The sequence below is a fragment of the Athene noctua genome, chromosome 1, assembly GCF_965140245.1.
Source record: "Athene noctua chromosome 1, bAthNoc1.hap1.1, whole genome shotgun sequence".
Classification (NCBI taxonomy): Eukaryota; Metazoa; Chordata; class Aves; order Strigiformes; family Strigidae; genus Athene; species Athene noctua.
Window position 1 is genome coordinate 163,177,584 of NC_134037.1, and position 63,147 is coordinate 163,240,730.

The following is a 63,147-nucleotide window of genomic DNA, read 5'->3' on the forward strand; positions in this document are numbered from 1 at the left end:
AGAGGACTAATCTAATATTCTACATCTGCAGGGCTGCGTAAGAAAGAATGAGGTCTGAAAAGTGGAAAAAAACATCAGTCAGAAATCTGTTTTTTCACCTGAGACCTATTCAATATCAAAAACATGGCTACTAGCAAAATGTACTTGAGTTCCCATAAAGAACAAGAACTGGTGGCAAAATATGGGTGTTCGTTCTTATCATGAGAAAGCTTCTGAGGGGCTAATCCTATTCTCATTTCCAGTTACAAGAAACTTCTCAAAGACATCAATGAAGAGACAGTTGTAATTTATAATATAGTTCAGAGTCCCAGGCCTTACTTAGAAAGCATAGTGATCTTGTCATCAGGGGTCATCTATCCAGAGACTGGAAAAAAAAGTTTAATTTCTTAATGTCTGGTATTCCAGATCACAGGTTTTTAACCGTATTTTTGTAGCTAACACATGTTATTGTGCACTTGGAAAACTACTGTGCCAAATATGGGAGTGGATTTTGTCACCAGACTATAAACATACTGATACAGGCTATGACAGGTCACTTCTGATACAGCAGATATTTTCAATGGTGTTCAAAGTAAGATGCTCTTACTCTTTTCTTCCAAAATACAGCAACATGAAAATCTAAACTAGGTGAAAACCTAATTCTGACAGTTGTGAATGCTGTACTGCCTACTCATCTGCACTGTGCAAAGTTTACAGCAGAGGCAGCAGCCCTTGAGATACCACTGTTACCTTATCTTAGGTTAGAACTGCTGACCTTTTTTTCCAACAGATTAAAGACTTTAAACTGATGAATTACTGGTCTTAGTCAATTTTAATGAGAACTTGCAGGCTACGACAAGAAGGAGGAAAATACCACATGAAGAGATAACAGTCTTCCTTCTCCCTCCTCTTCTGTTAGTTTTTTCAGACTCTCTAATCTGATCTGAAGCATTTAAGCCTTTTTCAGAGTTAAGCTCTCATTTTAGATACAGGATATTTTCATGATCGGTTGTTCTGAGGTACATAAATCTGTATGTTCTCACCCTAGTTTTCACAAAAATTCATACAAACAGTATATTAAAAGTCACATATATGAACAAGCTGAAACTTTTTAATGCTAAATTAGCATTAAAACCTCCAAACAATCTTAACACCATTTTTCTTAGAGTTGCTTCTTGACAGGAGCAGTGACACTTGCCTCTTTGAGAAGAAGCTAGCTGTCTATGTTCTCTGCATCAAGAGCTCTAGCCCCCTAAAGAAATCCCACCTGAGGAATCTGAGTGGAAATCTGCTGTTACATATATTTAAAAATTTAAAGTCAAGAAGCAAAACCTGCTGACAACAAATTACTCTAATTGCAGCCTGCCATCTTAACTGTTATGAAAGCCATTGAAAAATATTCATCTACCCACAGCTGGTCTAATGGCATAAGCCACCCTCAACTGGTTATTGTAACTCAGGTGTCAGATTTGTGTGTGAAAATAAGGTATTACTTGTATTTGTATCATAACAGCTCCTAAAGCTCAACTGAGATCATTATCACATCCTATCAAGTGCTGCAGTACTCCACAAAGGGCCTATCTGCCCTGAGCTTAAAAGTTCAGACAACCACCACCACCACCGCATTAATTTAGTCATAGACTTAGAAGAAAAATTAAACCTGACTCTCCCTTATCTTAGGGTTTAATGACAGATCGATCATTTCTTTTTGTTATATATGAACAGAATGCAAAGTATGCTTTGACAGAAGAGCTGGAGAAAAAATATATCTTCACCCTCAACATTCAGGTTTGGGGACAGAGAGTATCTTTCAGTGTAAGTGACAATGATTAACATTAATGTTTTCTTTACACACGGGAATAAAAGATTCCTGGGGTAATTAGCTAAATGCACACTAGAACAGTGCCATTCAAATGTTTTACGCAACACACACTACCATCTAGTGGTAGAAGGAAAAGCACGATCTCAAAAGAGCTACTTTTAATTACACGGATCTGCAACAAAAATCCTCACTACTCAAGTGAAAAGTAGCTAACCAGAACGAAAAAAAAAAAAAAACAAAACCAAACAATCCCACAAAAAACCTATACAGAACTTGATTATAACTAAATAGAAAATGTTTGGAGAAAGAATAAACATGTGGCCCTATAGGTAACTCTTTCCTAAACACTCATTTAAACCAATGGTTTATTTAATATTCCTCAGAATAGATTTTCATCGCACCTATGTAATGGCTACACATGGGCTGATATAGTTAGAAGTTTAAACACGTGGGACTGGTATCAGTGACAATACTTCAGAAGACTTGAGTTTTTTACTGCATAGAAGCCTATTCACAAGACTGTACTGCAACAATTCCTTGGCTGTAGACTTTAAAAAAGATATGCATATATTAACATTGAAGATTAATTTTGGCTATCAATAACACAGTTTTAATTAAAATAAATTTAAGTTACTCCCATATACTGCAAATACAAAAGCACATCCTCAGTTGCTTCCTTTCATTGACACTGAAATCTTTGTACTATCAGTTATTTGCATATATATGCAACAGAAAATCTTGATTTCTTAAACCTGAACCAAATAATCACCTAGATTACAATAATGAATGTCGAACACAGACTTAAAAGCTCAAAGCAACCCAACCATCCAGTTGAATCTAAAAGATGATCAAAAGAACTCAGTCCCATACTCACACTTCACCCACAGTCAGTCATGGCAACCAGTGTATGATACGGCATTTTAGATATTTCTCTTCTTAGATTATACAAACTTCATAAAAGCCTGACTGGTTCAGCAACACTGACTTGTGGGGATCTTCTTCATCAACAAGATTCAAGGAAGGGGTTCTTAGAGTCCCGTGTGGGAGGGCATACCTTAAGCATGCCCGTCACTTTTCAATTCAGTTCTTTTGTTGGAGGGGAAATGCCCACCCCTGATTCCTTCCCAGAGCCAGGAGGGTCTTTCCACACAGTGGTGGCACCTTCACAGGCTACCCAAAGAGCTTTACCTTCCACATCTCCTCCAGCCATCCTGAAGGCCTTCTTTTCTGGGAGGTTTCACTAAAAATTCTACTTAGTAAAGTCTTCATTTTACCTCTTTCAAGTGCTTATTATTTGCCAGGCAGCCTCTCTGAGTTAATTTCTCACAGATAAGCTTGTTCCCCTCAAAACAGCCTCCCACAGACAGAGAGAGGTCTGACTCTCTTTAAAGCAAGCCTATCATCTTAAAGTGAATATATAAAGCACACAAAATTTCACTTGTTTAAGTTCAGCTTGAGCAAAGCACATGCCCCCAAAAGAAAATAGATAAAAAGAAAATTCCCAGCCTTATTGAACAGTTTGTTCTCATGTTGTTGTTAAAGTTATATTTTGTTCCTAGCTTAAATTTGCCTGGTTCTCACAGATAGCCATTTGTTCTTGTTATGTTTTTCTCCACTGTAATAAAGTCTCCTGATGTTTAATGCTTTATGTTGGAGTCCCTCCTCACTATTCTTATTGTTCAGCTAAGCAGATCCAGTCCTGCAAATCTCTCAGGAGTGTTTTTCCTCTCAAAACTGCTGAAAGTGGTTTCATGCCTGGTCATACTTCCCATAATGTTCCCTTTCCTTCCCTTGACTAATCCAGATATCCTAAGGGATTCCCTTTTCACGCTATCGTCACCCTTGCCCTCCAAGGGTTGGATGCCATACAGTGTTACTTGCTAAGCTCCCGCAATAACTCTGCAGCATCATGCCCCCACCCTGCCTTTCCTCCTGGATGCCTGCAATCTTAACATCTGCTTGCTCAGCTCGGCCTCTGTCCACCGATAGCTGCAGCAATCACAGTAACCAGGTGTCCTGAGTGCACTTACTCCAGTTTGATAGCCTTCCTCAAGCCTTACCAAGGCAAACATACATCTTAAAACACCATTACCACAGGTTTAATTTTTTTGTTGGCTTAGAACAATTTGTATAGATCACTTTTCTGTATTTTTGGTCTTTGTAGCCAACAGCATTCAAGGAATTGCTACAGCCTGTATTATATCAATCATCTACATTAGCTATTTCCAGCTGTATTGACTGAAAGTATCTCATGACTTTGCTCTCATTAACAGCACAACCTAAAGGGTGGTTTCTGATAGCAATTTGGTGCGCTGCATTTGCCAGTACAATACACCCTCCTCTCTTTTTTTTTTTCTTCTTTAACTTGTGCAGACCGATCATCTTCTTCTCAAAGCCACAGTAGTGAGAATGAGAAAGAAGATAGCCTCTATGTCCCATATTGTGTAGATGGCTCTTTTGTAGAAGGACCTGGCATGCACATGAGAGATGGGATTAGTTAGAGTGTTTTTCAGAAGAACTGCTAGTATTTGGGAGAGCAGTTGTCCCAGGACAGAGAAGAAACATACAAATAAAATGCTGTTAAATAGAATAAATACAGTGAAGATAAGGTTTCTTTACCTTGGTATTGGTAGGAGGCTAAAGAAAAGTCTTGATGTGCAGAAGCTAAGCATTGTTAAGGAGTCTTTAAAGTGGTAGGTAATGTACAAAGCTTATGTATCTGATTCAGATCAGTTGCTTTGTTAAATGCCTATCAGCACAATCTCTTCTCTTTTACACTTATCTCCCCCTTCTCTCATGGTTTGCTATGCTCCTACCCTGCCGCTGTTCTCAGTTAGATGGTTAAGTTGTTCTGGAATGTGTCTTCCTATGTTTGCATTGTGCCTGGCAGGGTTGGACTCCCAAGGTCACGGCCACCTTTGGATGCCACCCCAGATCTTACAATGATACGCTTTTCATTATAGTCATGCAGCAGGTTACCATGTGCCTCTTACTGATTTTTAAACTACGCTCTGGTAAGTCAGCTCCTAAATTAGTAGAAAAGAGTAATACATAATAGAGGTAGAAGAGCCATTTATTTCAGGAGCAATCAGTAATAAGCCTGGTTACTGATTTACCATAGAGCTCATTTACAAGTCCTGTAGAATAAATGGGTTTTGTCAGTAGGCACTTCTGAAAAGGAACAATAAATATCATATAATTTCAACAAAAACTGTGTCAAAGGTGTTAATAGAAAGAGTGTGGTTGGGTTGCTAATCCTGAGGAAAAGAAAGAAGGAACAATAAAAGAAAATTAAAAGGAAAATAAAAATAAAAGAAAATTAAAAGGAAAATAAAAATAAAAAATTAAAAAGAAAAAAAATTTAAAAAGATTGTGGCATAACCTGCATGCAAATAAAATGATATGACCATCAGGGAAAAATGGACCTGGGCCCATACAGAACAAACTGTCTGTAATTCTATCCCAAGGCAGATGGTGCTTGCGTTTTTCTACATTTTTCTCCCCCTTTATCATCTCTTCTAGAGAATTATGCACCAAAACCAGCTTCATTAAACACCCCCTCAAAAAAAGAAAAAAAAAAAAGTCAACTCCATAGATGTTACAGGAATTCTACGTTCAAATTAAGCAAAAGGAAAGTAGGACCAAAGAGACCTCTGGAGATCACCTATTCCAGCTGCTCACTACAAGGCTGCAAAATCATCAATTCCTTCACTGATAATATGAAAAGCTACTTTCAAGGCTATTATTACAGCGTATAAAAATATTTCCGAAAATTCTGCAGAAGTGAAAGCTGTATATTAATTTATAGAGAACTACATAGAGATGTGATCTTTTTCTAATGAATTGGGTAATTTATCAATCAATCTGCAAATACTGCAACACTGGTAGTAAAAGACAAATGAGCACTGTACCTCTGGATTACATGTGTAACTTCTGTATCAGCTAGGTATTAACTCAAATAATTTTATGACTATTTAGAACTATTCTAAGTTTTACTCCCAAAATCTATAATTATCTTAAAAGCTACAATAATTTTAGAAGTTCTTTTAGTTTTGCAAAGAATTGTATTAAAAGCCAAGTTCAAGTAGAAATGGCACAGAATGTGACTCTGCTTCACATGGGAAAATAAAAAGCTCTTAAGAAATGTGAAAGGTAAACTGAAATTTAAAACAAACAGGAGTATGAAAAAGGTCAAATGATCTGTGATTAGGCATTATATTTTAAGAAACTATTTCAAGATGCAACAGGCACAGTAAGACAGAAAATTAATTTAAAATAAATGACAGTTTAATATAATAGGAATTAAAATATTAGAGAAGTTCAAGAAAATCTAGACACTTTATTAAAAGTGAAGAAAATCTCTTGGACCTTAGCAAAAGCTTTGAGTTATTTCCAGGTTCCACAGTAAAATTCTCTGATGGATCTAATTAGGACTTCATATATAATTTTGTAAATCAGGTCAATGTGAGAAAAGCAGCATTTATAACACAGAAAACATGAAACACTTTATGTAGTTTATCCATTTAGGTTTTACTATATATATATGTCTTGGACACTTTGCAAAACAAGTAAAGTCATGTTCTCTTCATCAAAAATCTTATATTTTAAGGACTAGTTTTCAGATGCCTTAAGCAGATGAAATTCAGCTGAAGTTGGAGCAGTTCATCATGTTTCAAAACTCACACCCCAAATGCAGTGACACAGTGTGTCAGAAAATGGAGGGTGGCAGGAACGATGAGGATGACAATAATGAAATCACAGTTACTTAATAGGACCCAGATCCTTGCAAAGACTCTTAGCTTTAAACATATCAGTAATCCTATTGAATCATGTGCAAATCAAGATGCTCCTTTAAATAGTGTTGTGTGCATGCCCTTCCCTAAGCAATGGTGCTTGAGGTAGGGGACAGGAATAACTGAAAGGCATTTGGAAGTGATGGAGAAGAGGGAGTTCAGTGAAGTTAAGTTTATAGGGGGTTTCCCAAGCAGAATCAAAAGCCTGGGCAAAGACCTGGAGTTGTCCAAAATGAGAGCAGGTCCAGAGTTCAAGCTAGACACACTGTTAATAGCAAAGTGAGAGCTGAGCTGGCCTTATTTAGCTAGCAAACAATAAGAGGCTCCAGGACAATCATCAGACTTTCTAGGACCTTGATGCTTCTGGGGCATGTTCAAAGTTAATTCCAAACCACTATTTTATTGAATTAGATATCATACTTAGCAATAAAAAACTACATATAAGGTCTGTTTGTTATCTCGTCTGTGGCACATGGAGAACATTATTTCTTCCTTCAGATAGTACTTCTTATCGAAAAGAAAAGTAAAAGATAAAAATAGGAAAGTCAAATACTCTTTTGGAGAATGAACAGATTTTAAGTACTTAAAAGAAATAGTAAGCAGGACAGTGTTCATTTTTTTAAAGCTTTGTTATTGGTAATTCTTCATTTTTTTTAACACACTGCAGAATGATTCATTCAGAATTTAAGTACAGGCTACTTTGGTGCCTGCAACTTTGTGGGATGCTGAGAATTTGGGGAACTGAGTAACAAACAGAAGGAAGAGAGGGACTGGTGGTATCTGGCAAGAAGGTGCACTTACTCTTTCTCTCTGCTTTTTCAGTCTTGCTTAGAGGTAGCTTGGCTTTCTGTGCTTCCTAGCCCAGCAACCAAGGCTTTTTTTCCCCTTGCATGTCTACATCCCTACCTTCTTCCCAAGCAGACTGCCTCAAAGCAGATGGGAAGGGAGCCGATTGCCCCTAATCAGCTTAGTGCTGGGAAGCTCAGAACACTAAATACAGATGGCATCACCCTCCAACATGCAGCATGCCTCTGCAATTTTCAACAAGGCATCTCTCCCTCTTCATTTTGTTTGTGCAGACTGAACACCCTCTCAGCCATGAAGCAGTAGAATGCCACACTGACTTCTTGACAGAACTTTAAGAAACCAGGGACAAACACAGCAAACATACATGTATTCTGAAAGTGGTAAAAATTATAGTCCTCCAATACCATTTTTTCACTTGCAACTTTGTCTTTTCCATAGTTGAAATAGCATATTTTAAATAGCAGAATACAGCTGGCTTACATACAAATATTAATACAGTTTTGGGTTTCTTTTTTTCTGATCACAGAGGGCTGGGTAGGCAGTCATATTTTTTAATAGGATAATGTTTTATACCACAAGTAATTTGTCAAAATTCCAGTTAAACCACCAGCTGCAATAAAAATAATGCAGAAAAAGTAATTGGGCGTTGACACACAATTTGCTGATTGTCCATTTTCACATTTCAGTCTGTAAAGGAATCACCTGGGACAGGATTCATCTCATATGAGCTTAGTTATGTCCAGCACAGACGTCATCCCCCTGAGCCAGTCACCTGCAGGTCCTTGTACAATCAGTGCAGAGAAGTAGTCGATTTTCTGTCAAGGACCATCTGGTCTGCTTTAGACATCTACCTCAGGATGAGAAGAATCATTTCACTGCTCACTAGATCTCTGTTGGCTCTAGTATCTGCAGACATGCAGTTTCTACCTGTCTACGTTTACTCTGATAAATTCTTCCCTCTATCCCATGGTGGGGAACCCAATAAATGCCACCTGATTTCTGGAGGCTCTGTTCACCCCTATTTCCCACTGAGTTCAGTACAAATTACTCAGCATCTGGCAGAAACAAGGAGAATTCAGACCATGTGCAGGCAGCTTTTGAGCTGAGGATATGTATCTTCACTTCTGAAATGTGACAAACCCCAGGAAAAGCAGACACACGTGCTTGATGAAACAGCACAACTTCAGCCAGAGCAGGCAGCAGGGAATAGGCAGCACAGGCTTCTGTGGAAGGCAGCGGCCAGCACAGGGAGGCAAAACCCCCTTGTTGACTCTGTTACCCCAGTTCACAACATTAAATATTTGACACGTGTATTTGGCACTGCACAGGACTGTGAACTAGAGTCGCAGAGGCATGAACAAATACCTCCGCCTGCTCCCTTTGTGGTGGGACTGACATTTTTTCCTTCCCTTGAGCTGCAAAAACTACAACCTCTATACAATCAGGGAAGAAAAAGAAGTTACAATAATACAGGTAAGTATAGCCTAACTGATAACCCCCAGGGATATAACTTGTTTGCTAACAAGCTATAAAGGGATCTTCGTGTTGTCCACTAATGTCTAACATCTGTGATATTTAATTACCTGCACTCATCTTTTAAATGAAGAAGGTGTGCAGTAATCCTTCCTGAAGCTGAACTGAGAAAATATTTATTAGCTGAAGGTCTATTTTAGAAACAGATGGGGTGTAAAGAGCTTGAAGGTAGTGTACAGGAGGAGCGTGGAGCAGGAAAGATTGTTAAGTAACTGAGATATTGAGTGTTGAATGCAGAGAGCACAGAACAACAGATTTTCAAAGTTCTGGGATTTCACTGGGACAGATCTAATTTTAATGTTGTATTTCCAAAGCTGCCTTTGTGAAACTATCATGCTGGAGAGTGACAAGAAACAATGTTGGGCTGACTGGCCAGTTCTCCTCTGAGCTGTGCCCACCCTGTCCCTCTTTACTCTGTCCCCTGGCTCTCCGACTTCCTACTTTGCCTTTCTTGCTTGCACAAAGACTTGATGGCATAAGCACCAGCAGGGCAACCCGCTAGAGCAGCAACATTAACTCAGCATTATTGCTAGGTCTCAGTTCCAGCAGAACTAGAAGAAAACCACAGCAAGATCTGTTACAAACTGCTCAGTCAGTGCCCCATAAAAATGGTAACTATCAAACTCTATACCTTAAACTCGTCTCTATCCTACAGAGGTAATTAACAACTTGGCTCTATCAGCTGTTAGTCCTTTTCTGCTCTGCCTTTGTCAGGCTTCCATCAGTATTTAAAGAACTAATCTTTTGTTACGCTTAAACATTGCCCAGTGTTAATAATCAGGCAGTGTTTATCACTGAAAGCTTTTTTTTTTGCCAGCCTTAAAATCCTCACTTGTTTTGTACTAAGAGGTAGAGAGCAGGGAATAGTCAAATAAAAACAGGATACCGGTGTTAATGAATAAGCTCTGCAATGAGTAAGTATAGGTGAGAGACAATCATCTCTCATGTAGTTCCATCAGATCAGCAGGATGCAAGTCCCATGTCAAACTCACAACCTGAGCAAAACCTGAAACTAATACCAAAAGAGGTATTTAGAGAAGTGGTGCAGATCCAAGGGACAGATGAAAGGAGGAATGCTCCAGAACGGACAGCTCCTGTGAGCCAGAGGCGGCAGTGCTGCACGGGGCTGCAGAGGGAGGGAACGCGACTGTCAGGCCCATCAGTCACCAAAGCTGAGCAAAGCTGAGCTCATGGGGACTGGGAACAGGAGAGGGCTTCTCAAGGGGTGTGGCCAAGAACAATATTCATACAAACATAGCCAGTTGACTTCAGTAGTTGTGTCGATAACCTGCAACCATTTCTCCTGAGAAATTCCCACCACTTTTATGCTATGGATATTGCTCTGCTATTCCTTCCCACTGTGGAAACCTAAGGTGAGCCTTCCTTCCAGCCAGTGTTCTATTCACCACTGGACAGGAGACAACGTGGCAGTGCTGGTGGATGGTCTGCATGGCTGAAGACTGTTCTGTCTCATATCTGACAGCTTTGTAAGATGGGACTTGTATGGCTTCTTGGCCAGCTTTCAGGCCAAGGGTTAGGAACCCTTCAGCAAGGGTTAGGACAAGTAAACCAAGAGATGACTGATGTGTCATCCTACTGATGTCAGAACCCCAAGACAGAAGTGAAATAATTTAACTTACAACTGGTCCAGCTGCAAGACCTCCATTGCCAGATGCTGAGCCTCCATTCCTAAACCTTCAAGAAACACCCCTTCTGAGCATGACTGCCCCTGTTCTTTCTTCTCACTGGCAATGACCTCTGGGCAAGCATAAATTCTATGAAAAATATCTGCAGAATAGTATATTTATTTGTCTGTTTATTTTTATCAGAGCAGGTATTTGACCTGAATGATTTATTCTGTATTTCCCATCTCATTGGCTGCATTTTCTCCCTTCCCACCCATTTCAAAACCCTTTGTTCAGTCTGTCCCTGCTCTTTCCACTCTCAAATATAAAAAGGTGGTTTTATATACACATACATTAAACTATTCAACTGCATGGTTTTTAATATGATACCTCACCCCTGTCAGCTATTTTCCATTCAAATAGCATAAGTAGTGCTTTCACATAAATCACTTCTGACAAGAGTGGAACTAGAGCAGGCTGCATCTCCTAAAAAATGACTTCTTGCCTACAAGCAAAACTACTGCACCTTATCCTCATACCAGAACCTGCTGATTGTCCTTTTCTGGGTAAAATGCCTCCATAAGACAGAGGAATTACCAAAAGTGTGAAAAGATGTCTTTTATCTGGAACAGAAGGCGGCCTGCAGGATGAATCTGCAGCTGCCTTACCCAAACTAAAAGTTACCACTTCTTTCACACCAGCTGCCTGCTCTGTGAACAGAAGGCTGTATTTCTCATCACATTTAAATGCAAACTCTTGCAGAGGTGCACAGCACTTGACATGCTCACATGTGAAGGAAAGCTACTTAAAAGTATGCAAATCTATGTTTTTTTACACAGAGTGTTTCAATGTTCCCTCTTACAACTTTTGCAAGTTGATAAGGATACATTTTCCCTCTTAACAGTGTTTGGTGCAACCCAAAGACAGCTTGGGAATATGTTTGAGATGCTGTGTAGCTGCCGAGATGAGGTATTGGTTCATCTGTATTTTTAAGAAACCGTGCAAGACTGTTGGGGCTCTGCCAGTTTCAGCGCGCCAGCAGTGGTGGGGGTATTAGTGGTTCTCTTCGTAAACCTAGTTTTGGAAAACGGCATCTCTCCTTGTTCCTCTCCTTGTTATGGTGGCCAGCAAGCCCTCAGCCCCTGGGTGGCTGTCAGCCCCACCAGCCAGTGGCCCAGGCTGGTGGCTGGGGAGGGCAGCAGGGCGCCTGGGGGGCTGCGGGAGACAACGCGCCTGAGGCCCTGAGCCGCAGCCACGACGGGAAAAAGCGAGGGCAGAACTGGGGCTCGGGGTCTTTGGGGTGGGAGGCGAGGCCGGGGCAGGGCAGGCAGCAGGTGCTTGCCAGGCATGACCTGCCAGCCCCGGTGGGGCCGCTGGAGGTGGGGGGTGCGGGGGGTGCGGGCTAACTTTCTGGCCACTCTGCAAAGGCTCCAGTCCCTCTGGGCACCTGCAAGCAGGCGGTGGGTCGGGAGGAGATGGCCGAGCGGAGGCCTGGCAGCGCTTGGTGCCACCACGGCCACGCTCTCGCCACCTTCTCCCGTGCCGGCTGCAGCCAAAATCACTGGAAAAGGGATTTAGCGGGGTGTGTGTGTGTGTGTGAGCGAGGGACCCGCTGGTCTTGTCCTGTGCGGGGCAGGCGCGGGAAGAGGAGGAGCGCGGGCACCTGTGGCTGCCGCCCCCACGCACAGACACACACACACAGACACACACACAGACACACACACGCGCGGCCCCGGGGCCGGCCGTGCGCAGGCGCCGCCGTCCGTCCTCTCCCCCCCGCCCCCGTCGGTGCTCGGCGCTGATCCCGGGCGGCGGCGGCTCCGCTGGTCCCCGCTGGTCCCGGCGGCCGGACGCTCCCGCCCGCCGCGCTCTTGGGCAGCGGCCCCGGGGGAGGCCGACATGGCGGAGAGCCCGGGGCGGCCTGGCGCCCCGCCGCCAGAGGGGAGCGACGTCCCGCGGGAAGGAGGCGATGAGGAAGCGGCGGCAGCGGGGGAGCCGCAGCCCGGGGTGTCCCCCGAGGGGGCCGCGGAGTCCCCGCACGGGTCCCCCGCCGGCGAGACGCCGCAGCTGAGCGGGGAGGCGGCGGCTGGACAGGAGGCGGCCGCGGCGGCGGTGCCCCCCGAGGGCACCGGCGGGACAGGGAGCGGCTCCCCCGAGGAGGCGGCGGAGCCCCAGAGCTGGCCGGGCGCGGGGCAGCAGGCTCCGGCGGGGGCTGAGCAGCGAGAGCCCGACGGGGGCGGACCGGGGGGCGAGGGTCTGCCAGGAGGGGAGCCAGTGGCGGCGGCCGCGGGGATAGACGCGCCCGAGGGCTCCTCGCCGGAGGGGGAAGAACCCGAGGATGCGGTAGCCCCAACGGGGACGGAGCCCGAGGAGGCAGCCCCGGCGGGGCCAGAGCCCGAGGGTGCGGCCATGGAACCGACAGGGACGGAATCCAGAGAGGTGGAGGCGGCCCCGGCGGGGACAGACCCCGAGGAGGTAGCGGTGACAGCCCCTGTGGGGACAGACTCCGAGGAGGCGGTGAGGGAGGAAGCCCCGTCTGGGACAGACCCCGAGGAGGTGGCGGGGACAGACCCCGAGGAGGCAGCAGTGACAGCCCCGGTGGGGACAGACCCCGAGGAGGCAGCGGTGACAGCCCCGGTGGGGACAGACTCCGAGGAGGCGGTGAGGGAGGAAGCCCCGTCTGGGACAGACCCCGAGGAGGTGGCGGGGACAGACCCCGAGGAGGCAGCGGTGACAGCCCCGGTGGGGACAGACTCCGAGGAGGCGGTGAGGGAGGAAGCCCCGTCTGGGACAGACCCCGAGGAGGCTGTAGCGACACCCCCGTCTGGGACAGACCCCGGAGAGGTGGCCGGAACAGCCCCGGTGGCGACTGACTCCGAGGAGGCGGTGAGAGAGGAAGCGCCGTCGGGGACAGACCCCGCGGAGGCTGCAGCGACAGCAGACTCGGAGAAGGTGGTGATGGAGGAAGCCCCGTCTGGGACAGACCCCGGAGAGGCGGCGGGGACAGACCCCGAGGAGGCTGCAACGACAGCCCCGTCTGGGACAGACTCCGAAGTGGCGGCGGGGACAGACCCCGCAGAGACTGCAGCAACGGGCTCGTCGGGGACAGATCCCGAGGAGGCTGCGGTGACAGCCCCGGTGGGGACAGATCCCGAGGAAACGGTGAGAGAGGAGGCCCCGTCGGGGACAGACCCCGGAGAAGTGGCGGGGACAGACCCCGAGGAAGCTGCGGCGACAGCCCCGGTGGGGACAGACCCCGAGGAAGCTGCGGCGACAGCCCCGGTGGGGACAGACCCCGAGGACGTTGCGGCTACAGCCCCGGCGGGGACAGACCCCGAGGAGGTGGTGAAGGAGGAAGCCCCGTCTGGGACAGACCCCGAGGAGGCTGCGACGACAGCCCTGGCGGGTACAGAACCCGAAGAGACAGCGGGGACAGATCCAGAGGAGACGGTGAGGGAGGAAGCCCCGTCAGGGACAGACCTGAAAGAGCTGGAGGCGACAGCTCCGCCGGGAACGGACCCCGAAGAGGCCTTGGGGCAGGCAGTCCCAGAGGGGACAGACCCCGAGGAGCCTGCGGCATCAGCCCCGGCGGGACCAGCCCCCGAGGATGCGGTTCTGGAGGCAGCCCCGGCTGGGCCAGCCCCCGAGGAGGCGGCGGCCCCGTCGGGGGGCGAGGTGGCTCCCGAGAGCGGCGGGGAAGCGGAGGTGGCATTGCCGGCCGGAGGGGAGGCCGAGGGCGGAGGGCTGTCGCCGGGTGTCCCCGCCGGCGAGGACGGAGCGGAGTCTCCGGGGGCGGAGCCGGGAGCCGCTGCCCCGGCAGCGGCAGGAGCGGGGAGCGCGGCCCCGAGGGCAGGCGACGGCGGCGCGGCGGCGGCGGGACAGCGCGGCGGGTCCCCGGGCCACGAGGGCAGCGAGTGGGCCACGGCAGGTCGGAGCCTCAACGGTGTGCGGGGCCGGGCGGACAACGAGGAGGACGAGACGGGCTCGCCGGCCGCCCTGGAGGAGGAAGAGGAGGATGAGAAGCAGGAACACGACATCTCCCTCTTCGTCAAGGTAGGGTGTGAGGGGGTGCTGGGGAGACCTGAGTTCGCGACCCTCCCCTACTTCAGGAGCCGCGGGCAGCTCCTGTAATGAGTGACATTTAAATCTGGCAGGCAGAAGTCCGGCCTCGTTAAGGTGATTGGGTTATTAACACCCCAAATAAACTTGCCTATGGCTCCTCATTCCTGTGGCATACGGCAGGCAGGACAGGACAGGACAGGACAGAGCTGCCCGTCCCCTTGGCCCTGGGAGCTGGTGGTACCGCTCAACCCAGAAAGCACAGATCTGACCTGCAAGGTGGTCTCTCCCATAGTTTCCCTGCATGGGCCCTGTGCTGGGTTACCTGAGGTTTCTCTGGGTTTAAATGCGAAGAGTACGAGGGCATTTCGATTTCCCGGGGCTCTGCCTGTGCCCTCCACCCCATGGGGCTGGGACCCAGGACAGGGGTGGGAATGTACCCAGCAGCATCTGTTTGGAATCACTCGCTGTGACTTGTGCTATAAGGAGTTCTCAAAGGATTTTAAGATCTTCAGAGTGCAGTAAGAAGGTCACACATCACAAGAATAATTTAAAATGTGATGCTGGAATTTTCCAGTATGAACTGTGGTTGATATTTAGATAATTGCCCCAAAGTTTGGCAAGGCTAGATTCAGAGAGCCAGTAAACTGCCCAGCAGTGTAGCATCCCTTGTAATTGTACAGTTTGTCTGGGGAGGGACCTTTGAGGTTAGAGGGAAATGGACAAAAAATTGTAATGCTCTTAAAACTACTTTATGGTATTTTGTAGTATAGAGCTTTAGAGCTGCTTTCTAGCCTGTGCCTGGTATCCCACCAAATCGTGGGACTTGGCATGGAAACAGCATCCATCCACACAGACAAAATATCAGATATGAAATTTTTGTGTGTAGAAACCATACCAAGGTGTTTTTCTTCCCGTTTCTCTGACCTCTCGGGACTAAGTAAAGTGCGAAGCAGAGTGGGATATTTTTCTCAGAGTAGATGTAAAACTAAGGAACTAAAACTAGGGAAGCAGAAGGCGTTTGGGACCTTCTCCACTACAAGCTATAACTCCTATGCAAATACTGTACCTCCTGAGCTGGCTGAGGCTGCTTCTGTAGCATCCAGAATTGTCCCTGAAAGAAAAACCCATTGCCAGCCTTCTGTGTGAGGGGGGTGAGAGCTGAAGCAATGTTTATGCCTTGATTTATCCCACCTCAGTGCACACTCCTTTTTTTCAAGTTTGAGTCTCCTTTAAAGTATTGTTACTTGACAAAGGCTGAGGAATGCTCTGAGGCTTACATGTAGTAGTGTCAGATGTGCTGGATGATGCCCTACTGGGAAGATGAGTGATGATAGCGGCTGATGTTGGTGAAAGTTCCCCAGCCATTCCTCAGTTCCAGTAATTCTTTAGCATGCAGACTGGGATGGATTCTGTGGTCTAAAGTCAGCTCTGTGCATCACGTTGGTGTACAGTAGCTGGATGATAACACTGGAGCCAAAATCTGTTTTTATGTCAAACAGCAGGAGCTATTACTGTTGAGCCTGGTAAAAGTGCTTTATGGATTTCTGGCTCACAGATCAACAGTTCCCTTTGCAGGGACACTTTTGTAACTTATTTTATTATTGTTTTATGCTTTTATATCCATCAAGGAATGCTGGAGAGTGGCAGAGGCTAAAGTCATAATGGCTACGTGTACATTATTGCACTTGGGTGCACGCTTTATGGAAGAACGATGTGGCCAAAATTAGAGAGCAGTCTATAATAAGAATAAGAGCGTATGTTGAGACTCTCTAGTCCCCAAATATTAGGATTAAGCATGTTTTTTGAAGATAATTTGTGAATTAATAAAGACAGAAGAAGGAGCATTTTTATGATTGATGTAACATTAGTAACCTAAGAATGCCTAGAAAATAATACAGCTGCTTTTCTAAATGGAGAAGTATTACAAAGCTGGAATATTTTACTTCATCTGGAGCTAGATTTTTTATTTGAGTTTGGTTTAGTTGAGATTAGATTAAGTTTTTTGTTAGAGATTGGCATGAGTTTCTCCAGTTTAATGGAAGAAAAAAAATGCCTACTGGAGAGCTCAACATCTCCCCACTCACCAAAATGTGCCAGGGCAGCCATGCTGCAAAATGAGAAGCTTCCAGGAGAGTTCATGTTCATGCTGCTCTTGCTGTCACCTTGAGAACATACTTGCTACCTTTCTACCCTTCTTTTGGCAGCAGGAAAGGGGCTATAAACAGAGGGGGACTGAAAGTTCTCTGGTGGCTTAAAGCAGGTTTTAAGAGCTCATACATAATACTGTGCTGATGTATTTTGATGGGAAAAAGGATTCCAACGTGGGACAGTGTGAACTCTGGCATTTGGGGATTATTGAATGTTTATGACCACATGTGGTCCACAGACATGGTGCTCCTTCCTGAGCAATTGCTAAAACTCAAGGGTTAAGGAAGTGAGAAAAGGATCCAAAATGAATGCAAATCATTTCCAGCCTAAAACACTTCCCTTCACATGCATGTCTCTAATGCATGTGACCACCCCTCTTATGCTCTGTTATATCACTGTTCTGTGCCTGCCTGTTAGCTCTTCTGTGCTTTTGAGATGTTGACACCCACCTCTACTTTGCCAGTGCTGCTGACCTCTTTCACCGTTCTGCTGCGTTTCTCAGCAAGCACCTTGTGTGCTTCCTCCCATGCACCTGGGGGCTTCCTTGTGCGTGTATTATCCATTAGCTCCCTGACCTTCAAACCTCGATTTAAAACTCTACCCTTCTGTAACACCACTAGAAACTGTGATTAGGCTGTTTACAACACTGAGATGCCCTGTTCCTAATTTCTTTGTCATGCCTATTCATTTCACCTACTTACTGATTTTTGGCTTATTTGTAAATTGTCAAGGTGGGGATTGTCTGCCTGTTCTCTGTGCCTACATGCTCAGTGCTAGAGATAGAAGGTCCGTGTCATGATTTGATAGCGCTATACAAATACAGGGAAATGTTAAAATGAAGTCCTATTAATTAATAAATAGGAGAAGACTCACAAGAAAATCATACAGTAGTAGTGATAGAATGTTTCTCACCATTTCCCTGCTAGGGAACAGAAGCATCACTACCACAAAGAAATTTTTCAGATGTAAGCATATGATGAGCAGTATTTCTTGTTTTTACTGTTGCTGACCGGGCTTGTTTTTAGAGGGTTTGGAATGGTTTTTGTTTGTTTTTTCTGCTTCCTGCTGCTTTGCATTGGTTCTTTTAGTTTTGCATGTATGTATTTGAATACTGTGCATATCGTGTCACCTCATGCCTCCCACAGTGAGGTGCGTGGTAAAATTCCTGCTAGCTTAACAAGCATGGGTACCAGCAATTGGACGATTAAGTTGATCTGGGTTGCTGTGCAGTGCTGTTTAGTTTGAACTCAGACACCCAGGGTATCTTGTACTATCTGAGAGAATCTAGCACTTAGCAGGGTTAGCAGCATCTGTGGAGATAATGTCCTGTCAACCACCAGCTCAATGCTGGCTAGGATACAGTAGGGCATCTCCAAAGACAGCAGACATCTGCGTTTGGGCATCTGTGCCCTTAATGAAGCTGACCTCCATAAGACTCCTTGGCTATTGGCACAAGACCGTATCAGAATTGATTTGAAGGTTTCACTGGGTGCTTATTTGATAGCAATTTTCCCATGAAACAACATGTACTGTGTATTTCCTTTAGATAGTAATACTTTATGTTTCTGTTTTTTCAAAGTCAAATGTTTGCAAAGGTTATCCACATATACTTTCCGATTGGTCTTTGGTAATTCAGCTAAGCGTATCTGGCACCTTGGGTAGGACACCTTGTGGTCTTCTAAGGTCAGTGGTGTTATGTATGTTGGGGTTTTTTCCCCTTCTGTAGCAAAGCCCTTTATTTGTCAGAAAACTTCTGTAAATGTCATAAATTTTAATATTACCATTTCAATACAGTGGAACTCTCACTAAAATTAGTTAGCTAATTTTGAGCAATTAAAACATTTATGTAGGACTTAAGAGTTTATTTCTAAATTAAAAAAACCCCAACCCCCCAAACCTCCAAGGTTACCTACCAGTGAATTTTAAATTTTCTTACAGAAAAAAAATTTGAACACCAGAATCACAACTGCAGATTTCATCATTCCAAAGATTTCTAGGGACAGTGATTTATCTTTAAGTGCTGAACACAAACAGTCAGCCAAACAACCCAGCTTGAGGACAAGGCCTTCTCTGACACTGCTTATCTTCCAAAACATTTCTTGCTTAGCTTCTGGGTTAAATGGTGTATAGTAAAAGCTGACAATGAACCTAAGGTAATAGATTTTATCCAATGAAAAGTAATAGACTTTATTTAGTTTTGTGACATTCTTGTTCTCTAAATCAGTCATTTACTTTTATTCAGAGAGTTATTTAATTCCTACCAGGGACCAAGGTTACTTTACTGAAACAGAATTTCCTTGCACCATTCCTGAGATGTGCTTGACTGACTTGAGATCCTTAGAGATGTGCTGAATTATCAAAAATCCTAATAAATAAGAAAGTAAAAGCCTTGCTGTGAGTAGAGACGTAGGAATAATGACTGTTAGCATCTGTGTCTCCAAACACCACAGATTAATGTATCCAATTTAAGCGCTAATGGGTGTTTCATACTAGAGCATAAAAAAGAATCTAATTTTCTGTGACGCGATGGATCTGTAGTTTATGGATAACTTACATTTAAAGTATAAATTGAACTTCTTGGCTTTGAGTGCTGTAGGTAAGAAGTCCATGGGGCAGCAGGAGCTCAGATCCCTGGAAAAACCTCCTAGCCTGTATTCCCATTCAGTGACCTCTCTGCTGTACCTGATGCTTGATGTAAACACACAGAATCACAGAATCATCTAGGTTGGAGAAGACCTTGAAGATCATCCAGTCCAACCATTAACCTAGCATTGACAATTCGTAACTACATCATGTCCCTAAAATAACATTTACAGTACAATCACTGAGTAGGTATTTGTGTTTAAGATCTTGATTCTTGCTCATGGGTGCAATCAATCTGCAGGGGGTTTGGAACCAGATGATCTTTAAGGTCTCTTCCAGCCCAAACCATTCTATGATTCTGTGATTTACCATAGGAGCCCAGTATTTAGGTGACCTCAGGAGAGTGAAAGTAAAGATTTGTATGTGCAGAGTTACACTAGCTTTGTAAATATTTATGGATTAAAAGAAGTTTGGGGGGAAGTTTATTTGCTGTTTATTTATCGAAGGAAAGGCAATTACACAGAGCTCACCAAAGGTGAGCACATTGGAATTGTGTGATGCTACAGAAGGACAAATTGCCATGAAATGAGCAGGGGAGCATTTGGTATGGTTTGGGCAATAGTAGAAAACAGACAGCTTCTCTTTCACCCCATCACAAACAGCGCTGCTGCATTTCAGTCTCTGTCAAAACTGCATTTTCCTGAGGAATGCTGCATTTTCCCTGAGGAACATATCTGCTCCTTTCTCACTCTGTTTTTATTCCTCTCAAGCTCCATTTTGTGTACCTTCTTTAGAAAGCAAGACCTTTTCTCAGGTGCCACATTGCTGCCACTAAAATCCCATCATTTTTTTTATATGTTGTTTCCCTCCACCATTCCTTTGGATATTCTGTTTTACAGTTGGCTATGATGAGACCTGTCTGCTTTTATAACTGAGTAGCCATGAAAGTTACCCCAGAACAGGAAAAAATCACTCGGGAGAAAGCCCCTTCTGTGGAGCAGAGCATGAACACTGCATCGGCTAGATCTACTGAAACCAGAATCAAACCAAAGCTGGTCAGGACTGAGCCTTGTGGGGCAGCCCAGCAAAGCAAGCATAGTCCCGCTTTTCTGGCTGCTGGTTAATTAGCTGTTTGTATGGTGGTTTTGGCTCTGACTACATACAGCTGTACAAAAAGTACCGAATCAGCAGAGGTGTGTTTGTTCAAAAACATTTTGCAGTTCTGTTTCCAAGACTGTTGTACAAAGCAGGAAGCTGGCTCCCTTCCCATGGGTATTTGCCCTTTCTCAGCTACTTTTTTTTCAGCTGGAATATGGCAATTTCAGGTTCCCTAATGCAGCTTAAGAGGACTGGCATTACAAATTCCTTTCATAACTCTTCAGGTTATTGTGCGTGCCGGGTGCACCTGCAACAGTTCTTCTGGGGGCTGAGTACTCTTCCAACAGTCTTCAATAAAACTGTGCTTGGGAGACTTTGGTTTGAAAGGCAATAATACCAATCTTTTTCTGAAAGAACTATGCAAATTTTTTGAATGTGCAGCCTTTTTCATTTTTACCTCTCAATACTTTTCTTTCTGGCCATTCAGTTTGTCACCTTTTTTTAGAGTTTAGACTGCTAAAAAGAAACAAGGTTCCTTGGAGCTGCTGAGTAAAGAGTAATTTCAAAAACTACACCAAAATTAGTTTTGCTGTTTTGCTCCTGGAGGATGCTTAATGGAGAAGTAGCGTGCTCTGCTGGTTTATGCCAGTGTCAGTTCTGACAGGCCAAGTCGTGTTCCAGAAACACACAAATCAACAGATAGGCATAAGCAATCAAAAATACGAAGTTGCATTTAATTTTGGTGGATTTTGTCATACTTCTTGGAGTCATCTTTTTGTCCATGCTTTGGAAGTCGTAAAACTGCATGTGTACGTTGGGGTTTGCAAGCCTTAAGCATCTATGTATTCTCCAGTGTGACTGCAGATCTTCTGTGGTTTGCAGGCTTGTTTTAGGCAAAAAACGTTTTGAAATAAAGTAGATGCCTTCAAAGATGTATTCCTAGACCTTTTCCTATTTTTATTTACTCCCAGCTCGCTGCTTCAGTAAAGAACCTCACCATGTGTTTTACTTTAAGCACAAGCTTAATGTCACATGCTATTTAAGCCCTTTGCTAAACAGGGGACACTTTCCTGATTCAATCCGAGGGCACGGTTTGTATTTCTTACTGGCTGAAACCAGCAGAAACTCCTGATGAGATCAGCCTGCTGCCCAAAATTCAACCATATTGCCTCAGGTCCTTGAGTTTTGTCTTCATTAAAAGGCTGATCTTACCTGTGATTGTTACAGACCAAGGCAAGGATGGAAGTTTTCCATGCCTGCTTTCTGCCTTCAGTCCCCAGTTGTCTGAAGTGAACCTTTATTTCATAAATCCTGTTGGAGAGCTGCAGCCTTCTTCAGAAACATCAATGATTGCTGTGTGAGGTGGTTGCCATGCAGCTGTGCCTGGGAGTTTTCATGCTGGCTGTCTGTTTCATTTGAGGCTTGACTCATGTTTGTATACAGATGAATAACAAACCAGTCTACAGGACTCATGGCATTCACAAATATAAAACATTATAGGGTGTGGTGAATAATTTTCTGGGCAAGGGGAGGAAAGGGATTTTGTCAATTAGTTGAAAAATAGAACTGTACTCAAGTTATTAATAAATTCAGAGGAAATTTTGCTAATGATCTTCATTAAACAAAAATTAAGAGCTTTTTTTAAAGAAGTATTACCTGTCAATGTTAGGTCTAGATTCATTCACAAAGGGTTTAGGCACAGTTGCCAAAATGGAGGAGGCAGCAGTAGGTACATTGTTAGCCCTGTACGTAGGACACTGATGTGGGATGCAGGTGATTGAAGTTGTGATGTTACCTGGAGCGTAAGTGGAAGATTAGTGTGCATCCCTCTTCCAAGCCAGTGCCATAGACACAGTTACAGAGTTATTCCCTGCTCTTTCTTTGACACCATCAACATATAATAATTATCTACAAAGTCAGACAGCATCAGAAAGATAAAATGTAGGGAAACAGGAATATCCAGCAACCTTATGGATAAGGAATATATAGCTTATCTGCTGTTATTTCTTATCGTAGCAGTTATGTAGATTTTAAATGGTATTCGGTAGCCTCTGGTTCCCGTGGAGTTTGAGATTGCTTGTGGAATAAGAGATGTGTTACCCACATGCTTTGAGAAACCAGAATGTGGTAGGCATTAAAAATATGAAAAGGTATCATGTCCCCTTCCCGGCATGGGTGGGACATGATAAAAATCATGCCCAGTTGTCTTGAGAATCTGGATTTGGGCTTTATTAGCATACCTAACAATAAAAATAAACCATTTTTTTATTGATTAAAAAAGTCTAATTCTATTTATTAAATATCTTTAATACTTCTTCTTTTACTTCTATTAAATATCTTTAATTCTTCTATATCTTCTTCTTGAAATCAGCTGTCTCCAGCAGTTTGCTGCCTTGTTCGCCCAAAGAGGATTAGGCAACCTTGTGATTGCTCTGCTTCCACAAACAATTCTGCCTTTTTGGGCCCTTCACCTTGATGGATACCAGTCAGGGTTAGCCATCCCAGGGACTCTGTGTTTCAGCCTTTCTTACAGTCTCGTATGGATTCATGCAAAATTATATTTATGGCTCTTTTTTAGAAGTTTGTTTAAATATTGTGAAGGAGAAGTGATAATGGAAATTATTAATATGACCACACTTTTTTAGGATGCTTATCTCTGGTGAAGTCACTTTGCATTGGTGTCAGTTGTATACTTTTTAGCAAGAGACAGACCCATCCTTTTCAGGGGTAGTAAAGGGAGTAAGGTAGTGAAATGGAATATTATACATATTTTATGGAAGGGGAAGTGAAGCATGGAGACTTACCTCTGTGTGATCGCTGACAATATTCTCTGGGTGTCCCCTAACAAGGTCTTACTGCTTCTTTTAAAAAGTAAGAAATTGCATGTTTGTCGGACTCTGCCCAAGGAGCATAAGTAAATGCCACGTGAAGGTTACATGATTATTTTCTTGCTCAGATAGTAAAATGTCACACTGTGATAAGGACTTGTATGCATTTCCATTTGCAGTGTCTGATTATTTACTGATAAAAGTCTGAACAAGCTGAGCGACTTGATTCCAGTTGCTTTCAATAATACCTGTCTTGTCGGCACTAAAGGAAAGTGTTTTAATTCCTTCAAAAAAGTATTTAGCTTCTCAGAGCAAACAGTGGCAGCTTGTACAGCCAGGCACTAACACCACTGTCGGAGGCTTTTGCTTGGAGGAGGATGCCCATTGCAGCCTCTTCTCTGCGAGGAGCCGGGGGCTGGCATGCTGGCCAGCTGTGGGGTGTGCCATGAGCAGGGCGATGGCTATTGGGAAGCCTCACAGACAGTCAGAGGTGCAAAGGTGGTACTTCCCTTATTGTTTTTTTCCTCTTCATATGCTGAAATTTTAGCACATATATGAATATTCAAAAGAGACAAGAAATATAATTTCTACAGAGCGAAGTAAGCTACAGCAGGGCTGGAGTCACAAATGCCTGCTCTTTTCAAAGTTATTCAAATAGGGTAATTGCAAAGAAGTTAAACATTTACTGAGATTTCAGAAAAATTCTCATTTGCATCTTGGGGAGTCATTGACATTTACCTGGTAGTAATTTTTGAAATTATTTTTAAAAGCTGTTACAGAACTTGAACGTTTTGTAAAAAATGAAGTTTCTTTCCATAATGGTGGCAGATGAAATTCAAAACAGGATCCAAATATACCTTGAAGACTTCAACATCGGGGGCCCTATGCTGCCTGCAGAAACAAACATGCTACCAACCCCTCAGCAAAGCATCAGCCTCCTTTTTGCCAGGAGCACCACAGTGACCAGGACCACAGGAACAGTCCTTGTTTTGAGGCATATCACTGTTATAGCAGACTGGTTTGCAGTGTGATTCATGCACTATATCTTTATTTTTAAACTGTATTTTAATTAGGAATACTGTGTTTCTCATAGTTTCCCAAGATCTGTGAATGGAAGTGACATGGTGAGGAGGGCAGGATGAAGAATAGCCTTGAATTTGAATTTACACCAGGAAGGGAAGGAATAGAGTTATCCCCCACCTCTGTTAAGCTAATGGGTTTTTGCTGGTACTTTGGGTCCGGTTTTTAACTGCTCTATCAAGACATGTCTTTGCCAGTTCCCACTGGAGCTGGCAGGTTATTTTATGTAATATTTTACCTGGTCATTTGAATTATTTTCTATGTAGACCAAAGCATCACATACTCAGAGGGGAAAAAACCCACACTTTTCATTTTTCACTTTCACCTCTGGGTTTAAACAACAGAATTAGGAATACCATTGGCAAATTATTTTCTCAAGCCTTCAGCGACGCACTCCCTGAAGCTGCATAAAATAGCTTATTTATTTAGGTATTTCTCATTTGCCACACAAATCACAGATGTATATGTATATAGTTTTTGCATTTAGATTGAAACAGCACAGCTGTGTGTTGCAGGTTAAGTCTCATACGGTGAAGTGTAAAACAGGATGTGTCATTGAAATACCAGTTAATCTGTTTTTCCCAGACCTATAATGTGTTCGAGAATATAATGCTCTTTTGTTGAAGTAATTCCCTGTAAGAATTTAAAAAGGATGTAAGATTTTTGTCTCCATGTAGAATGTTCAGCTGGCATCTTGCCGTGTTATTAAATACGGATTAGAAATAGCATTGAGGTATTTAAACATAATTCTTGTAACAGGATAAATAGCTAATAGCATTTGGTTTGCTGCTTGTGTGCTTGTGACCCGGTAATGTTCCCATTAACACAAACAGACAGCACAAACTCTGTAGGCAGAATTCACAGCAGAAGGAAATTTGGTTTTTGAACTAGTTGGTATAACATTAAAGCCAGTGATCTGCAGCTGGGTGGCATCTCCCAGCTCCAATTTTCACCTGTGTTCAGTTAAAAGGCTTTTGGTTTTCTCAGACTACTGTCAGGTTTTTTAAAATAATCTCGAATCTTAAAATTAAAGAAGGGATAAGGAATAGGGGGAGTGATCTTTTTGAGGGCTGTGTATTTTTATTAACTAGCCAATACATTTCTGTTCTGGTTGAAGTGGATGTTGACATCCCTTCTCCTCACTTCAGGGGGAGTGGAGTGGGGACACCTCAGCAGCCATTCCCCTTTCCCCTTTGCCTCTGTGTAAAGCCTTCTGAATAAACCGCTTTATTTTAATTTTTTTTTTACAAGCAGTGGAAATTTTGTCACACTTCCCATTAAAATAAAATGTCTTCCATTTTGGAGGGGTGGCAATGATTACTTACATTGCTTTGAAAAGTCTCCGTTACTGTTCGTGAATAATACACATATAATTCGTTATCATCATGTACTAAAAAAATAAACACATAGCAATGACTGAAAGTAATGCTGTTTTGAATGAGACATAACACAAGTATAATTCATGCAATGTGACAACTACTTGTGTAGCAGAATGATATTCCTAAATTAGTCAAAATTAATTTAAACCCTACTAAATTGTAGGTAAAGTTTTTCAGTCTTTGCTAGCCACATGTTAATTTGCCTGTTTATTTTTACATTTAATTTGCCTTGTTTTGCCTCTGGTCTCCTTGCTGTGCACAGTTCCTGGAAGCTTGTTTATCACCATCACCTAAGTAAGCCTTGTAAAATAATGAGATAAGTAAGTAATGCATTGATAAGTATGAAGGGATAAAGTACTATCTGTTGAAATAATTTTCCAAGCTGTTTTAGGAATAAACTGTCGCAAAGGGTTACTATATTCATATATTGTTGCTGGGGGCTAGGCATCTAAAAAACAGTCAAAAGGACATTTACTTTGCCTTAAGGCATTTAGTATCTGGCCAAGAAAAGGCTGCGCATGATTGCTGCACTACGATTTGGAGATGGAAATCTGGGAAAATACTGAATTTTGCCCAGCTCTCTACCAGGGCTTGCTGCCCCCTGACTCCTGGTGCCCAGGTGCATGAGATGTGGCATGGGAAGCACCACAGGCTGAAGCTGCCACAGGGAAGCCTCTTTCTGATGCCCCACAAATGCTGGTGCTGCTACAGAAGCATCTGATTTCCCCTTTCCCCCTCTCTGCAGCACAGCGTGAGAGGTTCTGCTTTTGCAGGGAACCTTTTTCAGACAGCTGTGCTTGGGATGACCAGGCCTTATTACTCAAACTATTTATTGATTATTTAAGCAAATTATTGTTGAGCTTGCAAAGCAGTGGATTCCTGGTTGCTCATTGCTTTTGCATTATTACCACATACGTACTGTGCTGTGTGGATGGCAGATAGCTAGATGCCAGCATCCTCTATTAACTGCCTTCCCATCATGAGAGGCACCAGTGGTTTCACTCTGAAACCAGGCTCAGCACCGACCCAAGTTACACTAAATACTGTAGCTACCAGAGTGGCTTTATTTGCAGACCTGGTATAGGTAGCTGTAAGATATCTGAGAAAATAAACCTGTAATTTTCATTTTTCCTTTGTAATTTTAATTTGATTTTAGGGATTTTTTTAAGAGGACTGCATTTAACTGCCCTGTAGAGAGCCACGGCTATTGTTGAAAATACCTGTGGTCACGTGAAGGGCCTGGCCTGAGGCTAGCAACAGCAGTGTCTGTAAAATCACAGAATTGGTTTACTTTTCTCTTTTGTAAGAGTGCGTACACACATAAGTTTAATATTTAATCTCTTTAATGTAAGTAAGAGTGAATATTAATAAAACCACAGCCTCTATAAACGTATTACAAAACATTGCACATTTTAATGTTCACCTGCACTCTCCTGTGTTTTGTTCGCTTTACAAAATTATCATTTAATGGTTCATTTATTTATAATCTTTGTTAGAACTGGAAGGGCAGGGTGCAGGCAGACCCACTGCTCAGTAGAAGTATTGGACAGACTGTGATATCAAAATCAGAAGTAAATGGGTATTTCAGGTAAGTACCAGGAGTGATTTTGGGCCTTTTATTTGTCATTATCTATAAAATAACCGTACAAGGGTAAAAAGTTTATTGCCACAAAGTTGCTTCTTAATGAAGGAAAATTTCTTCCTCGGCATCAAAAGCATTTAATTACTTACTAAGTAATTAAGTTAATTTCAGTAATAATTACTTACTCAGCAGACCGTGAGTAAGTAAATAATGCAGTGAAAGTTAGAATAAAGGAGGCTTTCTCTGCTCTGAAATGGCTGCTGGCATGTAGGAGAGGGAGAGAACTGAAACCAAAGGAAATTACAGCTTCTGACTTCTTTTCCTTTCTGTCACCTAGAGAGGATTAGAATTTCCAGATGCATATAACTCCTTTAAGCTGTGACCACTGTTCACTACATAAAAATGGGGTCGAGGGAAATATCCCATAAAGAAACTCCAACGCACTGTTAATCCCCCAACATGAACTGAGGAACAAGATCATTCAAAGAACTGCTTCTAGCAAAGAGCCTTACTGAACATATGAATTATGAAATCTAATAAAACAAAGTAGTCATAGTAAGTTAATGCAAACACTGCATGAAAGAAAGTATAGTATAATTTCAGAAACCTAACAGAATGAGAAAAGCCTTAATAAGGAAATAGTTAGAAGATGTTATGAAATGCTAATAGGTGGCCAGGAGACATAAATCTTGCCCAAGCTTCAGATGTTAAAATGTGAGGTAGCAAGGGTTTTGTTACCTCTGCAGGTGGGAAATCAACCTGAACTCACATTCAGTGCCAGAAGAGCCCTGCTCCAGGATAGAGCTTTTATTATCAGAAATAATGGTTAGATAATTAATAATGAGATGACCACTAATGTACAGCTGCATCATTAAAAACACAGTAGACTGGTATATCTAAACTGTCATCCCATTTGTAGGTAGGCTCAACCTTTAGCCTACCACTTATAACTGACAGTCACACAAAAAACAGTGTGATGGTGTTTATGTGATCAGCTGAAGCTGTGCAGGTGAAAAGTTAATTCCTTTTGCCACCTTGCACCTACATTTGTTTCCTTTCATTCTCCTTCCCTTCGCATCTTTTTTTTGGCCTAGCTTTGGCTAAAGCCTTAATCTACACAACATTTTATAAAAAGACTTCAAAAAATCCTTTGGCATTCCCACATACCTCCTAATGGTCTACATATGTTTTCTGTTTGTTTTTTAAGTTAGGAGCAGTCTAAGTTAGGAGCAGTCTTTTCATTCTGTATTTGTACGGTACTTAATTTATAGTGCCTAGATGCTACTATAAAAGTATACATTTCCCTGTCTCCATGAGGAAAAAAAAAGAAAGCTGGGCTAAGGAATCCTCCTATCTGAGGATCCCAGCCACACCTTTTCCATAGGTCTATCTTTGCATCAGTTTGTGAGCTGCCCTGGAGCTCCACATCCTGATGGCACTTTAAGGCAAGACTCTGAAGATATCATCTCTGTAGCCTGTTTTGTGGATGTGCATTAACAACTGATGAGTACAAACAACTGCTGATGGGTTTCAGCAGTTGATCTGTCTCTTTGTCTGGAGTGTTGACTTTGTGCATGCTGTGCCCCAGCAGTGGCCAGCCCCAAGCGCCCAGAGCAGCCTCCTGATGTCTGGTCCAGGCACTCAGCACCTCTCTGAAAGTTACCGCTCCTTATCACCAACCTTTTGATGGCTCATAATATTCCAAGTATGCTCAACATCCCATCCTTTGATACCTGCTGTTACAGGTAGACTTTCTGCCTATCCATTGCTGCTGCTGTTCTGCTAGGTGGCATTCTGGTACCATGTATGCCTATACCTTGTTTTGATGATTATCCCCAATCAAGCCAGTTGGTGGCTGAGATACCTCCTGAACCCTCCTGTACTTCATTTGGCCTGAACTGCTTGGATGTCCTTGCTGTCTGAGAGGATGTAGCTGCTGCAGCCATCCTGGGTTGTGTCTGGATCCTGTAGCAGCCTCAAGACTTTTGTCCTATTGCAGCTCAGACTCTGTTGCCTTTTGCCAATGCTGTGTGAGACTAGTGGGCTGAGGAGAGCTTTTTTCCAGTTGCTATCCCTGGGATCCTTGCATTGTTTCTTGTATTCTGTAAGTTGGACAGTAGTGCTTGGCCAGTGGATGAATACTGGCTCATACTGGCATGTGTCCATCCCTAGTTGTAAGCATGCATCAAACTGACAGCATCAGCAGTTAGATTTGCAGTGATTTGCTCAAGCCACTTTAAATAAAATACCATTTTGTGCTAACTGCTCTCCTGTTCTTCCTCAGAAGAGGATAACCTCTGGCACCATTTACTTTTGCCATCTGGCTAATCTTAACACATGGACTCTTATTTATTGCCAACAGCATCTTACCCTGTCTGGTGTCTGGCTGGAGCTTGCTGTCAGAGATACCATATCCATCATCTATTTACTTTTCCAAGGAATCATTATTTTAGAGTGTAAACTCTGGGATAGCTGCTGTTTACTGAGCAGTACCTTTCCCTTCCATCATTGCCCCGGAGTTCACTACATGCATTATTTTCACCTGGACACATTCAGTGGCATGGAATACAAAAGCATGCCACTTGCCATCGTTGTGTCCTTGGAGTGATGTCCATGTCATTTGCAAAGAAACAAAGGGCAGCAAGGAACCTTCCAGTGGAGAGCAAGTCCAAATCCCTGCTGAAAAGGCTCAAAATGTGTTTTTTTTCTTTTTGTGCTGTCACATACGCATGTACATATTGATACATCTGCTAATCCTGCTGGAAAACTGGTTCAAAACCTTGTGCTGCGGTAGTTAGGAGCCCTTCTAATTGTCAGCTAGAAAAATTGACAGCCAGTTTGTACCCATTTGTTTTTGTTTCAGCATCAACCCCACCTATCAGGGAAAAAAATTACAGTTGCACTGCATAATCATATGTTCCCTCAGTCTTTGCTTTCCAAACTTAAACAAGAATAGGTTTTCCTGCCCTCTGTTGTAAAATGGGATTGTCATTCTCATCATCACCTTAGTAGCACTTGACTGAGTTTGATTTAAGCTTTCATGAAGGTGAAATTCTTTCAGAGACCTCTTCAGGACCATGTACAGTGTCTTGTGCTGTGGCTTGAATGCTGCCCTCCCTCCATGGAAGTGCCAGCTTTGATGTAACCTAAGGCAACATCGCCTTTTCCCTACAGCTCCATTGGGCAGTTGCATTAGACATGCTGGGAATAATGCACTCCAGCCTTTTTTTTCCTTCTTAGCAGTTAATCTCTAGCTGATAAGTAGTCTCCAAGGGTGGGATTCAGCTCAGTTCAGTTAAATTAGATGTCTAAACACTATAGGGCTATTTAGTGCTGTACTCAGAGAAAGCAGCACTACCAGAGAGCACATCATTCCAAGCGGGTGGGTGGGTGAGACAGGCAAAATGATGAATCCTCAAGGAGTGTCTCTCTCTCTATTATATATTTATTTGTCTCTACTAGCCAGAGACCTGTTTTTTTCTTGCTGCTCCTTGCAAGGTGGCTTCCAACTTCAGTGTGTAACATTAACAGTTTGTAACCATTTTTTTTTGCTTTTCCATTATCCCAACACTTAGGGTTATCAGTTTGTGAGGTTTTCACTCTGTTCCAAAAAAGCAGTGGTGGTGCTGGTGCTGCTTCTGTCTCCTGGGTTGCAGACTCCATCTGCAGGTCTGGTTGTTATCATTAGATAATTCTTCAGCATCTTTGTGACTGAAACTTGCCCTTAACATTTTGCTGAAATGCCAGACAGGACCTTCAGGGTTCCCTTGGACCAGCGTGAGTTTTCATTTTTGTGAGGTGGAGGAAGAGAACAGCAAAGCCACCATACCAGTGATTTGAACCACTTCCAGCTACCCTGGTGCTTTAGAAGACATGTGCTTTTTGGTTAATCATACTGTGTTTTGTACAGTGAAACTCTGTGCGCTGCTGCCTCTCCCTGTAGCACATGGCATCCATTGACCTGCATGGAGAAGGCTGCATGTTTCTGTAACGAAACCAGGCTCTTCTCTCCAGGGTGGTAGCAGCTCACAGTCAAGCCAAGTGCACACAAACTGATCTGCTGGTTCCTCCTCCAGGTTTCCTTCCTGCAGTTCTGTATGCACATGTCTTCAGGTTTTATGCAGTTCTCTAATTTAGGCATCTACTCTTTTTAACATGCCCTCTTCCCAAGGCTCCTCAATTTGCAGACAGGATCATTGAGATGTAAAGTCAACTGATGCTCTACTTTGTCATTTCTCCTCCCCTACTGAGTGCACAGGACTTACAATAAAAGTCTGATTTAACTTGAGCAAATGTAACTAGCTGCATTTCAGGTTGTCCTTCAAGAGGATATTTAGCAGATATAAAGCTTAAAGGACTCATCCTTCTGTTTGCAGGTGGTGAGCCAACTTGATTGTTTGAAAGTTACATGTGTGCCTAAATGCACTGACTGGTTGTAACTTGAAAGAGAGGCAGGACAAAGGGGAGAAAGTGGAAGACAGCCAGAGGCCCCAGGGTCCATTTTCCAACTGACCATCCAGATTACTAGTTTTGCATGCCCTGTAAGATCTATTGCAACATGTTGGCATCGTTTAGTTTGGATGGGTGGTCATGGAGATCCTTTCAGTCTTGCATTGAATGATCTCATTACTGAGACTGTATCTTAAACCACTCAAACACGTGCTTGAGGAGGGGTGTATAGAGTGAGGACTTGTCTATGATGTATCTGAAGACTGCAGCTGAAGTAGTTGCAGCTCTAGCTTGATCCTTCTTACATAGGGGGTGGTGGGTAGAGAAGGTGGGTAGATTCCAGCTCAGGTGGAAAAGGGCCATGCTTCCTGCAGGGGTGGAGTTCAACATGGACACTCTTCTGGGCGAAGACTCAACTGCTCAACTACTAGAAGCTGTTTGCGTTGGAAGGAGAGTGCTCGAGGTTTGTCCCCAGTTGCATTTGAGTCAGCAGGGGCAGACTTCCAGCTTCAGCAGTAAAAAGAGGCCTTATAAGTCACATCATAGGAGAAGACGATGAAAGTCAAACCACCCCTTCATTATTTAGAGAGAACATTTTAGTATACTTGCTCCCTCATTCCCCTGCATGCTTTTTTGTCTTAGTGGCTTAAAAAGAGAAAGAAGCTATTTTTAGCAGAGTGCTTGTTATGTGTACTGTTGACTCCTTAACCTGAAAGCTTAATTAGGGTTTAGGACAAAAAGTGTGTTATTGATCGAAAAGTGTGTTCAAAGTTGTAAACCTTTAAGTATATTTGGTGTTCTCTGAACCCTGTAATACTGTTCAAGATAAAAGATTATCTATCTTTTTATTTTATTTTTCTAAATATAAAATAAAATACATTTCTTTTAAAGACAAAAATACTTATGGCACACTTTCAATATTAAGGTGCTATTTTGCTCTTAAGAGAGAAAGGGAAGAGGAAATTAATTTTTTTTTTGCCTGAAGGAGTGTCCAGTTGCTGTTTAACACAGCTTTCTCATTGGACTTTACTACTGCGGATATCACAGACAGCAAGAGTCTACCCTGGCAAGTACCAAAAATACAATTTATGCACAGGAATCTCAACTGCCAGCCACATTTTAAATATGAGTATTTCTGCTGTTTGGCTGAGAAATTAAACAGCAGCTGGAAACGTCTGTTTTAAGTGTGGGATATTAGCAGATAGGCAGACCTACATGGCTGTTCAAAAGCACTGGAATAATAAGTGGCAAAATTTTTGCTTTGTCTATTCAAATGCATTTTAAATTACAGATGCTTTGTCTTAAAACTTAGTCTGGAAGTACTATTTCAGCATCTCAAGTATCCTCAAGAGTGGTGTTAGCAAAAAGCAAGGCATCTTGTTGCAGAGGTGGCTCTGAGACAGAACCTCTCATGATGAGATGTGCTAATGTCTGAGGCTGCCACTGCTCATGGCTTCAAGAACAGAAGTCAAGTTTTCCATTTCAAGCCCAGTAGGTGGCATCAAAAGAGTTCTCTAAAATTCAGCGTTAGGTGTTTATGCCCTAGCCCTAGGCCACAAAATGAACACAGTGTTTAGATGGAGAAAATTCCAGGTAATCTGCTTTTTCCTCTCAAAAAGCTTTGGTTTGAACGTGATCTGACCCAAATGACATGCCTGTGGTGCTTCTGTGCCTAGCACAGAATATCATATGTTATTAAGTGCATTGTAGTTGCCTTCAGTGAACCAAAATGACTTGTAACTACGTTTTTATTGCATTCATAACAGAAGTAATATTGCCAATTTTTTTTTTTTTTTTTTTTCAGTGTTGCGATACTGTAGGAATCTGCATGAGTACTGTAGCAGGCATCAAGAATGTAAAACACACTTTGTATCCTCAAGGAGTAGATGAGGGTTTTTTTTAAATTAAAACAATTTATCTGTCACAGTACACTAACAGAACTTGGTTATGTCTGGAAAATAGACATTTTCTAGTGTACCTGCAGTCAAACCCATGAGCTTCTCAGAACCTATTGCCAAGGCTGAAGGATGTTTTTGTGCTAGTGGGAGTGTGGAAGTGCAGTCATACCACTTCCCTCTGTCTTTCTGTCTGTGATCTTAAAAAAAAATGACTTGGACATTTCATGGTAAACCAGAGCACAGTGGGATTTCCTCTTAGGGGTGAGGAGGAGAGGGGAGGCACTGGGAGCTCCCTTCCCCTTTCTCCTTGGCCATTGTGCAGGCAAGTTCACTGGCTGGTCCCAGAGGTGCAGCAGGGCAGGAAGCAGAGCTGTGTACCACAGGAGTCTTTCTTGCATTGCCACTACACGTGCAGAGCCTGTGGTAGCTAGTGATAGCAGCTACTGCCATCAAGCTGGCATTGCAGGGCTTAGTTCAGGGCAAGGGTCGGTGCTAGGAATGCTGTGGGCTCAGTTAATCCGTGCCAGTGCAGAACAAATGAGTCTCTAGAAGGAATTAAAGCAAAATAGCTGTTGGTCTTGAAAGTTGTACCCAGCCTTACAGTTCCTTCCCACAGGCAGCCTAAGCTTGCAAACTTCTTGTAGTTTTTGAGGCAGTAGTTTTGAGCCGATTGCTGTGGTTCCTGTTCTTTGACAGGAGATCAAATGTGTTGTGAAAAAGAAGAGGCAAGTTGTTGGTGTGGTATGAGAAGGAAGAGCACACAAAATCTGCCCGATAGTTGAGGATCGAATAAGGAAACTTGGAGGAAAGTCCTAGTTCAGCCTGAGACAGCCTGCTCCGCAGAACAGGCAGGGGCAGGTCCACAATGCTGGTCCCAGCTGGATGGTTCGTTGTCTCCCAGTAGGCAGTGGTTCTGCTCCACTTGCTGGATAAACCTGCCTCTTAGCCAGCATAAATATGGGAAAGGAGGTAACTTAGCTCCCTCCTGTTGAAGAAAGAAAATGGAATTAGAGTTCAACTTTGGGGAAAAAGAAAAAGTTATGCTCCTTGTTCTCCTTTTTACTGTAGCTTCAAAGGGATTATATAATTATATGAAAACAAATAAAAAAGTCTTGTCTGCTCCTTCTGAACTGTTTCTTCCGTCCTTAACCTTCAAAAGGAAACAAAAAGTCCAGGAAAAACAAATTCCAGTCATCACAATTTTGAAGGCACAGAACATTTGAGGTCAATAGAACCTTCAGAAACCTGGTTCCTGAGATGTTTGGACAGAAACAGTTACAAAACAAATTCTTACAACAGCTCCAGGGGCAGAGCAGCTCCATCTCAGGGAGGGCCCAAACTACCGGCTTAAGAATGACATACGGTGTGCGACTGCTGGGTATAGTCACCTCTAATTATCCTCTTGCTATGGATGAGGACATAGAGGCAAGTGACCTCTTCAAGGCTACTCAGTAAAGCAGAGCTGCCGAATCAAGATGGAAGCAGCAGCTTCAGAAACTGAATTATAGTTCTTTTGGGACCATCTTTAATCTATTGCACATAAGGTCTTGGTGCCTATCCTTCCCATGAGCTTAAGCAGTAGTGGAAAGGAGGGTGTGGAGAGCTTTTCCCTTTCCCGGTATCTTTGAGTAAGACCCAGGAACAACAACAAAACAGACCGAAGAGAGTGTGGAACTGTGAAAAATGAATGAAAACAGGGAGTGTAGGCTAATAATCCCATTAAATAATGGCACATGATTATGGAGCACTGTCATAAGTCAATACTGTCACAATATGCGATCGGTGCCTAGAGCTCTGAAGGCTCTGAATCAAAGCTTCTGTGCATGGCCTCACATTTTTCTCCTCTGTAGCAAAGGCTGCCTTAATTGTTTGATTAATGAACTCATTAAATCCCAGTATTACTAGAAAAAGTATATTGACCTCCTGACCAATCACAATTAAAATGTAAATGCCACTTATTCAAGACACTGGTTAACCATCTATTTAAGCAGCAGAAGAGCATAAAAACCAGCTTTGTATTTCAGGGATTTGGCCCACTTCACCCACAAGATCTGGATGTTAAGAGAATGTCACAACAATTGCAGGTAGAGACCAGCTTGCAGCATTACCTACAATTACAGCAGCATTTTCCTGGTTATTAAGATTATAACCAGTCTGAAAACACAATCCTTCATTGAATCAACAGCAAGAGACTCTGGCTGACTTCACCAGAGTTATGATTTCCCTGCATCGCCACTAAGCACAACAGTGAGGAAACTTAATTAAATTCTGCACATGTACCAAGCACAGCTCAAAGTTACACATCCCTGAGTAGTGCTGTGGAGAAAAACACAGGGAGTTTTGGTCCTAGGCTGCAATGCCTGCACTGTCTTCTGTGGGTCAGGCGAGAGTTTTCTGGTTCTCTCACTGCTGCATTGTGTCCCTGCAAGGTAAGATGTTGACACAGTCTCACTTCTGTAAAAAGGCCACCCTTGATTTGTTGGAAGGCACGTTACTGTACAATGATGGCATAGTTCAGCTATAGTCGTGTTGCTCAATACACAGCTATAAAGCTATTTCAGTGTCCCAGCTCATGATTTTTGAGTGGCTGGTGTCATTATGGAAGACCCTCTGTTTGGAACCTTGAACAAACACTGTTGGCATGTGTCACTGAAGCTTTTATGTCCAGTAGGAACTGTAGCTCCCCAGATTAGATGAGCTGAGTTAGGAGGACAGAGTGTTCTCCTGTAAGCCAAAATGCAAGCTGACGTATCTGGAGGCATTTTAGCTAGCTGTATTCACCCTGTTTCTTGCAGCAGGCCAGAATATCCACGTTCTGGACTTTCAGTGAAGGTTGTAGGAAACGGTAGCATCTTTGAACTGCCAGGTCAAACCATGTCAAGGTCTGAATGAGGTTTGGTGTTCAAGGTTCTTGCAGTCACTTCAGACTGCTGGTCACTGTTACAGTAGGGAAAGGTTTAATCATTGCTTGCGCTATTGTATGGGCTACTGTAGTTTGCCTCCAGCTCTGCAGAACTGAAGGAAACCTGGAGGTATCCACCACCAGTCCAAGTCTCATGATTTGTCCCCCTTTCACCTCTCACCCAGGGCTGAAGTCCTTGGGGTCTAAATGGCTTTCAGCTTCCTAAAGCTCTATGTGGTTCACCAGCTTGACAGTTGTCCCTACCTGAATGGCTGCTGTCTCCTTTACCGTAGGACCTCAGCAGCTGAGGCGTTTGACCAAGTAATTCTCAAAGATCTGCCTGTTGTTCTCAGTCCAGGCACAGCAACCCTAGAGGACACAGCCCAATCTTAGACATCAGGATGTACTATACAGATTGGATAGCATGGGCTTTTAGAATAGATTTAAATTAATAAAGTGTGCCAGTGATTTCACAAGGAAACTGCTCAGAAGATTTCCTCCTTCGCCTGTGAGAAGGATCATGGCCACATCAGAAATGGGGAAACATACTAGTCTCTGTGAATTTATTTTCTGCTGCAAAAGGCAAGTGCTTACCACAACCACTGGAGACAGGAAAGCTGGGAAAACACTGCAGCATTTCACCAGAGACGGTGGTACCTGTGAGATAGCAGTATACTATTAATGTCCCTTGTAGGCAGCATGGGAGGGGAGACAGCACGGTACATGAAGGTTGGATGCCTTCTGGACTTCATCGATGTGTTCAGTGCCATCAGAACTAACCTATAGAAGTAGTCAAAAAATACTACATAAACAATCAATCATCTTGGTCATTACAGTTGGCAGAGTACTGCTGTAATCAGCAATGCTTAATCCCTTGTTTTATTCAATTCCTCAGTTTTCAAATTATCTTTTTTATTTTTTGTGAAAGGTGGCTAGCAGGCTGAGAGGCAAGAAGGTAAAAGGGTTGTGAGATTTGGTGTTTGCTATTTTATCCATTGCAAAATAAAAATACAGTATTGCTGTAGTAGTAGGTGTGGACATTAAAAAGTTGGCACTTAGAAACAAGACAGGAGGTTGCTTCTGTAACATCTCCAGGGCTGCCAGTCCCTCACCATCCTGGTTGCCTATATGTCATTCCAGTTAAGGACATACTGGGGCTCAGTGTCTGCTTCGTGCCTGTGTTTGTCATGGTAACATGTCTGTCCTGACCTGTATCTCTGACTCTACCTATGGATTTTTCCCCAGAAGAGCAAGCTGGGGCTGCTGTGTCTGGCTCCCTGAAAAGTACTGTCACCGAGGTGATAGGGGACAAAACAAAGCAACAGCCGTGTTTCCTTAGCTCTAGCAATAAAAGTTAGAGGGAGCCAAAATTTTAGTATTTAATGGCCAGTGGAAAATAGTAATTGATCAGGAAAAATTCAGTCTGCTGTCACTCTTGATCACATAGCTCTTCTTGATCACAGAACTATCTGGGATGTTCTCCAAATGGTACTTGAACCCTGCTGAGATAACTTATTTTTTCCTATCAAAGGCTGAATGAAAATATCAAATCAGTTGTAAGAACTGTTTTTCTGGACACTTGTTCTTTCTTTCCCCAGACCATAGCAATCTGTTGCTGTAAGACTATTTCTTCACTGACTTGGCTTAATGGTTGAAATTCCTTTATAATAAACTGTTTAAGACATCAAAGCACAGGTTGGTGACAGGTTGGGCTGCTGTCCCCTCAGTGTCTGGCTCAAGGGATTTCCCTGAGAGCCCATCTCAGGCAGAGAGCTAGGTGGGAAGTGGTTGCAGCAGCACCTCCACTGCCAGAGAGCAAGGGGCAGCCAGAAAGGAGCCAGCAGGAGCTGACTCATCACCAGACATACCTGCCTGCCTCCTCCAGACATGGTACATCTGAAACAATGTCCCCTGGCTGCTACTTCACCCCTCAGTGCAGCCTGGCAGAGGGTGGGGTGTCCATTGCTAGCACTGAGGGGTCACAGTAATCCTCTTCACCCCCCTTTTTCCTTGGAGGGTGGGTATAACTTGAAATAAGAGGCAGTATGAGACAAAATGGTGGTGTCATGTATTTGGTTGGCTTTGTTTTAAGCACATGCCAGCAGAATTTGTAGTCTTATGAAGTACACAGTAGTTTTCTATTTTCTCATTGCTGTAAACTGTACAGCACTGGAAAGCAGTGCTCCGAGGAGGAGGAAAAATACAATAGTAGCTTTTAACCAGCTTTCATTTTTGCCACCTACGAAACAAGACTTCTCTAATACAGCAGTCCAGCTGTTTTAGCATTTCTAGAAGTTTTCATCCTCTGGCAGTGTTTAAGGCACTAGGCTATTCTAGTTTTCACTACCAAGAAAGCTAGTAGTTGTCGCAGTACGAGAGGCAGAAAGCGGCAGAGAGTTACCAGAGGACAATCCTTCAGATTGATAAGGAGAATAAGACAGTTTATCAAGCTGCAGGAGCATCTCTTCTCATGCATCCCTCGAGCTCCATAGCAGAAACCTGTCTGCTCCAGACCAGGTGCTCATTTCCAGACATAGAGCTCTTTGTGAAGGTGAGCATTATAAAGCAATCCAACAGCAATGTTTGTTTACAGAGAACTTCTTGATATATTTGAGATTCATTTGATAGCATTGAGGAAGGTGAAAGAGCAAGCAGAACTGGTTTCATTAATGTGTGTTGTTGGTTCTAAGGTCGCAAACCTTAATGAACTAACCTATTAACCAAGTAAATGATACACCTGGGTTTTTTTACTTCCATGCCCTTACATTTAATCTTTTAAAACTGCACTTCAGGAAAATCATACGAAGGGCTTAAAAATTAGCTCTCTGATCTCTTCCAACAATGTCGCATGAAGCCTAATTTAACCAATAGCAACTATGCAAGACCTCGCCTCACTTTAACAAAGCCTCTTAACAAAATGCAATACAAAGTACATGAGAGCAACACTTCTGCGACCACAGGTACAGTTGCACCTCTTGTTCTTTACACTGACACGATTTGTTTAGCCAAAAAGAAAAGACCATCATTACAGAGTCACACAGAAGGAGAGGTTACATGGTGTGGATACAGCCACACTTCAGTGTTAAATGTGGGAGCCTTGGGTCTATAACAATGAGGGATTAGCCAGGGGGACACGGCACTTGTGCTTCATTAGTCTTCAGTTCTGCAAAGTGCAGAAGATGAGTGGGTCCAGCTGGAGCAAGGCTACCACCAAATTTCCCGCCTTCTCTGGGGCCTCCCACAGTTGTTTAGTTTGAAATTCTTAATGATTTGATTTATAATGTTTATTCCCTTAAGACATTACATCTCAGTTTATTCTGGTAAATTTTTCTGTTTGTTTCCTGTGATCATAAACTGATTTAACTTGTTTTAATTTTGCAGTGACTTAGGTAGATTTATGTTCACGTAGACAAATACGGTGGAGACTTTCTTTTGGATGGACTGCTCCAATTTCAGTTTTGTTCTCTAACTTGTGACAATATTCATTATGCATTTTAATGAAAAACTGCATCTCCAAGAGGACAAGATTCTTAATCATATCTATGTGCATGTTTAGAGAAGGATATAAAGAAACTTGCTATATGTACTTGTGGCAGATCAGGGTTTTCTGCTTTCCTACTGCATCTGCTATCAAAATTTGCTATCATCACAGATGTATGTATACCTTTTTTTTTTTTTTTTTTTAAATTGTAGGCTGGCAGTGATGGGGAAAGTATTGGAAATTGCCCGTTCTCTCAGCGTCTCTTTATGATTCTGTGGCTAAAAGGTGTCATATTTAATGTTACAACAGTGGATTTGAAAAGGTGAGATTGTAACTAGAATTCTCCTTTTCAGAACAACTTTTCCAAAATGGTGATTTTAAAGGGTGATTCTCTTCTGATAGATTTGAAATGCACACTTTGTCTTGGCATTACATTAACAGTCTGGATGCCAGATTCCTCTTTAGGGTTCATTAGTATAAAGTGGACTAACTCCTTTGAAGCAGTTGAGATTTAAATCTGTTTTGCACTATGTCTCTGTAACATAACACAGAAGTTTGGGGGGGGGGGTTTAAGCATTTCAGAGCACATTCAGATACGGGTTAGCAAATTCTCATGCCACCAGTCAGCTGGCTAAGTTTTATTTTGTAAGAAAGATGTAGAGCAGCCTGCTATTCTAAAGGGGAAACAGTTCTTTGCAATTAAGTGTAGAAATTGCAAATGTGGTTCCTGTTGTGATTAATCCCATCTCTCTCCTCCTTTTAGAAAGCCTGCTGACCTGCAGAACCTTGCCCCAGGAACAAACCCGCCCTTCATGACATTTGATGGTGAAGTGAAAACCGATGTCAATAAGATTGAGGAGTTCTTGGAAGAAAAGCTAGCGCCGCCCCGGTACTGTACTCCTGGCCACTTCTCTTGCTTTTAGCCCCTCATGTCCCTGGACAGGGATCAGTGAGCAAACTCCCTCGGTTTTGGTGGGTCAGACCCTCAATGAGCTGCACGTGTTATAATTACATGTGGGAAGCTTGGGGGAGCTGGTGCAGGCCCTGCAGTGGAGCTTTCAGGGAGCGTGAGACAGTGCTGAAGCCTGGCACATGCAGGGGGTGTCCCTGAGATGCTGGCTGTGCTCCTCCCGCTGCCTTCACCTTTGCCCCAAGTTCACTGCTGTGTCACCACAGTTAGTCATTCCCAAGGCACAAAATCCACCCTGCTGCAGCAAGCATGTGCAGAGACCTGCATGCCACTGCAGAAACCTGACCTCTTTTCCTCCACTTGTGTTTGTTTGAGGTTTTCCTCTTTATACTATACAAATAATTACATTTACCGGGAACAGGTAGTTGGAAGAAAAGGGCAGTGAGAGCTCCCACATGGCAGGCGTGCTGGGGCTCATTTTGAGTGGTCAGGTGGGCCTATCTTGGCACACACTGGGGTCTGAGTTTCAGACTTGTCCTTTCTCACCCCAGCAGCTCTTCCCATCTCACCCCAAACTCCACTGTCCCACCAACAGCATCTTGTCCCCCACCCATGCACGTTCTCTCCCCTGGGACAGCAGCCCCCCTCTGCAGCTTTCCTTTCTCAAGCAGCTGAACTAGGCGAGCAGCTGCTCCCCTCCATTTCTCCCTTCCTGTCTGCCCCTGGCAACAACAGCTGCTGGACTGGCTGCTCTGAGCTTGCTCATGCAGGAGCGGGCCAGGCAAGGAGGCTGGGAGGAACAGCACCTACTGCGAATAGGGATTTTCCCTTCACTCCTCCTCACAGTAGGAGCCACGCTCCACTCAGCCTCCTCTCCAGTGGAGGAAGCCTGGGAGAGGCACCGGGCTGTTTGGCCAGTATTTGCAGCGTGAACAGTCATTTTCCATCTCACTCAGGAAAAGGAGATCATCCACATGGTTTAACTAGGGTTTAAATTTGCACCTGCGACGTGATTTTTAGTTCAGGATGCTTCCCTTTGAGAGTCTTGTGTGGCTGTATATTGTGACGCTGCAGTGTAAATAAAGTATATTAAATAATTAGGGGAGATGAAAATAAAGGCTAGTCATATAACTTCTTTTTGCTTCTTTTATCTCCTTAGGTATCCCAAACTTGCACCAAACCACCCTGAGTCTAATTCTGCAGGAAATGATGTGTTTGCAAAATTCTCTGCATTCATAAAGAACCCAAGAAAAGATGCTAATGAAAGTATGTGCTGCAGTCCTCTTGTCAGCCCTGGTAGTTACTGTGAGAAATTAGAGCTGTATAATTCTAGCACACTGCACTGGAGATATCTCATTTACAGCTTAGATAAAACAGTCATTTTCCAGAGCATAAAGGCTGGGGAAATCCATGCCTATTCGCTCTTATTTGAGGATTCCCAAAGGTAGTTTACGCAGTTACCATGTTCAGCATGGGAGCACCACCTCCAGCTCCTCCTCGTTTCTTCAGCTCTCAAGCCTGTAACACTGCATCTTTCCCACAGCTCTGCTAAAAGCACAGCCCGCTTGAACTGAGACCTTACCTTTCTGCTCCTTTTCTGTAAATAATGAGGACTCTAACGCCATGGCACATCTCTCTAGAGCGGAACACTCACTACCACCCTGCATTAACTCATCTCTGTCCTCCAGTTCTCAGCCTTGTTCCCTTTGCTTTTCCCTTCTCTGCTCTCCACAGCAGCCCATAGGCACCACCAGCCCATGAAAATTCCAGCCAACCCTTGCCAGCCCCTGCTGCCCTGACCCCACTCCTCTGCGCTCAGCCAAAAGCACGGGACTCAGGGACTGGTTTCCCATACACCCCAAAGTGGCATCCCAGTGGCTTGCTGTTGTCACTCCAGCCTTGCTGTCCTGCCTGTGGGCATGCACTTGCCCCGTGGCTCCCAAGGTGAGAATCAGTGTGAAGGCAGAGCCACTCTGCCGGATCTCTCTGCAAAAGCACACTCTGCAGAGGTGTTTGAGGCGTCACTGCTGGTAACACATCCCCAGTCTGGTTTTCCTCAGAACCCCCTTTAGCTACTTAGAGCTCTTATCCCAGCATTAAGTTTTAAGCTTAGGATAAAGGAATTGCAGGAGTAGGCATGGCTGGGTGTCTATGAGCTGGGTTGGTGCCAGGAGACAGGATGCAGGACTTGCCTTTCTGCTTGGTGTCAGAGAGACCTTGGTACAGGCTTGAATGACCTTTTTATTGTCTTAACCTAGATTTGGAAAAATCTTTGCTTAAAGCCCTGAGGAAGCTGGACAACTATTTAAATAGCCCCTTGCCTGATGAAATTGATGCTTATAGCACTGAGGAGATCACTGTTTCCAGCCGGAAATTCCTGGATGGAGATGAGCTTACTTTAGCGGATTGCAACCTCCTACCAAAGCTCCATATAATCAAGGTTTGCATTTGCTTTTTAGCTTCCTGAAGAGAAGGGCAGCACAGAAGCTCAAGTCCTTTTCTAAAACCAGAGGAATCCTTTATCTGTTCTGAGGCCACACAGTAGTTGTGTAGGGACACTGAATGCTAATGCACAAGACCATTTCATTACAGCATAGCTAGGAAGATCCTTAAATTGGTGACTCTGGAGGTAGAATATCTGGTTTCATATCTGGGCTGTGACTGCACTTGCCAAGCCTCTCACAAGTATGAAATGAGTGCTATATTCAGAGCGGTAGAGAAGTGTTTTCATTTGCATTTCATATGCAGAGTGCATATGACCATGGACCAGTGAGGTTATTTTGTCCATGCCAATTCAAGAAGCCAGAAAAAGCTGAAATTCAAACCTGTCTCTCTCCCTCCTTTAATCCAGAACTCTTGTTTTGCTGAGTATCACCACTAGTACCAATAACGCTGGCAGGGTAGCCACCACCCACTGCCTTCCAGTCAAGGCTCCCAGCCTCTTCTTGCAGGGCTGTGGAGCATCAATGCACACCTAACAGTCCTGGTGACCATGATGTCTGGGTGTTGTCACAGCCTGTCCCTGGGCTGTTCTGGATCCAACCAGGGTCTGGGAGAGAAATGGCCACACTGGAAGTTCATATTCAAACAAACAAGCTTCCTTTTTGACTACTATTTTGCCAGAGGAAGAGTGGATTGAATTGCTTTCTGATATTTCCACAAGTGAAAGCTTTCCCCAGAGATGTCCTGGTTAAACCTATTCCAGAGAGCAGCAAGGGAATGAGCCCTTTCCCACACCTACGCCAAGCTCAGGCACAGCGGAGCTCCAGAGGTAGCAAGGGTCAGCAGGGCCACTACGGAGAGGATCACCTTATGTCAGCTGAACATCTGAAGGCTGAGGGAGGATGAACGTCACACCATCCTTGCTGGCCAACAGGGAGAGATTAGGTATCAGCCAATAGTTGTTTTCCTAGCAATTTGAAATTTAGTATTTTAATTCAAGTTTTTTCTTTCTGTTTCAGTGAAAGTATCCAAGTGTGGGCCAGTTTGTTACTGTAAAATTATTCTGTTAATTCTGGTTTAAGCTAGCTCCTTTGCTGTTTTAAGCTGTATCTCTCCCAGGTGCGGTCTACTGGTCCGCATAGCTCTGCATCACTTTAGCAGAATATTTATACCAAATCAATCCTTTTAATTAAGTTAGCTAGCTTTCTTCATCCCAGGTCTTCTCTTTTTTTTTTTTTTTGGCTTTCCTTCTCTTTATCCCTCTATGTTGCATATAACGATAGACCTGCACACTGAAAATTAAAAATGTGCATAAAGAGTAGATTTGTGGGTTTTTTTTCCAGATCATGTGTGTAATTATATTTTTCTTTTTTCTTTTAATAAAAGGTTGTTGCAAAAAAATATAGAAATTTTGATTTTCCACCTGAAATGACAGGGATTTCAAGATATTTGAACAATGCATATGCAAGAGATGAATTTACAAACACTTGTCCTGCTGATCAAGAAATCGAGTATGCATATTTGGATGTTGCAAAGAGAATGAAGTAAACAGAAGATGCTTCCATTCTTGATTGCTTCTGAGATTTAGATGGGCACCAGCCAAGATGGAAAAAACGAAAGCCAACATACATTCTGCAGTGTAATTTTAAGTTCTGCTTTGGGCCAATCCTTCTTTTATAATGATTGTATAGCATTATGTTCATTCTTAAATTATGTATGTATATGTTTGTGTGTCTGTACAGATGTCTGCACGCATGAATGTCTGTTGTGCATTCCAAGTTAAAGACATCAGTCAATATTAAAGCATTTGTTGAAGTTAGGGAAATAGTGTAGGTCACACAATTGTAGCAATATTGCAGACTAGTGACATGCTAAATCGCTGAATTTTGAGAAGAAATAGCTGTGTTTCTAACACAATTAACCTGTCATTGTTGCTGCCTCTGATCTGTGTTTCACAGTTGTTGCCAAACTTCACAGTTAACGGGAGGGTTTCTGTTTGCTTCTCTGCAAGCCTTGGAGGGCCACAAGCCAGGAGCTGGTGCCCAGGCAGCACTCTGGTTCACCCAGGAGAGAGGCTAGCTTGTACGTGGGAACACACCTGACATCCCCAGAAGCCCTCTCTGCTGTGTTAGAGACCTGCAGGGCAGGTCAATGAAGAACAACTTATTTTCACGTCGTCTGAGTCTTCTTTGGCATTAAAAATATAAATAAACAAATAAAATTTCCTGCCTTCTCCTATCTCAGTGCTGCATAACCCATCAAACTTCCCTCCCAACCTTCCCCAGAGAGAGGAATGTGGACTGTCACTGGCCTAGGGACTATCTGATAATAGATATTTGACAAGAGAGGAGGAAGATACTTGGTTGTCACTGTAGACAGAAGAAATGGGTGAACACGTGTCACCAGCTACTGATGTAGGATTTCTTGGTCATCCTTCCATGACTCTCACTTGATTTTGGAAAGCAAAGAGGAGGAGAGGACCTATGAAAGAAACAGTCCTTCTATACTTCCTTTTCCTGGTTGAGCTCCAGCATACTGGCTTTCCCAGGGCAGCTGTTAGGACTTCAAGGGCTTTACAGCTGATCAGACAGGTATCTGTCAGGAACAATGTAGACCTACCTCCTGCAGGGGATGGATTAGATGAACTCCTCCAGCCTTGCATGGGTCTGTGTTCAAGGCAGTCAGTACTGGTGAGAAACACCCTCTAGCCTGGCATCAGGGAGCACACTATTAGAGATGTATTGGACTTCAAAAAGTGATCTCCACAGCTGCTTTTTGCTGGGCAGGCCCTTAGCAAGCACGTAGGAGTAGAGGATGCAATGCTTTAGTCATAGGGCCACCTGGTGATCCTTCTGATCGATTTTGCCTGTGTGTACAAAATAGATGTGAAAACGGCTAAAAATAGCCTTTGCAGCACCTGTATCCACAAAAAGACTCTTACAGACTAGTCATTCATCCTTGCCCATGTCAAACATACGGTGGCTTTCTAACAAAGCACTACTTAACAGTAATAGTCAGTGTCAGATACATTGTGTCTGAAGTGTCTTCATCTTACAAGCTACACAGTTCTGATGCGAATGTGCTATCATCACAATTGCTTGTAATCAGTATTAAATGTGCAGTTTTAGTTTGCCTTTAGAGAAAACAAACACAATATGTTATCAATGTTATCAAATATATAATATGTAAAAAATGGAATCTGTATACTCTTTTCATATGCCTTACAAATTTAAATAGAAAATATACAAATTCGTAAGTAATTTGAATAGTGTTCTGTCTTTATTTCCTCAGTAATTTCTTGGTAAGCTGCATTGCAACTAGATTTTAATGAATACAAGGCAAAATTTATCACAACTTTCATTTGTTTTGGAGGAATTGTGTATGTCACAGACCTGAAGTGAAATCTTGAGAACAGTGTATATACTGGCTGTGCCCATTACTGATGAATAAAAGCCAAAAAGGGGAGGATGCAATCCTTGACCACCTAGCCACCTAGCACAAACTGTCCCACATCCATGCTGGTTCGGGGCTCGCCACATTTGTAAATGTTTGGTCTTGGGGAGATCCACTTGGGATGATCCAAAACAGCCAGGGGCTGCTCATGCTGTTCTGGAGCTCTTGCAACAATCCAAATGCATGAGACAGTTCCTGGCCCTCTCTTACTACTCACCATAAATACAGTTATGGCTGTTTATCATCAATGAATAACAGAGAGCCTGGGCTATTTGGCCCTGAGAGCATGCAGTAAGGTGTGGTTCACATCCGTATGGCTCTTTTCTACCTCCTGGAAACAGAGTGGCTATGCTGGTTGTGGGGAACAGTACTTAACCAAATCATGCCCAGATGCTGATGAGAGTAATGCTCTTTGGCATGGGTCAGACTATGTGTAACAGAAGTCTTGAGGGTGGTGAAGATGAATCAAAATATGCATGTGAGAGCACTAGAAGAAACAGGAGTTTAAACAATGAATAGGTTAATTGCTACAGGGCATTGCAGAAGTAAATTCATTCAAAGAACCTTATAGCAAGAAGGCAAAGAACAAACTGAACCCTCAAGCTAAGGTAAAGAGATGAGGAGAAACAGGAGGGGTGCCATAAAACATCCTGATAAAGAAAACAACAGAACAGTGGGAAGCAGGAATTCTGGCTTGGACTTAAAGATCCTGACAGATCCCTAGGGGGTATAAAAGGCACATCCAGAAAATAGTTTGCTGTCACAAGCGAAGAACCCAAGAGCTGTGCCAGGACCTGGCAGCTGGTGGCACTGGCCTGCCACCTCACACACAGACTATCTGGGTGGGTGTCTGGGTGCAGATGACCATTGGAACATCAAAAGTGAGTAAAATACATGCCCTTTAGAAAAAATATCACCCTTTTATTTCATAAGGTCCCACAGTGGCTCCCTTTCCCTGGACCCATGGTAACCCAAAGACAGCACCCATGTCTCTGTCCGGTGTTGGGTGGAGCTCAGGACCTGGTGTGCTCAGTGGCAGCCCATCACCATTCATCTTTACTGACTGAAAAGGGCAAGAGCCATACCTGCTTGAAACACCATGCTGCTTTGTGTTATGCCCATGTTTATGGTTTATAGACACCATGAAACTTTTTTGCCTCCAGAACATTCATTTAACCTCCCTCACCCTGTCCTCTTTTTCTAAAGCTTCCTCAGAATCACATGCTTGCACTTCCAATACTGTCAGGTGAAAGGAAAGAAAGCCTCAGACACTCAGCAGAGTTGTTTTTTTCTCTTAAAATCTGACATTGCTTGGAAGGATATTTGATTAAATGATTGTGGCCACCGATAGTTTTGAAAACCAGTGTTTTGTGGTTCCCTTAGTGCTCTTACTCATGAAAAAGAAGTTCATGGCTGCAGCCCTCCACAATGATTGTTGGGCACACATGATGCTACCTAAACCAGCACATTATGGCTGGTGTTTGTATATTTCTGGCAACACAGGGAGGAGATGTGGGTAGAGAAGTCATAGAAATGACCCAGAATATCAGAAAACTGCAGTCACTTCATTTGTTCTGGGATGGTATGAGCTAAAGTTTCCACACAATCCCACAGCAAATGAATCTTCATCTTCTACACATTTTGAGTGTCTGAGTCTGGCCCTTCTTAAAACAGAGCATTTTAAGAAAATATCTTTGTCCGCATTTGACTTATTCTATTTTTAAAAGACCACTGAAAGATTTTTTTAAACAATTTAGTGGAGAACAAATTAGATGGGATAAAGGGAGAGAGAAAACAAATTGTGGTGCTAACAGTATCACCAGCTGTCTCAGTGGCCTTGACATGCAATAAGATGTAAATCTAGACACAGATTTGTAGTTCTTGATCCCATGCCAGGGCAGAGATCATGTTCCATTATTTAAAGGCATGTTTGTGGAGACAGAGCTACTGATTTCCAAATACTTATTTGCACAAGTAGTCTTCTGTGTGGTGTTGCTTGTGCAAAGAATGTTTTTATTATAATTTTAAATGCAATTTTTCACATGTCCCTTTTAATCACCTATTATACACAAGGCAAATATGGTCAGACAGTTGCTTTATTAATTTATCTTCAATCACTTGTGTAGAAAACTCGTCAAGGTTTGAAGGTTTCTTTCTCAGCTTCAGCATCTTAGTCTTCAGCATGACCTGTCAACCTGAGTTAAACACTATTTGCGCTCCACACAGTATTTCCAAAAGCAAGCTGAAATAAAATCAAATGCAGGGTAACTAACTGTAACGTATTTCCCCAATGCATTTTTTTAAAAATAGCTTCACAGCAATGAAAAATTAAACCTCATGAAAACCAGTTAGTATTCCTTATCTGTACCAACATGTTTGAGTATAAGCAAATATTTAAATTTCACAAGCCCCTCAAAACTGGTTGAAGTTTAGTTTAAAAGTCTTTTTTTTTTTTTTTTTTTTCCCCACTAGGTTATTAGGAAGGTTATTTCTAGGTTTTCAATAACCGGTAATCAATTGCTAAGGTGAGGCATGACCCTAAAAGTTACAGTCGACATAAACTATCCCCAGCATAGTAGAGCCTTGACTAGGTTAGCAAACACCCCTTTCAACCAGCCACTCCAAGTGCTGATACCACCTAGTCGCTGCCAGCCACCCAGATTCCCTCCATGGACCCTTAAAATCTACTTAAATGTTCACAGAGGTTCTGCAGGCACCCACTGTGACTTTACTGACCACGCATGGGAGCTGCTGCCCTACACTGGGTTTCCTGGTGAGAGATCCTGAACATGTGCCAGGGCTGGGGGAGCAGAGGTTTGCCACATGGCTCGCTGCTACGTTCTCCCATCAGCCGCCTTAACTGGCATCATACTGCTGAACAATTCTTAGTGATCTCATGTGACAAAGACCTAAATGCAGGCCCTGTTCATGAGTGATGGGGTAAAGCAAGCTGGTTGCTAATGCATGGCTTAGACCAGCATTCAGTTTTACTTCACTAGCAAACTGCAAAGAAGTGAAGGAACAAGGTTTTTCCATGTCCTGGTCTAAATTGGACTCCTGCTGATTAAGATGTTTTTATTGATGGGCAGAACGCAAACTTAAAAATCTCTTCTGGAAATGAACTAAGGGAAACAAGAGTCCTATATCAAAATTTGAAAATTGTTCAACTTTTTTATTAAATCAAACCAATTAAACGAAATCAAAATAAATATTCATTTTCAAAGACTGAGGGCACTTGTTTTTCTTGGGTTTCTTCCTTCTATCATTCCCTTCCCTTTTATTTTACTTTTTCAGTAATGAAAGGGGAAAAATGAGAGGTAGAGGTGCTGGAGAAGAAAAAAATATGAATACCACAGAATACCAAACCTTGGTTTTCAGCTCAAGATTAAAATGTAAAACAAGACCTATACTAAACTTGTATCTTCTTTTGTTGAAAAATATTTGTAAAGTTGCTTTCAGCCCACTTTTTGTTCTTCATTTTGAAAACATTCACTGCTCTCAGGTGATCTGCAGTGAAGATAAGAGGTTTCTAGAGGTGAAAACTCTGCTGCTCCTTTGCCTGTAGGAATAATCACGGAACAGATCTTCCTGCTCACTCCATTGTAGGACACTGAAATGGTAAATTGCTCCATGTAATGAAGCCATACCCATGTGAGAGGCTACAAGGACTTGGAGCTCACACAGGTTGAAAGAAGGATGCCGCATGTCACATCCTCCTGACAAAACATACAGGCTCTGTGTGCCTCATATGTAATGTACTGTAGCTGGTGGAGTGTTACAAGACCCTCTGTGCCTACGGATGTCTGAGCTAAGAGGCTGCAAGGTGATGTGTCGGTAAAGTAAGGGTATTTGTTATAATACCTTGTGATGTGGATGGGAAGTCCTACCATTGCATCAGTATGAGTCCTCCTGAAGTGTGCTCCTCTGCTGGTATCAGCTAAATCTCCTCTGACAGAGCTCACATCACTGTGGATGTAATCTGAGCTAAATTGAAGTTCTCTCCTCACCTCCTCCCTCCCTCCCTCTCTCTCCCATCTCATTCCTGGTAAAGGTTGTGCCTTGGGAAACATGGTCGCAAAGGCACACCCAGATAACCACATCAACGAACTGATAAAACAGCAGCCTGCTGAACCACAGCTGCTGCAGAGGTGAGAGCAGCTGTAACAGCTAACCATGTTCCTGTATCCTCATGAAGACAATTAGTCACCTTGGCTCTGCAGAGATATGAGACAGCACTCCAGTCTGGTTCAGCTGTCCAAAGTGCCTAAATTACCCTGATTTTCTTCCCCAAGATGACAGTCTGTCTGGGTGAGAGTACCCTGCTTCCCAGTGGAGCAGGGGTATCCACAACAGCCTACTTGTATCATGTAGACACACCCCTAATACCACAGCAAGGTGGTTCTCACTGCATTAAGAGTTGTTTCTAGATAAATGTGGGAAGGCACTGGAATGCTTTAGTTTCCATCCTCATTGTCCTTATTCAGAGAGAGGGTTTCTTGCCCCTGGCATAAGCAGCATAGAGTCTCTACCTAGGGCATGCAGAGGAGCTGCTCACTCAGGTCTTGTGCCAGCTGGGGCTGAGTGCACACCTTGAACTGGAAGCTCTCCCAGTGCCCACAGAAATATAGACAAGAGGGGATTCAAATTCAGTTGGCCCTACAGTGTGATAAGTAAGAGAGGTGAATGGTTCATGTACTTGAACCCCACTGTAAGAGGGGAAGAATCTGGAGATCCCACCCAAGGGCAGCTTCAGGCAGTACTGAGGGGTACTCAGTCTGCAAAAAGAGGGACAAAGATGTAACAAGCTCCAAAAGATATTCTGCCCACTTCAACTTACACAATTGCTTTTTGCTTGTGGCTTGGCTTTTTAAATCTTCCAGTACATCAAATGTGCTACACAATGTTGAAGTACTGTTGAAGTGAAATACATCTGCCACTACCGATATCAGCTACCAAAATCATGAATTAGACCTTTGAAAGAATAACCTGACTTTAAAAGTGTGACAGACCAAAGAGGTAAGTGTTCCTTCTTCTGTTCTGCTTGCTTTTCTGTACTAGCAGAAGGCTAGTAATTAGTTACAAATCATAAAAAAGAAAAAATGTGACCTGTGGTTCTTACTCCCTCTCAGGGCTATGAACTGCTAGTTAGGTACTTAATTACTGATTTATATATCTACCGGGAATATAAATCTGAAGTGCAGAAACTAGAAGGGACAAGAAGAAAAGAGAGACGTAGAGAAGGAGATGAAAGAACAAAACATTTAAAAAGAGGCAGACTGAGACAAGGGAAGGGAAATGTTCTTTCTGAGTAACAGTCAGTGTTTGTACTGCATGTACCTGGTATAAACAATGGTTTATACACACACACAGAGGCCTTTAAGGTTTTGTGCTCCTCTCAGTCAGAGTTCAAACTCCATCTATCCATCTGTCTCTGAAGAATATGCCTATGGGTGTTCAGTAACAATACTTTACTTTGTAAGAAATTACATGACCAAAATAGGAGCGGGAGAAGTTGTAAATGGAACACTCTTCTCCCCTGAATTCAAGAACTTGCCATGAAACTATATTACAAAAATCTAATGTGAGATCAGTCAAAATCATTCATCTGGATTAAAAATTTGTCATTTTAAAAGGTCTGAAAGCCAGTTAAAAATGAGATGTCTTTTAAACAATAATCCCAAAAGATCTAATGCCAAAAAATGTGGAAACACTTCATTGCTAGCCAGCTTCCTATCTCACCCCTTTTGCTGTAGTGTTTGAATGCCTCAGAAGTATACTCACATCCACAACACCCTTGTCACAAAAGCAAAGCTGTTATTCTCATTTCATACCCACAGAACTGAAGGAGGCACAAAGAAAATGTTTCTACACCAGAGACATGAGGCAAACTGTGGTGAAGTGAGGTCTCTCACACTCCAACCACCAGACAGCTTCCCAGAGAGGGACTTTGTTACGAATACATGGAGAGCTCTGCATATGTTCTCTCTGGCAATATAAGGTTGGATCTGATTCAAGCTGATAATGGCTAAAATGGCTAATCTCTGGTTAGTGTTCAGTGGTTTACACAGCCCAGATAGATTCCTCATTGTTGTGAGTCTCATCAACACTTGGTATGATTAGCATGAATCCAGAGCTTGGATGGCCCTAGAGACTGAACTGATGTCTCATCTGTATATATATGTTAGGGTAAAGTGTTTCAGAAAGAAAGCTATGGTTTACACTAGACATTTTTATAGTCAGGCACTTCTAGCAGCTTATACAACACTATCTATGGTACCAAAGTGACCAAGTAACTAGCTAGACAAAGTACAGCATCATTCTTTAAGTCCCACCTTTCTTAATTTTCCAGGAGGTTGGCAGTGAAGGCTTCTAAAAGTTCCTCCCATGTAAAGGATTTATTTCCAGGAGGTCCTTGCTCAGTTCAGCTGGAGGATCAGATGGACTTTCATTTACACCTTCCTGTCCAAAACAGTACAAATGTAGGACAATGTCAGTGAAGCAGCCTCTAGAAACTGAGAACACTGCCAATCCAGGAAACACAAAACACAGCTTTGCTTACTTTACTGAATAATGATGAAAGTCACAGGGGTATTAGACAACTAGAGTAAAAAATAAAAGAAAACATAGAGCTGCCTCTTCTCACCGTTTCGACTTTCATTCCATACATCTTGGCATAAGCTGAAATGCAAAAAAGGAACACTGTTAAAAGCAGTTTTGGAAGATGATCTGTCATTTAACAAGATGCATTCATAAAGAAAATTAGCAGAGCTGTCTCTTCCCACAGCTCAGCTTTTTGTAAAGGCAGCATTGCCATGTGTCCCTTAAAGATTAGCTTCACCTCCATCATCACTTCTATCCCTGATTAGGGTATGAACAACTGAGTTGTTGAGACTTTCTGAAGTGGATAGGAAGCTGCTTTGACTTCCTGACAGTACAATGAACATTTTACTACTGGTATGACAGTTAAGACTGACAGAGATCTTGGTAACTGGATGCTTTTTGGAGATTCACAACAACGTTGTGGCTCAGATAAAAGACAGATTTGACCCTGAAAACTCTCTTCTTGAACAAGTTCTCAAACCACTAGCTACTGCTTCACATGAGGCGATAAGAGTCCCTGTGGGTTTTTTTAACCAGCAGGAACACCAGGTCTGTAAGTGCCTAACTACAGACAAGGTGTTACAGCTTGATACTGGTGCTCTCATCTACCTGAGACAGCAGCACAGAAGGCTTATTTTCAATCTGAGGCACTTGCTCTGTTTTTCACTTATTGCTACGTAGGTAGCTCCCTGCTCAGTTAAGTTTCCAAGCACGTAACTTTTTGCAGGCATTGTGAAGAGTCTGAGCCCTACCTAACTCAGAAGCAGTAGGCAACAGGGTAGACAGGAGAAAGGCACTAAAGTGCGCACATATATTTGAGGCTTTTGGTCAGTGCCTCTGCCTGTGAAAAGCAGTATCAGGTGTGTGCTGGGTGAATGCATCCCTACTCCTGCTCTGCCTAGAGACACATGGCCACCCAAATCTGGGTTAGCCAGTGTAGTGGATGAACACTGCCTTGCCACTTTCAGCCAGAACCAGCAAGATAAGTAGCAGACCACAAAAGACTGAAGAAAACCAAATCAGAAATACAGAGGCAAATTTAGAGCCTTAAACCCCTTCTTAAGAGATGTCAGAATCACAGAGACACAATGTTACACACAAGGGCATGAAAGACAATGACTTTGAATGACAGAAGGTAAAAATAGTATCTGCTAGAATAAATGTCTAGCAAAGTCAGTGTAAACAGTCCCAGAACATATCTATTCTTTTCTGGCTAGGTGGAGAGAGCTCAGACTTGGACACCTCAGTGGTCCACATTATACATGTGTGACTAGCAGAGTGAAGAGATTTCCAGATCCAACACATGCTTGATAGGTTTGAGATTTCAAGTTCCAAAGATACTGAGAGAGTCAGTCTCTTTCACACAGCATCTGCTGAGTTACTCTTACACAATGGTTGGCATGCTTCAGGCTTTACAGAAACTGCACAGTTTCAAACAAGATGCTTGGTTTCTACCCCAAAGTTAGTTTAATTAGAACATTTTAGCTGAATCCTCAAGGAATCCTTCAGGAGATGAAAATTCCAATTTAGAAAACAGTTACAACTTTACCTTTCCCTGAAGATAACTCAAAGTGGACCAAAGCTAGGAAAAGGAAGCAAATAATATAATAGTATATAACCAACTTCTCAAATTCACTAGGCAGTGGAGTGTACTCACTATTTATTTACCAGCACAACACATAGGTGTAAAGAGTCTGCACAGCAAGTACACAATGGTCTGATTTCACAAACAATATTACTTACAATGCAGCTTTTGAAACACTGTAGATTCACCTGACAGAAAAGTGCCCACAGTATACTCCAAATGCTGAATTGGAGGGAAATTAACTGAAAGTAGAGCCTGGTGGGGCACATTCTGTGCAGAGTCAGTTGCTTTGCTACTGTAAAACTTCACCCATTTTTTCCAGTTTACGCAAAATCTGCCTTTCAAGATACACATGGCTGTCTTGAGTCTCCAGGAAAGCAGTTCTATGCTCTGATGGGATCTTTGAAATTGTCCTGGTACAGAAATACCTAGGTGAAACAATCTGCATCGCACAAGCATAAAAACAGATCGATTCAGACAGAGCTTCCCACTCACGATAAGGACCTCTGTGGGAAAACTCTACTGGGCACTGTGGCAGGTCTGCCAGTGACAAGTATCACCACAGTCAGTCTAATTTGGCTGACTGAAGAGTGGACAGGCTTTTTAGATGCCTACAGACGAGGCATAAAATTCAGACAAAATTCTCTCGTGTTGAGACATCTACCAAATTTGACTTGAGAAAGCTGCAAATCTCTCTCTTCAGTCTGAGTTTAGCTGGGTAGTTTTATTGCTCAGAATTTGTATTTTTTATCTATTACCAACATTTAATGCTGTTTCTCATAGCAGAATGTTCATGCCATGACTTGGAGCAGCACTCACAGGCTTACATTCTTCATTGAAACATGTCCAGTTACCGAAAAGTTTAACATCAGCTGCTCACATAAATCGTGTTCGTTTCCATTTGCATACTTTCAGCTTTCATTAAGTTAAAATGGGTTCTCTGTTACTTTGTGGAAAAGTTTTATGAGAAGACTATGGACAAATATTACACCTACACTAAGTTTATGATTGAAGCGAGATCCTTGTTTAACCAGGCAGATGGTAGATTTGACACACTAGAACATAGTGAGTAAACTCTTGTTTATAGCATGATACTATGGTGCACATGAATCAGGTTATATATCATTAACCTTCTGAAGCTAGAACATGACCTGCAAGTGTTAGTAAAATAAATTATTTAGCCTCTTCTAAGATTCAAAAGCAAAAGAACACTGGTCCAAATAGAAGTCAATGGAAATTCTGTGGCTTGTGGGTTTGTTTCTTGTTTAAATTCCTCTACCTCCCTGATTGTGGTTTTGCTTTCAGTTATACTGAAACGTGACCTTTGCCCTGCAGATATGATCATTATCTCTTAAATATTTGACTCACGCTGTGTCACTAATGCTGAATGACATGGCAAGTTGTACTACAAGTTGTATGTCATACAGAACCAATGTTATTAAATGAGGTGCCCTTAAAATATTCAAAAACCTCTGCAATGACATATTGCTTGCATTAAGGTTTTTTACAACTTGTTCTCCTCTCCATTTATGGATTTCATCATAAATATCTCCAACAGTTTGAAAACTTGCATGCCTCTAAGACCTTTTAGTGGAGACAATTTTTGTTTCACCTCTCCTTCCCAAAAAATCTTCCCATGAGACAGACAAACGTACAGGTTCTCCCTCCTTAGAAAAATATTTAAAAAGAACAATCAAGGAAATAAGGAAGAATCTTACCCCATTCAAAAAGGTACCTGGCACTTTTTGCTACCTTTTACATGCATTATAGAGAGAGGCATACACAGAATCAGCTATGTACACCTCCTTGTCTCTGCAAAACCAGTAGCAGATTTGCAAATTTCCAGACCAATTACTTTTCAGAAGTTACCTTTGATTCCACTGATTTTAGGGTCTGCTGTAGGAATGGCAATTTTTTGCGCTCCATCAAACAATGACAAAAATTTCAGGATCCTTTCTTGATGGTCTGCTACAGGGATCTCCAACGACATCTGCCTCTGAGCTTGATCAGAGAAAAAAAGAGAAAGCAGTGTTATAACCTTCTTCGATGTCACGTGTAAAACTGTATCTACAGGCTGGCTGGATTCACACTGAATTTTTCTTTTTAGCTCTGTTTACCTCAAAAAGGTAGCCTTGCACTTACAGAAAATGCAGATCTCCAGTACGGTTCAGCTCAATGGTAGAGTTTGCTGTAAGGTACACAGCTTTAATACACAAAATAAAAATTAATTATTAAATAATAATTACAAACAAATGTCATTAGTTAATTATATTGTTAAAGTATAATGAATGATTACAAAGAAAAATATTAAATAATAAAAAGGATTTATTAAATGGAATGCAACATCTTCAGCGAGCCAGTTTCTTCAGTGGGGCTATGAGAGTTACTCCACCTGAGAATATCTTGCTTTGTTTTTGGTAGTCCCTACTGTAATACAAAAATCTTTTAATTTCTTTTACTTACATCTGTCAACTCATCCTTCCAAGCAGCACACTTAACAATTACACCCATGATAGGAGACTGGTATCCTACTGAGACATATCACAGGACAGCATTGGGATTGTGCACTTGAAGCAGACCTTACCTGGTGGACGCTGTGGTTTTGCAAGCATGACTGAGGAAGCAGCTGCTAGGAAGCCATTTAAAATAACTGCAGTGATAAGAATATTAGCCAACATGTTGGTTACCACTGTGGTCAAACAGGATCTGCTGGATGCTGAAGCCTCTACCTACAAAGCTTGTCAGAACTCCTTCATGCACAATTTCTCTCTGGTTGAACAAACCATCCCATCCCCTGACTTATAAATCCTTGGCCTTTCTTCATTACCCAGAGAACAAATTCCACATCCAATTTCACTTCAGCAATCTGCATTTTGACATTTGGTGATATGTCTTTTTCCATTTTCTGTGGTTTGCTCTGTGCCACTCTAATAACAGAGTCACCAACGTCAGAAGCCTTTTCTCTGCCCGAGCAAACACATCAACCGAGTGCTATCACTGCTTGAACAGCAGGATCTTAAACATGTGTGCAAACTTTGGGACTAAGCACAGTCACTGCTAACAGCATCACAGGAGCAATTTCCTGGATTCACATCGTCAAGGCACAGAAAAGAAATGGAGCTACTACTTCAGGAGCCAAGATTTCAAACATGGCAGTGACGCCAGCTGTCAGCACAGCAAACAGTGAGGAACTGAATAAATAGCAAAGCCTCCAAACTCTGTCATGTGCTCCTGGGGACTACATCAAAATGTGAGATAGGGGTGTAACCAGCCTGGGTGAATCTGTCAGATGCAGGGCTAAATGACTCCACTGCTGGCAGCCAAAAGTGGAGTGGGAGTGATATACCACTGGTTCAAGAGCTTGCCTCAGCTTGCAGGGAGTGATAGCCAAGAGCTTTCCTCCTGTTTGTCAGAGGCATCTGGTGCCGGAGGAAAGGCTGCAAGGGGCATTCTCAGTAGCAGAACGGTAGCTGAACTTCATGGAGCACCCTGGACTGTACTTGCCCAACATCCAGGCAGTGTAACACAGGGAAAAGGAGTCCCAGAACCACACTGGGGAGAGAGAAGCAGCTTGGAGTGAGCACTGCCATCTGACTGGGCAAAAGGCTGCCTTTTGGTCCTGGCACAGGGCCGCACCACCTGCTGCAATGCAGTTTGCATAGCTAACTCCATATGCCCACTTTTTGGGTTCCACCAGTGACTAATGGGGCTTCACAAACTGCAGCTTTCCTGCAGGGAAAGCGTTGCTGAGGCTCAGAGAAAGAAACCTGAAATCCAAGTGAGGTTCCTCAAGTACAGCGAGAGGGCTGAGAGCAATGCTGGGAACAAAGAGCAGCTCTCTTCTCCCGTAACTTCACTACAAAACTGCTTTCTTTTTCCAGCACATTCACAACGTGTTGCAAGTGCACTGCTGGAGGAGAAGATTGGTCTTCTTACCGAAAGAGAAAATACTAAGCCACCCTGAAAGGATGCACTTGACCAGTCCTCCCTGAGATTCATTCTGAAGAATTCCCCCAGCCCAACAATGCCTCACCCAAAATTCATTCATACTGAATAAATAGTACCCTATCTGACCCTGTTGCAAATGGTTCCTGTGGCTATTTTGTCAGCCTTTTGCTGGTCACTCGTGGCTGGTCTCAGGTGAGCCGACATTTCAGCATGACTCTGCCTCCTGTTTGTTGACAGTTTCTTGAAACCAAAGCTTGGGCGAGCGGTCAGAGCTGAGTACAGACAGATTTTTGCCGTGCTTTTGGCTAAAGAAACCACAAGAAAGAGACTAGTGAATTGTTTTGACAGGATCCCACATAGCCTGGATGTAAAAAAGGAGCTGAAGCTGCTGTTTGAGGCCTTGGGCAGGGAAAGGCTAGATAAACTTCATTTGCTTATACAACCCTTCTGTTGGGACTTGACTGGCAACAAGGTCTGAATTCAAATCGTAGGGGTCACTTCTAAACCCAGGTGCCCATACAGAAGCTTGGGAAAATTAAAACTAAACTTTCTGGTGCTCAGCAAGATAATTTTCTTCATTTGCAAACATGACTCAGTTTCCTTAATAAACAATGTTTTATTAATGGAAGAAAGGCAGATAAACAGCATAGCAGACAACATTTAACTCCTGGTGTATTACTATTTGACAGTCATCTTTTTTGGGTAAGCTGGTTAGCTCAGCTCTCAGTTGCTTCCCTACCTCCTGCAGTAACATCCCACTTCCAGCTTGGGTTGGTCAAATTGTGCTGAGCAGCAGGGGCTGATTCAGGCTGTGGGCTCCCTTACCATTCCCTCTCGCCAGTCCTCACTCTCCAAGCCAGTGTTGGAGAAAATTTCTGTTTTTCCAGCTCTCCAGCAAGACTGCATGCAACATCTCAGATTACCCTCCATCCCTGTGCATTCAGGAAACCCTTCACCCCTTCTTGTCTCTCACTTTGGAGAACTTCTGAATGGATTTTGCCCTGATTTACTCCTTAAAGAAAACTTTTAATCAAAGCCTTTTTCTTTTGCTTCTCTTCCATTTTGGTTTTGGTTTGTTGTTTTATTTTTTTGAGGCTATAACTTTTGCATTCCAGTTCTGGAAACTATTGCCCTGGTGGAGGGTGACCAACTCACCCCAGGGACACTGAAGCGTAGCTCCTTGGCCCAGACTTCTATCCCTAGTTACAATTACAAACATTCCTCCGCTTAATTATGCTCCTCTTTTTACCAGAAATGCCTCCCAAACATAATAAAATAATATGTGCAAAGTAAACATGATTCAGCCCTGCCCATCAGTTCCTTTCATTTATCTTCCCTTTCCTCTATGAGAAATCAATGGAGTACTCTATATTTTTGCTTCTCCTTGGAGTGGTGAGACCACTGGTCTCTCTTTTAGGCTGGTTGTTAAAGCAAGGCTGAGAACTGTCAAAAGGAAAAAAAAATAAATCTCTTGACAACACATTTGCTAACAGGACTGCACAGCTAGGGGCCATTTCCACTGCTGGGAAGATAGCTCAGGTCAGCAGCATTTCCATGTAGAGACAGCAGCAGTTCTGGAACCTCATGAAGAAGCAGCTGCCCAGGCCTGCATCTTGTACGACTCTGGCCAGTAGTAAGAGTTGCTCCTAGTTATTATGCAGCTGTCTGAACTCATACTGCTTAAAATTATGGTTCATGAATATCTAACTTCCAGGACAGCAATGAAAATAAATGCGTTAATGATTCTGAGACACCTAGTTTACTATATGTTAAAGACAGGTATATCTAAGTGAAAGAAAGGAGGAATTTCTGTATGTAGTAAGCATGTAAATCTTTGCCTGTTGTTTTTTTTTTTGTTTTGTTTTGTTTTGTTTTGTTTTGTTTTGTTTTTTCCTACCATAAAAAATATATTCCTCTGTGAAAACATGTGAACTTGATAAAATGCACTTCTTTTATACTTTACTTTACAGCTTCTTTTTCAAGGCCTTGACCAAGCCAAAGAACACACACCTACTTTCATGCACCTACAATTAGTCAGACTATGCCTATGTTTGGAACTGGTTAGTGTTGAAAGTTAAGCATGGCAATGAAACACAGCATCCTATCTTAATGCTACCAAAAGAAATGCAGTCTACCTTACGGTACTGGCTGGCAGGGTACTGACATGCTGCTTTGGATTAGGTCTGTACTGGGGTTACAGACAAGGGGCATAATAGGTTCAGTAAGAACCCCCACAGGTTGTTTTCTGTAGACACCCTGCCAGGTCACCCAGGAATGAAGTAGTAGGTCCCGCCTTTCCTTAGTGCAATGTTTATCAGAAACAACACCAATGGCTAGCTCTGGGCATACTCCTTCCAGCTAAATGGCAAAGCAAGGCTCTTAGGAAACTGGGTGGGAAGATCTCAGAGCACTTGTTTTACTTAGGATGCTCCAAGTACTACAGGCTAACCTCACAGGTCTTTCCACTGCACTATGTAAACATTAACATGCAATGTGGGATACGTGGCTATTACTTCCATTTCCCACTCCAACCTGCCAAATCATGTTGCGTTAAGGTCACAACTTTCTTTCACTGCAATGTTGATTCTCACTGTGTAGCTCTATTAACTTCTTCAGGATTTCATAAATCTTATTTTAAATTGATTTTTAAGCCTTGTGAGAGGAAATGCTTGATGACTCTGGCGACAAGCAAGCTCCTGAAAACAACCTGGCCAACAGCAGTAGCAATTTCCCTCACTCATTGCTGCTGCTCTGCCTCAGAAGGGCTGGCCCAAATTAAGATCAGTTTAACTTCCACATATGGTGAGCCATTGACCTCTCTGAAGAAGCAATAACAGCACTGTCCATTAGTGCTAACTGTGGTGTATTTTCAATGAAAAAAACCCACATATTCATACCAAGAAAGATAACTGGTCTTGGACACAAATGCCTTTTGTTGACATAAGATGTTGTTTGCTGGACTTCTAAAATTATTTGTTGTGATTTTTGTTATTCAGTGTACCTGCCAGGGAGCAGCAAGGGCCATATGATCCCTATGGAATGGGGACCCAGGAGAAAAGGGTGACTCCAGTGCAGGCAGTGCTCTCACTGACAGGAACTGTCCTTCTGGGTCTGAAGGCAGCAGGCAGAGCCAGGGGCTGGTAGCAGAGTCCACCGACAGACTCCATCACAGCGAGGGAGTGAGTCAGGGCCAGGATCAATGCGGAACCAGCACTGAAATGGGGCTCCTGGCCCATGGGCAAGGGTGGGGGCAGGCCCAGGGGAGGCTGGGCAGGGACACTCAAGCCTGTTAGTGCCTGACAGTATCAAAATCAGAATTTATGACTTTGATCAGCAAAATAATCTGCTCTTCTTTTGGGAATGCTCATCAGAAATAAAAATTGTACTGAGCCTCTCCCTTTGATTAGCCTCTTTCTTAGAGATACAACCCAGCCTCTGTGTCTGAACTTGTAGAATGGGAAATGGGATATGTTCAGATCAAGGCCAAAGTTTTACCAAAAATCTGCTTGCCAGATTGTATTTAAAAACTACCTGACATTTACAGATCCTGGTTTTGCCAAAAGGAATACTCCAGTGAACCTCTTTGATAGCTGCTATAGTCACAGTGAAGTGGTAACTTATTTACACCTGAAGTGAAACCAAACATGTAGATGATACAGCATCAATAAAGCAGAGAAACAGATCTGAACAATCTGGTTTGTTATCTGGCACCTTCCTATGGTTTTTGGACCAGCATGGATTCTACTTAAAAAAGCCATAAATTTCAGGGATAGCTTGTCAGATGTGACTGGAAACATGCTGTCACAGGGCTCAAGCCATCTCGCAGATCCAGGATGTCAAAGTATTTGGCGCTCCAAAAGTTTGGATGTGAAAGAATGGAAGGCAAGCAATGAGTACTAATATTCTGCACATTGTTGAAGGACTAGGAATCGGCCTGCTTCAGGAGTCAAAGTCTTCCTATCAGCCAGCCAGGGCGCCTAATGCATTGCTGAGATTACAGCCATAACACAGTACTGCAGACAACCCAGCCTATTAGCTTTGAACCTCATGTTACAGTCAACTTTCAACATTTTCCAAGCTTCCAGGTCTCTGATGTGGCAATGGGAAGTTCTTCTGAGCTATTTCCCATCTGGATGCATTTATGGCTCCTGACAGTTTTG

General features: G+C 43.0%; 1 protein-coding gene across 4 annotated transcripts; it reads left to right on the forward strand.

The window, feature by feature from the left end:
* Nucleotides 1-12,345: 12,345 nt before the first annotated feature.
* CLIC6 (chloride intracellular channel 6) lies at nucleotides 12,346-45,605 on the forward strand. Of its 4 annotated transcripts, XM_074903517.1 has the most exons (12): nucleotides 12,346-12,941; nucleotides 13,113-13,259; nucleotides 13,323-13,367; nucleotides 13,404-13,487; nucleotides 13,680-13,760; nucleotides 13,860-14,054; nucleotides 14,211-14,612; nucleotides 40,262-40,371; nucleotides 40,813-40,938; nucleotides 42,119-42,225; nucleotides 43,218-43,399; nucleotides 44,788-45,605. In XM_074903517.1, exons 1-12 carry the CDS (start codon nucleotides 12,459-12,461, stop codon nucleotides 44,947-44,949), a joined length of 2,124 nt encoding a protein of 707 aa, XP_074759618.1. In that variant the 5' UTR covers nucleotides 12,346-12,458; the 3' UTR covers nucleotides 44,950-45,605. The 4 variants fall into 4 exon arrangements, with proteins under 4 accessions (XP_074759618.1, XP_074759608.1, XP_074759599.1 ...); XM_074903507.1 differs by lacking the exons at nucleotides 13,323-13,367; nucleotides 13,404-13,487 and having other exon boundaries at nucleotides 12,346-13,040; nucleotides 13,116-13,259; nucleotides 13,578-13,946; nucleotides 14,130-14,612; XM_074903498.1 differs by having other exon boundaries at nucleotides 12,346-14,612.
* The last annotated feature ends 17,542 nt before the right edge of the window (nucleotides 45,606-63,147 follow it).

Coding starts and splice junctions, on each gene's coding strand:
- CLIC6 (XM_074903498.1), top strand. CDS start 12,459: ATGGCGGAGAGCCCGGGGCGGCCTGGCGCCCCGCCGCCAGAGGGGAGC. Junction 42,226..43,217: donor AAGAAAAGATGCTAATGAAA/GTATGTGCTGCA, acceptor GTCTTAACCTAG/ATTTGGAAAAATCTTTGCTT. Junction 43,400..44,787: donor CAAAGCTCCATATAATCAAG/GTTTGCATTTGC, acceptor TTTTAATAAAAG/GTTGTTGCAAAAAAATATAG.